Source organism: Cuculus canorus, chromosome 1 (genome assembly GCF_017976375.1).
Source record: "Cuculus canorus isolate bCucCan1 chromosome 1, bCucCan1.pri, whole genome shotgun sequence".
Taxonomy (NCBI): Eukaryota; Metazoa; Chordata; class Aves; order Cuculiformes; family Cuculidae; genus Cuculus; species Cuculus canorus.
In genome coordinates this window covers 97549169-97610116 of record NC_071401.1, presented here as the reverse complement: position 1 = coordinate 97610116, position 60948 = coordinate 97549169, and the positions used below count along the sequence as shown (strand labels likewise).

The window sequence follows — 60948 nt, the reverse complement described above, 5'->3', positions numbered from 1 at the left end:
TTTGGATCGCATCTGCTCCCGCCGCGTGCGAGCGGATTAAATTACCGCCCATTCAAACTGAAGGAGCCCTTTCCCTCCCCTCCTCCCGGCTCGGGGAGGGAGGGAGTCGGGGAGGCGCCCGGTCCAATGAGAGGGGCGGCGGGGCTGGGACACCGCGCCGCCCCATCCCCTGCCCGGGCCCCGGCAGCCCCGGCCCCACAGCGACTGCCCTGCCCGCACGGGGACCGCCCCGGCGCCGGGGGCTGAAGCTGGGGCAGCCCGAGCAGCGGCAGCAGCAGGGGCACAAGCAGCAGCGGTGCAGGAGGAGCAGGGGCAGCAGCAGCAGCAGCAAGTTCAGGAGGAGCAGAAGCGGCTTCAGGGGCAGAGGCAGCTCCAGGGGCAGGAGCATCAGGGGCAGCTCCAGGGGCAGGAGCAGCAGCATCAGGGGCAGCTCCAGGGGCAGGAGCAGCAGCATCAGGGGCAGCTCCAGGGGCGGCAGCAGCAGCATCAGGGGCAGCTCCAGGGGCAGGAGCAGGAGCAGCAGGGGCAGCTCCAGGGGCGGCAGCAGCAGCAGCAGCAGCAGGGGCAGCTCCAGGGGCAGGAGCAGCAGCATCAGGGGCAGCTCCAGGGGCAGGAGCAGGAGCAGCAGGGGCAGCTCCAGGGGCGGCAGCAGCAGCGGCGGCAGCAGGGGCAGCTCCAGGGGCAGCAGCAGCAGCAGCAGGGGCAGCTCCAGGGTGAGGAGCAGGAGCAGCAGGGGCAGGAGCAAGAGGAGCAGAAGCAGTAGCAGGGGCAAGAGCAGCAGGAGCTCGAGGGGCAGCAGAGTCAGCCTCGGTGCCGGCGATGCCGGCGGCAGCGGGTGACGGGCTGCCGGCGGACCCGTCGGTGCCGGGCGGCGGGGAGGCGCGGCGGGCGGCGGGCGCGGAGAGCAGCCTGTTGGCCGCCTGGCTGAGCGCGGCGGCGCCGCGGGAGCGGCTGCGGGACTTCCAGCACACCAAGAGGGTCGGCAACTACCTGATCGGCAGGAAGCTGGGGGAGGGCTCCTTCGCCAAGGTCCGAGAGGGGCTGCACGTGCTCACCGGAGAGAAGGTACCGGCGCCGCCGGGGACGGGGTTGGGGTTGCGCGATGGGGGTGCGGGTCCCTCCCCGAAACCGCGCTGCCCCTTCGCGTACTGAGCTTTCTGTGCCTGTGCCTTGGCTTTCCTCTTGAAATGCTTCGGTTCCGTGGATCAGTGGTTTTTGGTTTTATTTTATTTTTTTTCAATTCCTGTTTGTTTACTTGTTTTTTTTTTGGGGGGGAGTTAGAAATGTGTTTTTAATATTGATGATATCGAAAATGCCGGCAAATAGACTCTCTAAGACTCGTTTTGGAGTTTTAGACAGCGGCATCCTTTATCGTGGCTGGGCAACACAGGGGAGCGATCTCCATCCATCGTGTGTAGCCAGACAGGAGCTGGGACAGGATGGATTTCCCACTCACATGCACAGGGATCAGTTCTCCCAGAAATCTTATGTCTATTCCATTACTTTCCAAGGCGTAATCTTAATGTTATTACGAACTTCACAGCAGTTAAATCTGTTGCTGATTTGGGGCTGGCTCCAGCTCTGCCTGACCCCGCACTGGAGATGGGAAAGGCTGCGAACAGAGGGGATTGCAGCAGACACAGCTGCTCAGCACAGATCACACTGAGCACACGGCGTGATCGTCTCCAAAGAATGAACAGGGTCTGGAGAAACACTCGTTTGAAAGAAAAACATGCTGTCAGAGGGACATTCTGTCTGATTTTCAAAAAAATACAACTACTTAGCTGAAACTTGACTCTGCTTTAGCTCAAATAAAAAATATTCCACTTTTTGTAATAGTAAGTGCTTTTTGTACCACTGAGACTTGTATTGCTGAGGACCAGTTCCTGTGTGCAGTCTAGTCACGACATGTAATGTGTAGTTATGTACATTGTACTGATCAGAGTGATGGGAGATGCTCCGTGTGTCTATACAAGGGATTACAGTTCAGAGATTAGAAGTTCTTGGTATCAGTGCGCAGCAAAGATGTGAGATGCACCCCAGATGTTTGTTTTCTGAGGATGCTGGGAAGAAAAGTCCACAGAGGATCTCTGCTTCTGGTTTGTTATCCAGAATCCTTCAGAGGAGGCTTTTACCCATCAATGAGGCTATGTTGCAACATTACAAAGAGCAGTAGGGGCTTGGCTGGGTGGCAAACAGAGCAAGGACGAGCCCACTAGAACCCTGCAACAAAGACTTGTGCTGCTTTTGTTTGAGGTGTCTGACTTATACCTCTTTTTTAACAGATCCTTAGCAGAGGGTGTCCCAAAGCGGGATACCTTATTACTGAAAACTCCTTGGACCAGTGGGGCCAAGTACAGTGTGATTTCCTCCGGCTCTAGCAGCACTGTAAATGCATTGCTGTTACAATTGCATTCCTCCACTCTTGGATATTTTTCTTTTTTCATTCCGGTAAATTTGTCACGGAATGAAATATCATATAGGGCTCTGAATTTCATCATGAGAAAATTGATAAGGTTAGTGATTATTATCATATAGGAATGCCAAAAAAATTAGTTTAGCTCTTTTCTGTTACCAAGCGTGTGCTTCTTCTTGGTAACAGATGCATCCAATGATCTTCTAGTTGATAAAAGGCACATGCACACACACGTCCTTCCCACCTCCACGTTTTTGGATTGCTACATTTATCTCAGTCTGTTAAGAGGGGGGAAAAAAAAAAAAAAGACCCATCACACGTCCCTCTGTCTCAGCTTTCAGGCCTCCTCCTTTTTTTTTTTTTTCCTCCTCAGTGTCTTGAATAACACACACTGTGACAAAGTGACAAGCAGAAACTCTGGAGGAATCGCACTTCCTTCCTGCTGAGCTGCTGCGTTCGTCCTTGTGCACAGGCATGATGATCTCTGAGCTCCATCTAACCTGATCCTTTGATCCCATGGTACATGAAGCTCTTCCTCTCAGCTTCAGAGGGTGAAAGATAGGTTGCATAGTTTCAAACTGACTAATCAAAGGTCCATCCTGGCAGAAAATCCACCTATTTAATTCCAGGTATTTATGGATAAGCAATTTGAGTTAATGGATAGGAGCTAAGAGTAATTAATGATTTGCTTCAGGTGAGGTCCTATCTTAGCAAGGTTCCTCCCTCTAACTGGAGGAGTGAATGCTTTCCATCCCATGCGTGATCCCATGTGAGAATTTCGCTTCAAATAGAGAGCTGATGGACACTCAGCTCTTCTGGGCATATTCCTCTGCTGAGCTTTTGTGTGGCCTCCAGCCAAAGACAGTTGAAACATGCCCAAACTGGCTCTACCTCATAGCTGCCGGCAGCTCTGCCTACATGGAGCCCACCACGGGTGACTGAGCTCTGCCTGTGATATGAGGAAAAGAAAAACATCTGCTTACCCGGACTCCGTTCTTTCCGGAGTGCAAGGCTGTTTTGGAGAGGAGGTTGGCAAGGGTGGGAGTGGGATCAAGAGCAAAAGAAGGAGATGGCATTAGGGTGGCCAGCAGGAGGAGTTTCTGTGGCAAAAGGACACTATAGATAAGAAACGGTTTGTGTCCGTGGCGGAGTCGTCCCATGAGAGCATCCTAATATGTGAAGGGCCAGATCTGTTGACTAAACTATATTTGCACATTCTAGGAGAGTTAGGTATGACAGTGCCATCATCTGAGCTCAGGTGACGCAAATGCTCAGCACAGACCTTCTCCAGAGGTCAGGTGGCCAAAGTCAAGCTGGTGTTAACGGAGCTGTCTGAGACATTCCACGAGTGCTGTATGTGACAGTTAACTTTTGTCATCTCTCCTTACCCACCTCCATCCCTAAACTTGTCTCTGTGGAAGATCCCCCATTAATGACACCATGCTCCTCCAGAGGCTAGAAGAGAACATTGCTCTGTAAGGGGCCTGATGCTGTCCCTCCTTCCATGGGGCGAGCCAGAAATTGACCATGTATGGTTTTCAAGTTCATTCACTTTTAGACGAAAAGCTAATCTGCAGGAGCATATGCTTAATACGCTCACAAATGGAGTTCAGCAAAGCAAAATGTGGAAACAAAGCTGTCTCCCATGGACAGCTCGCTGGATTGGTGTACTTGCTGCATTTTTCTAAGCTGATGTTTTACGAGCCTATTATTCCAGGATTAGTGCCTGCATGTATTTTGAAAGCAAAAAAAAAAAAAATTGACATCTGATTTCTGTCTTGTAAAGCTGGCATTGCCTAAATTTCAATAAAACTGCTATAATAGTGTAAAGTAGGGGTCTTACTACTAACGTCTGGTAGCTGTTTTGGTAGAGCCTGGACCCTTATGGTCACCGAAATATCTAACTTCAGCAAGGGGGGCCCAAACAGGTTTTGATTTGCAGCAGACTTTAGCAACTCTGTAGGAGTTAATGCACATTATTGTTTCGGAAAATTGTGTGTTTAGAAATGAAATCTGTGGATTAATGAGTCCCCAGCTAGGCTTGGATCCATCACGCTGACACAATGCATTGTACAGAATCAAGGCAATGTGGAGCAAGTGCCAAAAATCTGCCATTACCTCACCCTGGAATTGCTAGAAGCTAGAGGTCTTCAAGAGAGCATGGGATGTTCTATGCTGTGGGCCAAACGCTAGTTATTTGACTGGCTGCTTCGAGGGCAGTTTGATGGACGATGTGTTTGGAGTGAGGTGTGTGGGAGGGGAATCAGCAGCTACTACAAGCACCTAAGCAGGAGAGGGTGAGCTAAGGTGAGATTTTTAAGCCTTCCCAATGAACGTCTTTAGCATTTGACTTCAAATCAAGCCCTTTTACAATACTTCTTGCGGTTTATGTTGCTATAATGTCAGGCATGTTATTATTTTCTGGGCTTGAAAAATGTTTGGTAGAGCCTGATGCAATTAAGTGTATTTTAGCTGAGCGCTGGATAATGTTGAACAGATTATTCTTTCCATTGCTTTTGAATAAAATATCGCAGCCTATAATCTGACATTTTTGGGTAAAAGGCTGATTTTGTCAGATCAGCTCAGGCAGTCTTTATTGCTAAATCCTAAGGAAACATAGTTCTTCTATGAAGAGCAAGGCAATTTAGCTTTAAATTGTGGTTCTGAAACCCCGCTGAGTTAGCTGTATTCAGCCAACTTTGGGAGCCTGCGCACGATATACTCTTGGATTGTTTCAGACCCTCTGCTTGGAGCTAAGAAGGGTCAGTCGCTGGGCCATGGGAATTGGGCAAAGGCAGATAGTGCAAGATAATGATTTTTTTCATTTTTAGACAGCTGAGATTGTTGCTGTCACTGCAGTGGTATAAGGATCTATTAGTAGACCAAATCGATTGCATTATCTGCTGTGGACCTCTGTGAAATGTCCGGATAACTGCATATGGCCTTGAGGAGTAGCAATGTATTGACATTATATTGAGCCAGAGTTCTCACAAACTTGAACCGAGATGACATTTAAGTACTTTTAAGTGTAATCTTTAGCACTACAAAAAAAGTCATCGAGGCAAATTGAATCACTTGATTTCTCATCCACGAAAAATTTTGTTTATCATTTTCTTTAGTGCTATTGTTAAGCTCTGGAAAGGTACATTTTTAGTTACAGCTAGTCAAGTGGCTTTCTGCAACAGTGGGAAGCAGTGGCTAAAAATACATTTTACCAGCTTCTTCAATGAAGGCAAAGCAATTAATATGAAAAGTGGCCTTTTTGCAGGAGAATTGGTGTTCAGAATGCATTTCAGTATTAAAGAGGTAAATAAATAAATAAAAAAAGGTATATTTGGGCACACTGGAGATGCTGGCGTGGGTGGGCAGGCAGATCAGCCTCCCTACAGAGAGCTGGAAATGCCTTATTCACCCCAGCAGGCCCTCCTTGGATGGGAGAGGTATTTCCAAAGGGTGCCTGCCTGCATGGCTGTTGCCTCTGAGTGGCACGCTGTGCTGCATGCATTATGCAAAATTATACACTGGCATTGCAGGCGTGTTTCTGTGCAAACTTTGTGCCCTGCCTTCACCTTCTGAAGCACTTTTTGATAAGTAGAACGAGCACCTACCTAGTCCTTTTGGTAGGTGTGGAGCAATTGCGAGGGAGCCACTGCCAAAGAGTCTGTGTCAGGTTATGTGACTGCTCAGCATCAGCTGAGCCTCTAAAAGTGCTTCCTGTGACAAAGCACAGGCTGTCAGTTTAAGCAGTGTCGAGGTAGGTGAGAGTATAGAGAAGTCTGTGTGTGGCAGTATTGGTCCCTGGCCCTGTACCCCACCTTTCCCACTGCAAGTGCCCCTCTCACAAGATCCCTCCATCCCCTTCTTGGGTAGGATGTAGGAGGCAGCTCTCATCTCAGCCCATCAGGAGCCGTCACCTGAAGCAAAGGCTGGAGCTACTTGTTTTGCACAATTCCTGTCTTCTAGCAACCATCTGATTTCTGAGTTTTGGGGTTTTGGAGTCCGTCTGTGTGTGGGTTCATTTTCATTTTCAAGCTATCTTGTCAACCAGATGGTCTAGGAGGTTACTTCATTGCAGACAAAAGCTGAGTTTCTTAGGTGGTCGCTGTTCTTTCAGTTCAAGCTTTTCCTTTTTTTTCCTCCCTAAAATGTTGTGAGGTTGCAGGTAAAACTGTGAATATTGGAATGCCTTCATTGCTTTCAGTGGCTCTGAGGGTAAAGGCACAGGATTTAAATTTGAAATTTGATCTTTTTTATGTTCTTCCTCCAGTGGTACTTTGATATAAGTTTCCTAGATGTGTTTGTCTTCTCACTCAAAGTATTTAATTAATATTTCTCTTCTTACCTCTTTGTCTACATATTTTTACGTTTTATCTCAAATCTTGTTTTGAGAAGTGCTTAAAGAAAATCTGCGTAGTGGCTTTCTCCGAGGTTGCTGTTCATTTTCATTAACAGCTGCCAACTGTTGCACCTGTATGATATGACACGAGGGAATAAAATGAGGGTTTCTGCAGCCTGAATTTTGACATTTCCTTGTTTCTAAGTGTTTGCTTTCACAGCTTTGACGCTATTCTTTTCACAGAGGTTTGTATGTGTGCAGATGTGTGTTTGTTAGCTTCAATACACATCACACACTTTTGTTAACATATGATACTTCAGGAAATTATTTGAGGGATGGTGTCATGCTTGCAATGGCATCAGTGAGGACTTGGCTGGAAACAGAACCAGAAGATAGGGTGCTGTGTCAGCTTAGTGTTCCCTAGTGCATGTTATGGAACATGCAATAGTTTGAGCATAAGGCAGAATATAGCCGAACTGCTGATGTGCACCTACCTGCTCAGTTTGTTTTGCCCACTAATAGTTTGTTCATCTGGAGAATAGCTAGTTTCATCAAGTGCTTGTTATAAAGCCACGCTCTTCCCTCTAACCCTTGTCTAGGTTGTATACTTGGAGTAAGCGGGAATAGGCTTTAACAGGCAAGAGAGCCTGTTCATTAGTGCAGTCTGTCTTCCAGGAAGATTACTTTAATATTTTTCAGATGTAGCTTGCAAGTTGGTCTGCAGTGAGCTGAATTGATGCACATGTGGCAGTTGCTTATCCTCTTGAGATAATCTGCTTTCAAGTTTGCAGTCAGCAGCTTAAAGAGTGTCACTAACAGTGCGTGTCAGCAATGTGCTACTTTTTGTGTAGACTGTTATAATTTTAGTGGCATATGCAGGATTGAGGGAAACGGAGTGTTTAGGTTGAATTGACACCAGGTGTAGTTCTTACGTGATGCTCACATCTGGATCCTTGTATATGTTCTTGCAAGTTTGTATTTTTAACATATTTAATGACATGTAAAGCCATATGCCTGTTTTTGCAGGCACGTGTTACGTATAAATGTCTTGGTAATTAAAACATGTCTTGCTTTCTACATCTCGCAGTTTGGTGTATCTCCTTTTACACTGACAAGCTGGAAGATGCCACCATAGCTCCATACATTTCAGCGGATGTAACACATTAGGCAGTTTTGCCCCTCTGCCCTCATGAGCTTTTTCTTTGCCTGCAGTTGGGAAAATGAAGGTTATTAATGAACAGCACTTACTCTTCACAAGGATATAACCCCAGAAGGAAAGCAGTCATGAGATGCTATGACAAACCTTCTGGCAACTGAATTGTAATAGTCTGCCTAAAACCCACGCTGTTGTGTTGTATGAACAACAGTATAAAAATGAGCTGAGAGTTTGTGCTGACTACACTACTCTTCAAGGTTATGGAGAAGCATCTAAAAATGATCAAAAGCCAATGGCTGTGTAGATACCAGCCAGAAGAAGAATTAGGTGGATTGCAGTGTTGGTGCTCATCCAGCAGCATGGGATACAACTGAACCAAGTGAAACTGGCTAGATTTAGACCATCCTGAGTACTCTCCTGCTTGCAGTATAGCCTTACTTTGTATTACTTTAGCTCCGGATTGTTTTAGCTATTATTTTCAGATAAGCTAAAGAGCAAAAATCCCAAACCTCACTATTCTGTGTCTCTGTTAAACTTCTGCTCTGCTTCCCTGATGGGTTGTCTGATGACTGATCTCCTTGAGGGTATGAGCTTAGTGGTGCCAGTGTTTTTGGTGGGCTGATGGAGGTTGGCCTGATAAAGCGAACAGGTAGTTTTTTTCCAGTAAGCTTTACTGGCGTAAGAGAGATGCCACCATCACAAGCATGACTTTAAGGCCTGTGCTAGAATGGAGGTACCCCCTTCTAAGCTGACACAGTTAAATCACTGCAAAACCTTTGCGTTGATCTGTGTTTAGGATTAGTGCTTGCAGGCAGCAAGATCAAACCTTATCCTCATGGCAAGAGTCTGGGAGGAGTTACTGTAGTCCCTCAGGGAGACCACCTGCAAAAAATTAAGAGAAAGCTGGTGCTGCCCTGACCAAAATCTCCTTTTCTGTCAGTGCTTTGCTCTGCTCTTGCACTGCTGAGCTCTAGGTCCAAAACCTTTAACGCTAGAGCCAGTAGGGCTCTTCTCATTTGCAGTGCAAGATTAGTGCTACTGGCACTATTGAGAAAAATCACTGCAACAAAGAGAACTAAAAAAAGCTAAGTTATATATAATAAAGTTCCTTTGCTTTCTGCCTGTTTGGAAGATTGTCATGGAAACGTTTTTTTCAGAGAATAAATTTTGTTTTCTGTGAATAATGTCGGCAGAGCTAAGGGAGAGAATAGATCATTTATATATATGTTATTGAAGACACCTTTTTCTTGGCTCCCAACAGTTGTAAATGTTTTATCGGCTGTGTTTTAAATCACTACAAAGGAGGGTAGTACCTGGGCCTCAAAAGCAGTGGCTCTTGGTTTGTTTGGTCTTTTTTGTTGGTGTGTTTTGGTTTTTTTTCCTTAAAGCTAGCTTGGCATTAAAGTGCTTTAAATCAGGGACACTTAGTTTTCTGTAAAGCCAGTTATACATTTGATCACTAAAATGTGAAATGGGGACTATCTAATATGAAACATATTACAAGTTCGTGATCAGGAGAATAGGAAGCGGCATGAGCCGCCAGGTTTCTCCCATAGGGATCGGTGTTGGAGGCGTGTCCTTTGGTATTGCTCCTCTGCTTTTGTTTCCCCATATGTAACCTGAGATCTTCATCCATCTCACTGTGACAGAAGAAGTTTTCAGCATTAGGAAGGCAAGTTATGGTTTATGAGAAACAGCTGGGTAGGATTCGGTTCACTTGCAGCAACTGTGCCTTGCCATGCCTCAGGTCTGGTGGCTGCTTCTTGTCCTGACAGCTTGTTAGGGACACGTTTGGGTGGAAAGGACCTCTGTTTTCCAGCTGACCTCCTCTGTGAGGGGTTGTGAGTAGCCATCAGCTTCCGTCAATGTGAAGTAAGGACCTTATTGGTCTGAATGGGTTTTCCATCTGCCATAGTGACTACACGTCAGTGGTCCCTAGGTGATTGTGTGACAAGCCCTGAAAAATACTTGTCCCATGTGTTGATCGTACCTTGAGCTCAAAAGAGTTTTCATATTGAGTGATAGGTAATGTTCCAGTGTGTCAGGCTTACCTTATGGACAGGGGTCAAAAAGCCCTTCTCTGAAAAACAGCTAATATTTCGAAAGTGATACTTGATGGCTATTGTACATGTCAATGACAAGGCAAACCCAGCCGGCCCAGGCATTCAGAGACACGCTTTCTCCTTGCAGGAGATTTCTCCAGTGCAGAGGCTGGCTTTGACAGGCATTTAAAGGATTTCTTTTGGAACCTCCTTACTGCATCTTTACATCTCTCTGCATCTGGCTTTCTGCCGCCACTACTTCCATTGGTCTCTGCATAATCTCTCTTTGCTTGTGTAGATATCTTTAGAAGCCAGGGAGGTAATAATGTGCTCCTCTCCCTCGGGGGAAATGCATTTATGGCTGCTCCATTAATTAGATGACCAAGAGAGCACTGAAAGGTCTCTGGAATTGATTTCTTTCTGCCAAAGGTGAGACAGATCCCTTCCATGATGGGCTCAAGACACGCTATACATTCCTTCCCGTGAATGGGACTGTGCTGTAGCTGCTCAGGTTCCTCCTTCCGAGGCTCTAGGGATGTACTCCAACCCTCTGGCACCTGCATGTGGTACAAATCCTCCTGTTTTGGACACAGCACCAAGGAAAAAAGTGATTCATGGGGGTTTCTGTTCAGAGTGGCTGGGTAGGGGCTGTGTCATGGCGCCTCCCTTGCCTCAAAACCATTTCCTGCTGGTGACTGTGTTCTAAAGGTCTGGCCATTTCAGGTGGCAGAGACGCTAACAGATAAGAATATATCTTTCTTTCAGCTGTTTGACAAGAGAATGAAGCAGATGAGTAGAAAAGGAGCAGCTTTCTGGAAACAGCAGAGCAGAAGTGTGTCCAGGAAAGGATAACAATAGTTGCCTATGAAATAGAAGTTACTCTTCAATAGGATGTGAAGTAAAAAGCATGTTGAAGAGAAACATGGCTGAGAATGGCTCTCCTTCAGTGAAGCTTATCCACTCTATGGAATTGGACCACATCGGACAGGGCATTAGTTGTGTGTTAAATAAGCAATTACCTCCCCTTTATTTCCTTCTTTCCTGACTGAATTAAGTAGGGAAGGGGAAGGAAGAGCTGCAGAAGCATGGGAAGTGCTGTACCATGGGGAAGGGCACTAAAGTAGAGTGTGAGGAAGCCCTGAGGAGTCTCTGCACACAGCCTTGCAATATTGACTGTTGTAAAACCCTCATGTGGTCTGCCCTTGCTCTTACTATAGTGGGAGCAACCCCCTAGTATGTCCTTAAAAACACCAGTGTCTTGACACGTGAAAACTCTGTCTCCCCATGGAAACACTAATTTAACTGTGCTGATACAGTTGACAGCAGAGCCGTGGGCGAGTTGGGCTGTCTGCAGCAGCATCAATATTTGCATGACTCTTCATGACACCTCATGTCTTCTGCGTTGGGGAGCTCCAGCAAGAATGTCAGAAAGAGCCTGCAGAATTTACATCCCTTGATGTGACTGCTGACAGCTCCCAGAGCAGCTTGCCTAGGTCAGTCCCCATCCTCTTGTGTCATGCCTTGTCCCTCATCACTCTCTGTAGGGACCAGAGACTCTTTGCATATGTACGGGCACTGGAGCCTAAAGGGATCACAGCAATCATCCAAGCCCCAGTATTCTCATCAGGAGCATCTGTATCAATGTTTTGTTGAGCCATTGCATACTTTTAAAGGATGGGGAGTGAGGGAAATTAAAGATCTGCATTCATGTCTGTAAGATAAGATATTTCTGTCGTTACTTCACCACACCTAAAAAAATCTTGGGTCGTGTTTATAGCCTGAGTTTGCCCAATTTCCCTTTTGGGAAGTTAATTTTTATTTTATTAGATTAAAGAACTTTCTGCTATCAGAAATCTTTACCTCGTGTAGGCACTTGCAGAAAATCGTCAAGTCAGTGCCTAACATTCTCCTAATTGAATATTTTCAGCTTCAGTCAGTTACCATGACAAAGAGTTCTCGGACTTCAGATTGTTCCTGAAGCTCTTTTCAGAACTGTTTCCAGATTTTTAACATAATTTTTTAATTACTGGCACCAGAACTGGATACGGTAATTTAATAATAGTCCCCAGTGCCTTGGACAGGTGTAATTAATACCTTTCTTGCTTTAACAAATACATCCTGCTTATGCTTTTAGGGATTATGTTTAACTTGGCCGTGGCATCAAGAGGGCTTATGTTCATGTGCTTATCTAAAGCACTCTTGAATTCTTTTCTGCGTTGCTGGATACTGTTGTCTTTGGGTTGTAGGTAATGGTAAGATGCTCTTTTTATCCCCTGGCAATTTGATTCTTTCCATTCAAACTATCTTGACACTGAAGTATACGAATAAGCATATTTGGAGCTATTTTCTTATTTGCAAGAGTTTATATTTCTTCAGGGGCTGATTTCAAGCTTTCTTGACTGTGTCTAGTCTACTAACAGAGAGAGTGGCCTTCTGCCTGCTGAGACTTTTATCTGTACTTGTCTCTACAGCAGCTGGTTTTATTTATTGCTGAGCCCCAAACTGGCTTGCGGTGTCAGAGCCTCACATGAAAAGTGAATACTTTAACAGAAATGACTCCTCTATGCCTTTTTTGGTCGATTTTACTAATGTCAGAACACATACAAAACAAAAACTACATATACAGCTGTCCTATTCAGCTGTAAAGAGCAGAAGAATCGGAGACTGAACATTGCTACTCAGTTGTGAAGCAAAGAGATGATACTCCTTGTTTAACATAACACCTCAATCCATCTCTAACTGTGTAGCTATTGATCTGCCTTTTCACAGTGCGTATATGTGCACATGCATGGACGTGTTTAAGTCAAACTGTGTTCCTCCTATTCCATTCGTAGCAGGCATACAAGGCAAATGTAAAAGGTATCGGATGGCCATCATTGAATGGTTGTCCTTTTCTATCCTTAGTAAATAGGAAGAGTCTACCTTTACACATTGCTGTGGTTTTAGATGATTGTTGGCTTCCTGGGAGAGAATGGCTAAGCTGTAAGCAGAATGGTAAGCAAGTGGTTACCTTCTTGTGATACTTTCAGAACGCTCTGTGGTCTTCCTTGAAAGCAGTTCTTCGAAGGTGGGTAGGTTGCTAACATTTGTTAGGGAACTAGGAAGCCAAGCAGGATAGCAGAAGGGACTGTCACCCAAAATGCCATGCTGGGAGCCTTTTTTTCAGACTCTCTTTGAATCGGGTGGTATGAGCTGCAAGGTGGTTTGCCAAGTGCCTAACATCAAGCATGTTACCTTTCTTACAGTTTCATTGCGTTCAGTCCAATGGTGAAAGTGAAGTTTGTGTTTCTGTGATGGGGTCTTGACCAATCCATGTCTGACATTTCTAACAGAATAGTGTTGGTTTCTCTCTGTCCTGACTGGGTCATGTGTGGTCCTTCTTGAAGGTGCACAGTGTATTGATTTCTGGTTTGCATTTGCTTAGATGATGCTTTTCCTTAATGCTTTATTTCTTAAGTTATTGGAACTTGCTATATATAAAAAAAAAACCCTACTCCTTTGCCTCGCTTAGCTTTGCCTTGCTAAGCGGTAACAGCTAAAGGAAGAATAAACATCACCCAGTGAATGAAACTGGCAATTTTTAAATCCTTTGATTCAGTTGTGAAAAACAACTTGTTATATGCCTGGCTGATTGGTTGCCCAAATTGAGATACCCTTGAAGGGATCGCTTTCAGGATTGCATTGACAATTGTGCAGGCTTCAAAGTTAGATCTGTTTAATGTGATTTGAATTGGCCACCCAAAATCACCAGCTGGTTTGGAAAACTAAGCTCAGATTTTTGTGGTGAGAACAGTGGTAAATACAAAGCAAGCTACAAGTGATGCCAGACAGCTATCACTGAAAGGAAGGAAGAGAAGAAAATTAATTCATTGCATGAGCATTCTTGGGCACTTCAAAAAAAAAAAAAAAAAGCTGGAATTTGGCTTGTGCTGATGATGGCTATAAAATATGGTCTGGCTTTTCATCTCATTCTCCTGGATAAGCTTAAACTGGATGGTAAAGGTTGTGAGTTTAGGTGCAGAAGTCCAGGTCTGAGGCCTTCCCGTTGACTGTCCCTCCAGCTGCAGCCTATAGCCTGTGGCTCTGAACTTCATCTGAATGATCAGGGTGCATGGTCTGCGGCCCAGGATGGTGCTGAGAGGTGGGGCTGCTGCCTGGCTTGGCATCATCTCCAGCAGGTCTGCCAGAAGTAGACTCTGGCAAAAAAACAGAGGAAGAAAGAAATAATAATAAGAAAAAACAAAGTAGGGGGGTTGTCCCTCCAATAGTTGAAGTTGCTTCTCTTGTACTATGTTGGTCTCCTGGCCAAATCCCACAGTGTTTGCTGCGTTCTTATTCAAGCCAGTTTCCTCTCAATTCAGCTGGAGCTCCCTTTGGCAGAGGATTGCAAGAATTGCCTTCCTCTTATTTAAAGTTAGGAGAGAATTTGCAGAAGGAAACAATTCAAGTGGTTGGGTAAGTGAGGGAAACTCTTCAGAAGTCCTTAAAATGTCATACCCTGATTTTGCAAGGTCCTATGCAATCTTCTGTTCTTTGTGAAGTTAAACATGTTATAACCTTATTTGCCAAACTGGGGCCCGACTATGAAGCTGTTCTTCCAGTTGTTATTGCAAGCATCTGACGTGAATATTGTTCAAGACCTCTTGACTTTGACTCAGCAAACAGGCCATTGAGAAAACCCATTGTCCGGCGAACAGGAAGGCTTGCTGCCATTGAGGTGCATCTTTCTGCCAAGAAACAGTCAGTGCAAAGACATTGAATCTGGCAAGCAAGAAACCTGAGGCTGAATTCAGACCTGGGTTCCCTGAGTGCTAATGTACTGTGTGACTTAAGTCACTGCCGGTCATGTGGTTGTTACTTGATTTTTATTCAGGTGGAATCATGATGTGTTAACTGGTTGAAGCGTGAGATTCACCAGGGAAAAATAGGTAGAGGGATAGATGTTTTTAGTGTAAAACCATGGCTTGAGTAAAGCTCTTTGCAGCTTGAGGAGGTAGGGAGCAACCAACTGAAAACCAGAAGCATGTTTGCCTTTGATCAGTTTTGTGTGTAGTTGAAAATAGGTTGTACAGCAGTCTTGGATCTGCCCCCCAGTATTATGTTTCTGTGTCCAGCTTCATCCTGGTATCCACCATTTGATTTCCCATCAGCAGTAGACTGCAGGCATACCATGCCGTGGGTTTCTTACTGAAGCATGACAGAAGCTGAAAAATATGAGTTGTCAAAGGACAGTTCTAGCACCAAAGAGTGTTTATGGAGGTTGGTCTGAAGGAAAAGATCCACGAATCTGAGTAAGACTGGGCTACAGTCTGACAAAATGACTCTGCTGCAGAGTAGTCAGGCAATGGTCTAAATAGACCTTTGCATGTCCACTAGGTGAGCAAGCATCTTTCCCTCACTAACAAAAGCACGACTTCTTGACCTGTGATTTTTCCAAGTGTTACTGTCTGGGTTACAAGTAGCTGGCAGAAAGGAAATGGGAGAAGATGACTTTGACTTCTGCCCACTAAGCACGTGGAGGTTCCTCCTGCCTGGCGCAAAAGACCCATCGCCAGCTCTGCAGGCTCACTGTACTGTTGGGGCAGCAATCTGCAGAGCAGCCCAACACGCAATGTGCCTTTGGCATGAACATATTGGCGCTATACTGGGGCACGGTTAGGATGTGTGTGAGCCACCTCCTGTGCTTTGTTGCAGTTTCTTCTGTTGAGGCATCTTGACTTGTATCAGAAACGGTGTGACCAGCAGGTCCAGGGAGGTTATTCTGCCCCTGTACTCAGCACTGGTGAGACCGCACCTCAAATACTGTGTTCAGTTCTGGGCCTCTCACCACAAGAAGGATGTTGAGGCTCTGGAGCGTGTCCAGAGAAGAGCAATGAAGCTGGTGAAGGGTCTGGAGAACAAGTCTTCCGAGGAGCGGCTGAGGGAACTGGGGTTGTTTAGCCTGGAGAAGAGGAGGCTGAAGGGAGACCTTACTACTCTCTACAACTACCTGAAAGGAGGTTGTAGAGAGGAGGGAGCTGGCCTCCTCTCCCAAGTGACAGAGGACAGGACAAGGGGGAACGGCCTCAAGCCGGGGAGGTTCAGACTGGATATCAGGAAAAAAAAAATTCACAGAAAGGGTCATCGGGCACTGGCAGAGGCTGCCGAGGGAGGTGGTTGAGTCACCATCCCTGGAAGTATTTAAAAGATGGGTAGACGAGGTGCTCAGGGACATGGCTTAGTGGCAGATAGGAATGGTTGGACTCGATGATCCAAGAGGCCTTTTCCAACCTACTGATTCTATGATTCTATGACTGTTTACAAAGAGGATGCAAAATGTGTTTTTTCTGGACTCAGCAGTGATCTAGCAACCAGTGCCCTGGCTCCCGGATTTCTCCAGGCAATGCTTAATCCTTTAAACTGTCTCTTCTTGCTTTTTCTCAGGGCCTTGCTGTGACTGTTTTTGCGCAGTCTGGTGCCAGTCAGCTCCACCCCACCCCCGCCTCTTTCTTGCAGATTCACAAACCCTCCTAAAACACTAGCTGGCAAAAATCCTCAGCCCATGTGTGTCAAACACATGCCTTTGTTTGGGTGGTGACACGTGCCTATATTTGCTGATGGTGTTTTAGCTGCTTGGTTCTGTAAGCAATGTCACCGTCTCCTCCAAGGAACTGTGGAGAAGAGTGGCGCTTGTGCTTCCCCCTCACCTTCACTTCTGCACTGCTTTAGCCCAACCTGAACTATTTTAGTGCAACGATGGAGAGAAACAGCAATTGCTCATATGATGTGTCACACCATAAGCTTCAGGAGTGTAATTCATTCCAACAGTGTAATTCTAGGGCTCAGGAACCAAAAATATGGCCTATTACTCATCTTTGTATCTCTTAACGCAGAATAACCTAAAATACTTATTTGTTTACACTGCAAAGGTTTAGGCAAAAGCAAAGTGTTGAATGTCAAGAGCTGCTGTTGCTACATATTCAGAGTAATTACTTGCTTGATCATTTATTTTTTTATTTATATGCCAATATTGGCCAAGAATTCAAGTTAGGAGATAGATATTACAGAGACAAAGAGCTTCTACTTGAAACTTGGGAAAGCAAAACTGAATAACTGTCACGTCTTGAGTAGGGTGTGAAAGTTTGAATGTGTTTATTTTATGGTTATCCAACATCTACAGTATTTTCTCTACTGAATGCTTTTTCCTTCTGCATGAATGAAATTTTCAGGTGTATGAATGCACATCTACACCATAAACGAGGCTGTGTATATTAAAAGCATTGGGGCATATTTGGTCTTCACTTACCTTGGTCTAACTCTGGATGAACTCAAAATTGGGGATATTTAGCTTAGTCAGCCCTGGGGTAACCGAGTGCAGAGTTTGATCCCTAGATTTTCTCCATATGCTTCAGAATAAATTGTAAATCAGAGGAAAAATCCAAGAAACCCAAAAAAGTGTAAAAACTGCCACAGGAGCTCATCCTGAGAGTACTCGCCCCTTTGTGCAACCCTTGTATCATGAGGTGCATTTAATTTAGGAAAGCGAAGTGGCCCTACAAAGAAGCACAAGCAAAAAGAACTGCAGTACAGGCGAAAGGGCATTAATTAGGAGAACAGGAGAATAAGTGAAAGGCTTGTAGTGATAGAACTGGGGGCAATGGCTATAAGCTGGAGACGGGCAGATCTAGACTAGACATAAGGAGGAATTTCCTCACATTGAGGGTGGTGAGGCACTGGCACAGGTTGCCCAGGGAAGCTGTGGCCGCCCCATCCCTGCAGGTGTTCAAGGCCAGGTTGGATGGAGCCTTGGAAAGCCTGATAGCCGTGGAAGGGGAGGTTGGAACTGGGCTTTAATATCCCTTCCAGCCCAAACTATTCTATGATTCTATGAAAGGAGTAGTAAGGAAGAAGACCCAGGAGGAACAGAGAGGAAAAAAAGCTAGAAGCTATTATGGAAAGCGTCCATATCAAAGCTGCTTGTGTGTTTGGGTCAAGTACAATTTTTTTTTCTTTGAATATATGGAGGGGTTTTTGAAGACCCTGATCCCTGAATGGTCCCTGAGGCAGAGAGTGGGAAGATCTGAGATATTTTGAAGGTGCTCTGTGCTGCAGCACAGACCTAGGAGAGTATGCAAGGTCCTGCTCATGTCTGTCCTGGGAGCAAACAATATCACACTAGAGCGGGTTTCATGCATGGTTTGGGAGATAGAGGTGCAAGTCTGCCATAGCCTTGCCTGTGTTTTTACTCTTCTCTTTCCCCTATGCAAAACTGTTACCACACCCCGTCCCCCTGTGTTGTTTCCACCTTTGTAGTTCTATGAACCCAAAGCAAGGGGCCTTGAAGGGGGAAGGTACCTCAGAGTCAAGAGTGAGTCTGAAAGCAGCTTTGCTTGTCTGCTGGGGTAAGCGTGGTGCCTGACCAAGTATCTGTCGAAATCAAGGAGAAAATTTGCCCTGAAGGCACAGAGAAGGCACAGAAAACTAAATCTTTGTGATAGTAAAAAAGTCATCAGGTAGGTGGCACATAGTTGGCTCTGTCTCTGCAGCTGTGCTCAGCCTGGGCAGCAGATGTGCACATGTGTAGTAATGTGCTGCGTTTTGGTCAATGAGTTGGGAATGATTTACTCATGCGGTAACAGATTACTGCTCCATACTGTTAATATTCCATGTTTTGTATCCTGCAGCTGTGGAAAAGATCATTTTGTGTTGTTTTTTTTTGGTTTTTTTTTCTAAATTTTTCTTTGCAGAGATTGTGTTGTGCTGCCAGCAAACAATCTGGCATCTCATGTTTCTGTAACCCATGAATTTGTTTGTCCTCACCAGAATAACTTCTGTGGTTTACTGTCTAATCCATGCAAACCTCTGTGTTCTCAGTTCTATCTCATCAGCTATAAGAACCTACTAATTTAAAACGGTTTGGTTGGTGAATCACCTGAGGCTTTCAAAAATAGTGAAGTTAAGCTCTGATTTACTTGTTTTATCTTACAAGTAAATGTTCTTTCTTTAACGTGACTAGTCAGGAATGTAGCTTCCAGGCATTTATGGTCCTGATGCTGCTCTCGGCTTCACCCGGGCAGCTGTCTCATGTGTGATGCTCAGCCTTATCTCTTTATGAAGGGTATTTCATCAGAATGATCTTCTACCAGCAGAAACATATCCATCTAATAACATGCTCAGCGATACTAACTTCTGGCTCTTAGGACAGACTATGAAACCCCAGCCTCTGTAGTTTTATTTTTCACGGCCTCTGCTGATAAAACTTGACTTTGATTCAAGGTGTTTGTGTCAAAGGGTATGGATCTATTTTTGTTGTCATATTTCCAGACCGTATTTTTTTGTGGCTTTTGTTCTCTAAAGGAAAACCAAAACGTTTGCTAATTTACCTTTCCTTAACTTGCAGAAAAAAAATAAAAGTAAGGCTAGTAAGGCTGGGAGCTGTCATGTTCTTGACGGGTGGCTTTACACTTTCTCAGGCTAGGAAGGCAGCCAGGTAATGTTTTGAATAAATTTGTTTCCCTGTTGCTGAAGCCCACCAGCCCACATTTGTCACAATGTAGTTGACCATAATTGAAATTGAAATTTGCTGTAATTAATTCGTTCCCTGTGAGGAGGGATGTTGTATGAGCTGGAGATGGAGGGAAGCCTGTTGGGTTTGTACTGTTGCCTGGGTGTTAAAGCTAGGGTAAATAAAACTCTGGGTGTTTCCCCACATTTGATATTCCTTCTCGTTGTAGGAGTTAGGTAACGCAGGAGATCTTCCAAGGCCAAATCAAGGCAGAAAGCAAAGATGCAGATGCAGCATCTTTGTCTCTCCATCTGTAGCAGGGGAGCAGATGTGGCATTTTCTGTGTGTTTTTTTGAACCTGTACCCATGCAAACAAGACTCTTTTGGATCATGTAGAAGTCAGTGTCACACAGGAATACCAAGCACTGTGTTTCCCTCCCTTTCATCATGACAAAGAAGCAGCTGTCACTTTGGTAGTAATGGGCAAACTGTGAGATCCTGGTGTGTTCAGTGAAGGACTTCCTTTGTTGCAGAGCTCAGAGGAAATGAGGAGCCCAGGAGGAGGATTTCATGGTGCCTTTTGTTGTTCAGCCTGGCACAAGCTGTTTAATCTTTGTCTGGTGCAGATGACCTGGAAGTCTGCAGCACCCAATCTAAATAAGAAATCTTAATAAATAAATAAATAAGTGCCTATAAAATTTGAGGTGTAAAAAGGCAAGTACTTTTATTGCAACTATTTAGTGAATTCATGAAAACGGTAAAAGGAACCAGATTCTTTTAAGAGTGAAAACCAGTGATATGCTCGCCTGTCCCATCCTTTTGTTCTCGTGTGGTGTTCTGCACCAGCAATAAGGAAAAGACTTGGATAGGTGCTAGCACATGCTGTGTTGTAGACTGTGCTTCCTTAGTTTTATTAAGTACTCTCATGATGGGCTTCAGTTGACTTGAGCAGCTATAAGCAGGTGTGCCACTGAGAACTTGCACTAGAAAAAAAAGTTTTGCCTTGGATTTTGCTGAGTTTCTTGGTTCTAAAAGTCATAGGGGGATCATCTTTCCTGTACATTTTAAAAGAGGAGAAAGAAATGTGCCAAGAGAGTGGTACCAAAATTATTCTGTTTTAGTTAGTATGTTTTTATTCTGTTTAATCATGCAAAACTAACACTTGGCTATAGTTTAAGAAACTTGTCACGGAAACATATCATCTCAAGTTGTGTATCTACAGCCAGGAAAAGCCACAAATGACACTTAAATCTTGTAAACACCAGCCTGAAGACTTTCTGGGAAAACAGATGAAACAAATGCTCAACATTACATGTGTGAAGTGTTTAGGTATGGTTAATAAGATCATCTCCTCTTCTTTGTTACCAGTTTCCTTGCAATAACTTTCATCTGTCACTGTACATATAGTACATAGACAATTCTTCTATTCTCTGTAGAAAGAGAATATAGAAAGTTGTTTTTTTCAAACCCACTGACAGTTTCTATTTCTCTGGCCTGGGCAGTTGTGCCTGAAACCATAGTGCATCAGTTGAGAATGGCATCCTTTTGTTTTTTGTTTTTTTTTAGTCTGTTTATACAAGGTAAAGCAGTAACTCGGTGATGTGACTACTAACAACTCCTTCTCCTTTATTTTCTCATTAGGTGGCAGTGAAAGTAATCGACAAGAAAAGAGCCAAAAAGGACACCTATGTCACCAAGAATCTGCGACGGGAAGGTCAGATCCAGCAAATGATCCGCCACCCCAATATTGCTCAGCTACTGGATATACTGGAAACTGAAAACAGCTACTACCTTGTCATGGAACTGTGCCCTGGTGGCAACTTAATGCACAAGATCTATGAGAAAAAAAGACTTGAGGAGCATGAAGCACGCAAATATATCCGGCAGCTTATCCTGGCAGTTGAACATCTTCACCGGGCAGGAGTAGTTCACAGGTAATCTTTCAAAACACTCTCTGGTAAAATTTATCTCGGAGCCTCTAGGTGGTATTTTGGTGTTTGGTATAGTAAAAAGACTTCCTTATAAAAACATATTCCTGACAGCTTTTTTGGCTATTCTTAATTATATTGTTTAGATGCTCTTATTTGATACATTAGAAAGTATCTGCAGAAATCACTTGAATAAGTGTGTAGCTTCAGGTGAGCACATGGGAGCCACGCTGACTCCATGTCCTTAAAGATAAGCCTGTGCTGGGAAAAATTAGGGCTCTTTCCCTGCAAGCAACACTGTTTTGCCTCTGAAAAGCTCTGTGCCAACATCAACTAATGAATCATTTCACTCTTTCTTTGAGGAGGTGGTTGTGCCTGTTGTTTTAATGGTGGAAATACAGTGGTATAGGGAGATGAAATGATTTGCTCAAAGCCTCACAGTGACACAGCTGAGTGGAAGCCTGAATGGGACCATGGAAGTCCCTTGCTTCTGCTGCTCTGCTCGTTCAGTTTGTTATATTGCCTTGATGGGACCCCTCGGTTTTGAAGACTGTGAATTGCAATGCAAAATATGCAACTGGTCAGTTGATCTCACAGTATCTTCTCAAGAGAGATCCACAGCTATTGCAATATGTTGCTTTCTTTCTTTAGGACCTTGTTTCAACCAGTGTGTAAGCAGGATGTGGATCTCCTTGCAGGACTATGCTGTGGAACTAGAAGTTTACCTGGGTTCCAGGGAAAACAGATTCTTCAGAGAGAAGTCTATGAATGGTTGCTGAATAAGGAGTAGCTTCCTTTGCCTGATGTCCGTGAGCAGCAAGTGGTAAAGGCTGGGAGGGTGTAGGTGAAGGAATCACATACGTTTGCCTGTCCTTGTACCTTTCTCCACTTATGTGATCTTGGCTGCTGTGGAGATAGGAGGGTGGAGTGCTGGGTGGACCTTTGGTCTGAGCCAGTTTGTCTCCTTTTCTTTGCTTCAGTATATTTATAGAGTATTGTCTAAGAAGGATGCTCCAGTTTCTAAATTTGAGGCAACTGGTGTTAAGTCTGGACTCCCACGTGCTTCCCATATGATGCTGAGCAAGTTGCGTAGGCTCCATCCTCTCAGGTTATGTAGGCATGAAGTAGGAGCTAGACACCTGAATACTTTTGAGGATCCAGATCTTACTTTCTTTGACTGCACTGACTCTGTAAAAGATGGAGATCTGTTGTACACGCTCGTCCACTGCTGTGCAGGCAGCTGGCGGTCTGCCTAAGGCAGCCCACAGCCAGCTTCTCCAGCTGTGCCCAGCTGTGTGCTGAGCTGCCTACCGCTGTGTAATGCTGTTGGGTGTGTCTGGCTTGGTAGAACTCCATGTGATCTGAAAACTGCTTTTTTTTGTTTTCAGTCTGTCTATGTGTTCTCTGTGATCCATTAGGGATAGGTGCTATGTGCATATACGGCCTTGGGTGTACTGAGGTCTTATCTTGAGTTGAATTTCTGGTATCGCTGTAATATAAATATTTGAGCAGCCACCAGGTTTGTTCTGCCAGCTTCTCTATCAGCAGCTAAACTGCCGACCTCTTTAAATTATTAACGCCACAGTTTGGGGTATGGAAAAGGAAGAAATTTACTTAGTGCTTGAAAGGATCGGTTGCTCTCCAGTATGTTCAGAGAGAGGAAGGAAAAATGTCAACAGGCAGAGGAAAGCCTGTCAGGAACAAGATGAACTTTTTACAGCACTATTGAGTTCAGCAGCAGTTTCTCTCCCTGAAAAATTGACTTGCTGTACAGTGGCTGAACCACTTATGGGGGGTTGGCAGTTTGGCTTTGATTCCCTTTTTCTTCAGAGGGGATTCAAACCCAGATTTTGTACCAAAATAGCTCACTCAGTAGGTGCAAGCTAGAATTGTGAAGCTGCTGTGGTGGGAAGAAGGTAAAGCTTTGGGGTCCAGCGGGAACCTGAGCACGAGTTCCCATAGGGAAGCTGCATGCTCACAGCAGTTTTGGCACTCACCTCTTCTTCCTCTCTGCTGTCTCTGTGAATGTGAGCACAGCTCACAGAGACTGAAGTGTGAGGGACTTGGGTGAGTAGAGAGAGGAAGCAACCCTGGAAATATTGACATGCTCTGCTGCATCTGGCAGCTGAGCTCGCTCTGTCAAACGCTGTGGTGTAAGATTAATCCTTAGCCCAAAGGCAGCATACTCCATCCACTCCATTTCTCAAATCATGGTATGGAGCTCATCCTTCTGAGTCTTCGTCTGGATAACGTGCAGGTCCATTTCTGCTTAAACTGATAAAATTTGACAATCACAGGGAGCATGTATGCAAGTATTTTCTCCAACTTGGCCATTCATTGTCTTGACTTCTGCAAGCAAGGTATGGAGGGCAGCATAGATATGCAGGAAAAACACCGGCAGCATTATCCAGATTTATTCTGCTGGCTCTCTGTGAGCAAGAGAGGGAGGAAAAATAATAGTTACCTCAGGAGTTGTCCTTCAGCATCTGGGCTTTTGACCATGGCAACTCTAAAAACAGACTACTCAATCACTAACTGAAAAGGGGGGCAAAAATAGCACAGAAGTCTGATTCATTCTCACCCTGGATGAAATAGGAATGTTCTGTTGTTGTTATTGTTGTTATTTTTAAAGCAGGTAAAAATAACAGCACTTTCATCTACGTGGTGATCTGTGGGTGTTCGCATTCACTGCCTATGAAACAAAACACGGCATCCTAGGGCAGAAACAGTCTACTCTGTTTGTCTCTCTCCAAATGCGTTCATCATCCACATTGAACGGGGCAGGGCATTGAAAAGTATTCACTGACTATTTTATTACAAAAGTCACCAGTGTTTTTGTTTCCATCATTCGGAGAACAATATGGATGACTTACACATCTCTATAACTCAGGATGAAATAAAGTCCGATGAAATAAGATCTATGAAATTTGATTACATTATTTGATTAATATTACTCCTTAAGCTTCATGACTTACAGTCAAGGCTTGGCATGACAGAAAACCATTCTGATCTTTGGACAAGAGCTGGGACCCAGAATTCAATTGAGATGCTTCTGTTAAGAGGCACTGATGTGCAAACAGCCTAAAATGAAAAAAACTGAAAGAAACCTCATTTTATTTAGAGAAGTTAGGAAAAACAAAACTTGTATTTGACTGTTTAGATGTATCTTAAGTTTTAAATATTTCATCCCATGTGCTGGATGAAGACTGCAAGCTCCACAGTACAGGAGCTGAATCTTTGCTGAGGGGTATCTGTGGTTCAGAACTCCTTGGCCACTCACTGAAAAAAGAAATGGTGCTATTCTAAATATAATTTCATGTAATCATTTGTGTTTCATTCCTTCTATCAGAAGAGCTGGTTGGTTGCTAAAAATATAACAAGCTCAGCTGTGAATCAGGTAGGAATATTTATCTTTCCTTCTGGCAGAGGAAAATTAACTCAAATGGCAGTATCTGGTGAAGCTTTCTCTTTTCAGAGGGTGTTTACATAGGCCTTCATGCTGTCAAAAAGCAGGATGAACAATAAGCCCCTTGAGAGTGTAAGGACAACAGAGAGAATATGAAGTGAAAGCCTTGGTGCTTGCCACTGTGTCCCACAGGAAATTCTCAACAAGCCTTTTAAAGTAATTTTAACAAAATTCAATCCCATTCAGTGCAATTACTGTCAGGATGTCAAAGTAAAGAATTTAATAATGTATTGGTAGCAAAGATAGCTTTCTGTATTCCCTCTTTTTCTGTCTTCACGGCAGCATATTCATACCTGCCACTGCCATTTTGTAATTAAAAGCAGAGCAGGAGTTTGAAAGACACAAAAGCCCCTGAGATTTTGAGCAGAGTTTATCTATTTTTCCCTCACCTCTTCCCCTAGCAGATTAAGGTGGTGCTGTATGATGCAGTTGCTCAGGGTGCTATGGCATTCCTGCCTGGGTACCTGCTACTTTGACATGTTAGCTTTGATAACTTCCATCCTATTAATTTTAAGTGCCAGTACTCTGGCTGCTGATGCAATATTTATGACAGATGCTGCACTACAGAACAAAGTCTCCTTTTGAAGTGCAAAGCTGGGTTGTGTTTCTATTTTATGTCAGATTTCTAAATTACCTTTGGGCATTCTCTCTTGGAGTACTCTGCTATAAACAAACTAAACATTGTTTTAGTGAGCACAATGAACTGAATTCCTCTTCTACTGGGGGAACGGCATTGAATTCAGTGACATTGTGACCGATAAAAGACTCGATCTTAGTAAATAATATTTTGATAACAAAGCCTTTGATGATGAACCCAAATCTCTGTGACCTTTCGAGCTCTTGTGTGGGGCTAGAAAGTGGGCTTGCGGGTTGGTAGTTAAGGAGTGATTTTTCATGATGCTGTTATCATTAAAGGTAAGGTGCAGGAGACAGCAGTCAACCAATGCTGCTTTGCACCTGCTTGCTGGTAAAATCTTCCTTCTCATCCCTCCTCCCCTAGACAAGAAATAACATGTGAAATGTAAAAACTTCAAGTTTGCTGCCTGATGCCTGCAATGGCACCAAATAAGCTTCTGTCAAAAGCATGCTGAGCTCACAGCTGAAGCCTGGGATATCAGGCTCATGTTGCTCGGTGAGATCACTGGCTGGAGTTGGGGTTTCCAAAGTGGTCTGTGAAGCTTTAAGCGAAGCCAGAGAAAAATCAGCACCATCAACAGAAGAAAAAAATTCACCATCCCGTGAAGCAGGCATATTTTCAAGTACAGGGAATGATGGCTGTATGCCACTAGCTTTGCATGCTGACAAAGCATAAATATATGCTGATTCTCCACATTGTGGTAATGCAGTTTGATTTTTCTTGAGTGTCTTCATTATTCATAGATTTGACTAACATGTACCATACTTAGACTCTCTCCACGTCATGGAACTAAGCCCTCAGAAAAAGGTAAAAGTTCTTGTTCTTCTGGTGTTTAATCACTGAGTGTGTGCTCTGATATTTTGAAGTTTTGAAGACAGCAAGGAACAAGATCAGATTTACCTCTAGGAGGGAAACACAAGATCTCCAGCAGCTATGTCTCTTCTTCCTCCCTCAGTCCCGTGCAGTGCGGCATGTGCTGCTGGGTGTGTAAGGGAGTTCTTGCCCAGCTTCCAACTGCAAAGCAGCCGTGTCCAGCTCCAACAAACTGTCAAAAAGTGCAGGCCATTTGCATAATTGTGAGAACCCTTGAGTCTGCAGGAACCAGCATGTGTACCTGATGTGTTCAATGCTTTGGGTCTTCCCATTGACTTCAAGAAGAGTTCAAGTGCTGGGTGTGTTGTAGATGGTAACTCACATTCTCTCTTGCATCTATTAGAAAAATACTCCGCTGACTGAAATAGATGAGGTGGTTTGTTTGCTCTTGTTAAACCATTTATAATAGAGTGCATGAAATTCAGGGTTCCCTAGCACTTTCAGGTGCAGTGGTGCTACTTTTTCCATTTCATTCCATTGCAGTGTAAACATTCAGACAAAGCAGCAACTCAGATAAGCACCTCTTTGTAAAAAATAATTAATGTTTGAATTGGACAGAACTGACAGAATAAAGCCTTGAGGAACCTCGGGGAAATGGTTCTATCTCTCTGTAGAGTGAGTAGATACGTAGTTCTATTGTACCGCTGCCCTTTTTGTTTCAATGAGTGTCGTCTGGTGCATTGTTAAAGTCTTACAAAGTATTCACTGAATAACCCTTCTCTCCTGATGGATGTGGATGTGGATCTTGTCCAGACATGCAGGCACAAGTTGGTTTAATCTGAGTATTTTTGGTTTGATTTCATACAGCTTTTGCTTCACTTTTGTAAGGCTGGTTCAGGTGGAACCTTCTTCTTAGGTTGTGTCAAGGAGTAAAGACCTGTTCTCCTAGCTCCTGGTGTCAAACTGAAAAGACTGCTTTCATATTGACATGGTTAACAGAAATATGGTGCATATGGACTGTTAGATCAGTTACCACTTACCAGCAAATATGCTAAGAATAGATTTATGGGTAAACATCCTTAATTATCCGAGTCTGATTGCACTCTATAGTGTGGCTCTATTTAAATTTTTGACTTTTTTTCCTCTGATAGCTTTAAAATGCCCTGTAGTATTTACCTTTAGCTTTATTTTTTTAACCTTGAATCCTTTTGAATACCTCTTCTTGTGTTTATTTTTAGCCATCCTGTCACTCATCTATTATTCTAATTGCCTGTGTCTTGTCTCCTCACCTAATAGCTTTCATCCCTGTGTTCTTCTGCCTTTATTTTTATGTCTTACCTCTTCTTGGCTAATATTTAATATACTCGGACTTTCCTAATGGTCTTTATCCTTGCTTTGAGATGTCATACTGAGCGTTGCAGTGTATGACCTGAAGCTCATGTACTTCTGTTGATTTCAGTTTAATTTTGTTATTTGAGGATTTTTGGGTTTTTTTTTTTCCTCTTTCCATAGTGTTTTTTTGGCAGTCTCTCCTGTTAAATTCCCGGCCCCGGTATTTTTCTAGAGGCCAATCACACTGTCTGTGAAAACCTCCACCTGCAAGCAATAAAGACGCGAGACATGAAGAAATAAGCCCTTTTTTTTTTTTTTTGGCAGAAGAGGGAAGAAGCAGAAGTGGGTTGATCTGGATCCATCTGGCAGGGCATGTCCTCCTTGTATCGAGTCATTTCTCAGCGATGGCAGTTGCCCTACAAGGGAAGCTCCTTTTGGAGCATGCAGGGTGGAGGTTCTGCAGCGCTGTTGCAGAACATGAAGTCTCCCATGGATGGAGAGTGCGCTGTGGGTGCCAGTTAGGTTCATGAGGTACGTGGTCTGGAGATGGTGCTCACCTCTTGGGCTGGTGTTTTGTTGACTGACTTATGTTGCTTCTCTGTGAAGAGGAGTGATGGAAAAGGCAGTCCTCTCTGCAGCAAGTGTTCAGCCAGACACCCTAGGAAAGCCTGGATATCACCTCGGAATACCTGAAATTTGTAAAATACTCTCCTTCAGTAGATTTATATGGTATTTCCCCTATTTCTTTTCACATGTGAAGAAAAGGAAATCGGCAATAAATGCTCACTGGGGTGTGGAAACATCTATTTGGGTAACATCCTTGTGGTCATATTGATGGAGTGATGTCCTATCTGCAAGTACTCTTCTGCCTCAGGTTTATTTGAACCACAGTGTAGGCATAAAATGAAATGGAGAGGAACATTTTAAAAAAGGCTTGGAGTTGATCACAGCTATTTTTCTTTCTTTCCTGGATCCTTTCTTCTGGAAGTACTTTGTTTGGTTTGGTTGGTTTACTTGTCTTGTTTTATTAAGCTTAAATCTTCATCTGTAATAGAAGCATCCTTCATTACTCCCTGTGCTTTACAAAGGCAAAATACCATGGATGTCTCTGACTTCCCGTAATTATAGCTGATGGCTTTATTACCCAGATTTTTCCAAAGCATGCTGGGAGAAGCATCACTGCCTGCCTGAGCTATTGATATCCTGGCATGGTAACTGTTAGAAATATTTTATATCTGGATGGGAGAAACATTCTTGTGATGAAGACACAGCCAAATGGTAGAAGTCACAGACAAGCCATGTAACAATCTAAGTGGTTTTTAATGTTATATTTAAGTCATGTAACAATCTAAATGATTTTTTAATATTATACTGAATGTTTAGTCTGTACATTTGGGGGGTTTTGGGATGGGTTTGTGTGTGTGTAATCTCGGGGGTATTTTTCTTAGTGGGATCCATTTTTTCTTAATGGGATTTAAGAAAGCACAACAACATTCTTAAATGATGAAAGGGCACATGTAACGTGAATGATATGCTGACATACATGTCAGAAGGAGGGTTAGTCATCTTGCAGAATGAGACCATGTTCATTTAATCCTCCCTTTCCCAGAACTGGTTTAGGCCCTAATCTGTGCTGTGGCTCTGTGGGGTTGGACAGGTTGGCACAGTAGAGAAAGCACTAACATGGCACTCAGAAAACTCAACGTGGCTTCTTCTCTCAGCTTTGTTATTGGCTTTGTGAATGGCATTGGGCAAGTCATTTCAAACCCTCGGCCTTGATTTTCACCTCTAGTGTACAGGAGTACCAATGGTGACCACCTTTGTAGGGAGTTCAGGTACCTCATCCCCAGTGAGGGCTGATTCTGGTCTCCCATGTGGACAGTAGCAGAGGGCAGACATTGGATTCCTCAGATCTCTGCAGAAACACATTTATTCTTCAGCTATAGCAACTGAAGAGCCCTTGGTTGTGAAGAGTAGTGAGAAAGTGACCTTCAATTCCAAGAACATATATTTGAAATGTTCCCAGTGTATAAGATTTCTGTAAACTTTTAAGTGAGAAAAAGAACCTGCTTAATTACAGGATGTACTGACAAATGTTCATAAAGTCATTTTGTACCTGAAGAATTGGTGTGAAACTGTGTATGAAAGCACTGGTAATTTTGGAGAGGAGACAATGCACAGAGCTTTCAGCTTTGAATGTGGAACTGTGTGTGCTGCTTTCATTATACATGTTATTATGCATGAATCTTGTAAATACACAGATGAGAGTGATGAGAAGCTGCTTCATTATTTTGGAGGCTCACTCAAAATATTTTATTTCTTTCAGAGACTTGAAGATAGAAAATCTGTTGCTAGATGAAGACAACAATATCAAGCTTATTGGTATGAAACCGGTTTGGCAATTCCAGTAATTAAAATTGGTAGTTTTATACAGAGTTTTTAAGACTTCATAATCTTTCATGTGACAACTGCTAATGTTGCTGCAGAGAGGAGCTGAGAGAGTATAGATAGCAATCAAGCTGTTCCTGACAGCATCTTGTGAAAAAAGTGTTCCAAATAATTCAGCTTTAACTGAGTATGGGCATAATCCTTCATCTTTTAACCAACAGCTTCCATCTGCAAATTGGGAACTTTAAAAAGAATTAAAGAATTGACATCACAGAAGTAATTTATTTTATTATCTTGGTAATTTCTTAGTTACTAAGGGTTGGATTCTGCCCTCATACGCATATGCTTCTGCTGAAGTCAGTGGGAGTTGCACACATTTTTAGCAGATGGCAGAAATTGATCCTGTATTTATATTTGTTAAATTTGCTTCCAGCACCCAATACTAAATTGGTTTAGAGGGCTGTTAAAATATGAAAAAGATCAACGACAGAGTCTCGATTGTGTTTGGGTATCAGTTGTACGGAGAGCTTGATTCATTGAAGTAGTGCAGACATTTTAGATTAATCATCAGTGGGTATAGTCTCTCACTGCCTTTGCGTAACTCCCATTAATGTTAATGTGGGCATTGAAAAGAAAGTATGCTCTTCATAAAAAAAGTCCCAAGCGTCTGTTTTATTTATCTCCATGCATACCCTTTTGCCTACAGCAGTGTCTGTGATTGCAGCCTTAAAAACTTGACTGGCTTTGTTTCTTCAGAAGGTTTCAAGATCTGAAAAGTGATGAAAACCATTTAACGTTCAGGTCAAATGGACATTCTTGTAACATATAAAGCACATGTATCTCCAAACAAACAAGAGAAGGATGGTTAGTGAAATCTGAAACATTCAAAATTTACTTAAGGAATTCAGCCCTTGGAAATACTGCCATGACTTAGTCATTGCTCTGTAGCAAATCAACTGACTCCGGGAAAATAATAGCAAAAGAGAACCCTGCATTAGCTCAGCTACAGGTCAAGAGGATACCGATATGTTACCAGGAATCATTCATCAGTAATGATGGATATCACCCGTTATCTTGATTTAGCCAGATAAGTGAGACCAGATGGTTTGCAACAGTGCTGTATGAACATCTGATAGATTTAAAGAATTTCTATAACTTTCCTGGAGTTCGATTACACAACAGTATGTGAACTTGACATCCAAACCCAGACCTAATCAGATGATACGTGTACAGTTAAAACTCGCATGCCAAAATATTACTTCAGAACTGTTCCTGCAGCTTCATTTGCTTTGGTTACATAGATGGGGGTTCCTCACAGGGGGTGGTGTGGGAAGAATAGACAAAAGAGACAGTTTGATCTTCTGTAGCCTCGCTAAGTGTTGAAATAAATTATCCTCAGGTCTGCAGCCTGATGTTTTAAGCAAAGCAGATTGTACATAGTAGGTATTTGAAAACAAAGCAATTAAATCCCACTGTCCAACTGGGTATGTTATAGAAAAATAGAGGTTGTTTTATTAGTAATAATTTTGCTGTAAGTAAAACTAGATTTAGTATCGCAGTCAGCTCATGCTGTATCTCACTAGTGGTGCTGGTGATCTCTTGCTGTTCACTCTGAAGAAGTGATGCTTCTGTTCTTAATGCTCTGTCTACTTTGCTTGCGGTAAAAGCTGAAGCGGGGCATGTTAAAACTAGCTTTATGTCCCTGGGCCATCTTTCCTCACCAATACCTATTTTCCAGGTGGTAGCAGAAGTAGTGCTTGAACTGCCACGCGGCTTTCCATTGCCAGGTTTTCCCAGGAAAAGGAAGGTTTTTCCAGCACTCATCTTTGGCTGGTGGAATAGACCAGATGATTTATAAGACCAGATAATTTACTCTTCTTCCTCCTCCCTGCCTGTTCCCTCACTCAGCTCATTCAGCACTTAGTACAGTGTTTTATGTAGTCTGTCTTTCTAGAAATGAGATGGATTGGTTGTGTTGTCACATATCCTGTCCAGGAAGGTTCTTCAGAAGTGAAGAACATGTTTTGAGGAACTATGTGCTGTTTTTCATGCTTGGGAGAAGAGACTTTAAGCTACAAAACCAGCTCACATTAATTGCTTTGGGGTGGGAGATTGGTCTCCATGTCTTGTGGAGCAGCAAATACACCGGAAGCTGATAAAAATGTTGCTCTTTTAGTAACTGTGAAATAAAGAAAACCCAACATAAAGGAAAAAGAAAAGATAAAATGAAGATTAAAAATGTACCAGGGAGTGACGTTGAAAGTTCCTGCTTGTTCATGCATTTCAGTGAGAACTGAATCCCTTGAATCCCTTTCTTCACCCAGCTGCTTAATGGCACCTCGCTTTTCTTATTCCTTTAGCTATGTGACAAGTTGGTTCATAACATGTTCTTAGATAACATTATTAGAAAAATTCCCTTTGCTCTGTTAAATGCACTTGTTCTTAGCTGTCTGTTAAATCTCAAATTTAAGAACATCAGGACTGGAAATGCCTGAAATAACTCAATTCTCTTCATCTAGCAGCCCGTGGTGGTAGTTGTCTGATAAAGGTTTGTTGAAGAGCCCCTCACAGGCCATGTGAAGTCCTTGACTTAAAGACCTACTGCTCCCAACGTATCCTATCAACATGCAGCTCTGCTGAGCTCTGTGGAGCTCTGCTGGTCAAACTGGTCTACGAGCATGGCGCTAAGGCTTCTGTTATTAAATAACTCTAATGCAATTGTGTCACAGTTTTAGAGATAGCCATATATCCATAGCTTACTGTTGATTTCCTGGAGGCGTTAGAGTAGTAGTGTAATGCGATACTTCGATACTATGAACAGTGGGGGTGGTGGAATTTCCATGTCATAATATTTACTTTGGAAAACCAAGTGTGGCCTTTGATCTAAATTCTGTAATTAGCTCAGCTTATTGAAAGGAAGCCCAAGACACAGGCAGGAATGGCAGTGAAATTCTTATCAGGATCAGCAGTGCATCCTTAATAAAAATCCCACTGTGATCATGACGTATTACCACAGTTTTAATAACAATATTCCCATTTGTTTTGCAGTAAAATCTCTGTCCCTAAAATGAGTGCATTTGCACGCGTTCTGCTTTTCAACAGACACAAGACAGAGTATACCAGCCTAAATTAAATAAGTGAGCTGAAAAAAGTGAATTAAATGTTTATAGTTTAATCAAATAAGCTATTGAAAACCTCAGCAAGACTATACCTCCATTAATAATAATAAAGGGATTCTGATTTATGCCATGTCAGAACATAGTCCTTATATACCTTGTAAAACGTTATATTACAGTCAAGTAATTTCGGGGTGGGTAGGGTAAAGACCATGAATAATACTGTGCGGAGATATTATTTGTAGAAGTATTTTACAGTTGACATAACTCATCTCTGGTCATAGCTAATAAATATGTTAATTAAGTAAATGGGTCCCTGGAAGTACTTGTTTAAGTCCCAGGGAGAATACATATCTAGCAGAGATGATTAAGTAATGTCCAGAGACAATTGGTTTCCATCAAAGGAAAGGAAATTGTTTTGATCCTCCCTTCAGTTTTGAGATTGCTCTCCAGCAAAACCCCTTTGAGCCTCTTCGGATGTTAAATACAGTGATTCTTGTCTCTGGTGCTTGTCTCACTCTCAGAGATGCAGCCAGTCAAGTGGAAGATGTTGTGCAGCCAGCCGGGCACTCCAGATCACATGGCAATCTTTGCAATTGTATTTTTTTTTGTAAGCATTATTACTTTTTCCTTCTGGTTTTGTAAAGGAACAAGGCTTATGTGACCACCCTGTCAGCGCACTTCTAATACTTGAGGAACTCTTGTCTGATTTCAGCCAAATTTAGCTAAAGGACAGGGTATTACTTAACGTCTTATGCAAATAAGTATGCAGATAAAGGAGACAGACCCAAGTTAATGACTGTGTGGAAGGAAAGTCAACTCTGGGCTCAAATGTTGCCTGCTATATTTGGCCTGCAAGATGTGAGGCTTTTAGCCCACCCAGGCAGGTGGGTAGCACACTCAGAAAGCTGCTGTTTTTACGAGGCACATGGATGCAAGACAGTAATCTATAGGAAGAGGATTCAGCAGTCGTCTTCTCCTGACTGCCTTGTTTATGTTTAAGGCAATTTTCATTTTAAACACACATGGATTCTGGGAAATTATGAGAAGACTGGATCAGAAAAAGAAAGGAACAAAACAGATGTCAGTGTTCTTAATAGCAGTATTTTTCTTGTTCCAGCTGTCATCAATAACAAGTTATAAATACATGTGAACATTTTTGATTGTGGCCTCTCTAGATCCTCTGCTCCGTGATATGTGGCCCTGCAGCAAAGGCTGTTCTTCCAGCCTGTCAGCTTTGCCTGTGTCATCCTCTTCTTTGCAAGCTTGTCTTGCCTTTTCACCTTTATTACGTCAAGTTGTCTGACTTCACTTTTAAGACCCTCTGCAACCTCTCTGCGCCTTCCCATATCGTCTCTCAGTCTGTGGTTTCATAATTGCTTTCTCCCACCCCGAGACAGGGTGAACTTGCACTCTGCCCCCAGCTGCTTCTGCCACTGGTGCAACTCTGCCGTTCTTTCCTTGCTTAGTGATTTAAGATCCATTCCTAAACCCAGCTCAGCCTGCAGCCACACCATCACTGGAGCAGATGAGGGAGATGGAACACCCTTCTCGGTGCCAGTGGAGTTTGGGATTGGGTTGACTGCGAGCACTTGGGAAACTGCAGCCTTGTTTGGTGCAGAGAGGCTGCCTCTGGTCTCTATTCCACTCGTGGTGCCAGCCTTTGGCAGTGCCGTGTTACTATTGCCAGCAAAAGAGCATCAGATGCACCCAGGGGCCAGAAATACAGTAATTCAAGACAGAAATTGGTGAGGGGAAGCCAAGTTGACACATTCCCTTCCTTGCTCCACCATCTCCCTGTATTATTGCAGAGCTGAAATGCTGACTCTGCAACCCTGTGCATTTGTGCATTGCTGTAGTCGTCCCAGAAAGCAACACCCCCTGCCCGCCTTACAGCTGATGGCTCATTTACACAATCTAGAGGAAAATGTTGAAATCCCACTTAAACTTGACCTCTAAGTAACATACTGCAGCAGTATGGAATCTATGATAGCCTGAGGTAGTTTTCTGCCCCATGCACGTCATGTAGTGCCTGAGACAAGCTCAGCGGTGCTTGTTGCCATCCAGTTCCCAGTGAAAAGTAGTTTCTTTGGTATGAAATTGATACTTGTCCATGTTCTAAAGCTTCTTTATTGTTTGTGGAAATCTCTGGTTATTTAGCCCTTCAGAGAAACAAATAATAGGATGTTTTTGCATGTGGGTGATTATTTTTCTTAGGCAGTTCACTGCTTAGCTTTGGGGAAAAAAAAACGTGGGTTTTTTTTTCCCCCCTAGTGTTCAAGTGATGTTTTACTCTGTCTGTCTCTTTCATAACTCTGTCTCTGTGTCTTTCACAGACTTTGGATTGAGCAACTGTGCAGGCATCTTGGGTTATTCTGATCCATTCAGCACCCAGTGTGGGAGCCCAGCATATGCAGCCCCTGAACTTCTGGCAAGGAAAAAATACGGGCCCAAAATAGATGTTTGGTCCATGTGAGTTATTTCTCTATTTTACAATCATTATTACCGTCATTGTTACCCATTCCTTAAACGAGAAACATTATTCATGTATTTGGCTACTCTGAGCAAGAAAATCTGTTTAATTAGCATGACTCTCTGAACTAAATTGCACTGATATTTTGTTCTGAATTACCTCGTTTATGTACCTGCATATAGATTGTTGGAACATATAGCATAGAGAAATTGCAGTAAAGCACAACTACTGATCAATGGTTTTCAGACACAGTAGAAGACATGGCTGTGACCAACAGTGTTTTAAGTTTCCGTCAAAGAATCCTCAGGCATTCACATGGACTCTGTGCACTGTCTGCACTCATCTGGCAGGAAGTGTGATACCAAGTCAGGTCATCGCTTTGAAAGCACGGTTGTTAAAGGGGAAACAAAAACGGCCAGAAAACTTGTGAGCCTTTGTGAGCTTACTAGTGTTCAGGCGAAAGAACAGGCAGAAGTTCCCATTGCCAGAGGTAGAGGAGGCTACAGAGATGTTTTCAAGTAAATGAATTTGTCTGCAGTACTACTTCAGACTGTGCCACTACCCTCCTGTTGACCATGGACATGGTGTCAGTTATCTCTGTCAGTCCTGGAAAGGAATTTGCAGAAATTAATTGGGTTTTAGCTTTTCCCTTAGTATTGATAGATTTTCCCTCACCAAGTTGGGATAGCAATATTTATATAAATTTCAATGAAATAACAGAAGTTAGAAATTGAAGTATGGAATGCTTGGAATGCTTGGAAAATGTGAAGAAACGTATAAGCACTACTACTAAGAAAGATTGACCAGAGTTTATGTATTGGACTAGGACCTGGGTCAAACTCACCTATCAGTTTGACCTTATGAGTCCTCTGTTACGCTTCAAGGCTCTTTAGGGCTTCCCCTGCTGAAGCCTAATTTGCAGTCTGTCTTCCGAAGGGACCCACAGCTAAAAGATTGTATGGCTACTGAATTTTTCACTCCAGCAGTGGGCTATCCATCCACATCAAGGGAGAGAGTACCAGCCCTGAGGAACGCAGGCAAACAGCACAGTCATTTATGTAAACCTTTTAAACTTCTCCAGTAATAATGTCCTGCTGGTTTCTTTAATCAAAAGAAAAAAAACTACGATTAACTCTTACCCTTTCTCATAGCTGAACAAATGGTTACTGTCACAGTTCAGGATAAGCACACCAGTTTAGTTTCTTTCTATTCACATACGTTCAGCAGACTCGGGGAAACGAGTTCCCAAAAGGGAGGAATACCACTCAAATTAAATTAAAAGCCCTTCTAAGAGGAAAAAGAACAAGAGTGCCTAACCCTCTTTTCATCACTAACTTTGCTGGATGTAAATAAGCAGTAAGTTTTTTTTGTTCTGAGTAATGTATTGTTCACACCTGATGTTTGGCTGCACCGAAGGCTGCGGAGGTTCCCTTTGGGTGCTAAAGGAGGACTTGAAAAGTCCCTGTTGGTGTGGGCAGTCATTCCACACCCAGGGCAGCACTGGGACAAGGCCTCCAAAAGCAGTGTGTTTATGCAGCCTGAGGAGACACTTAATTGTGACATGGCATTTAGCAGGGGAGTTGCTTAAGAGCTGTCTCAGTTCTGCAGCTCCCAGCTTATGTCCTACACATTGTGTGACCTTCCATGCGCAAACCTCTGGGAATTCTTGCCCAAATCATTGTGTGCAACAGAAAAGAGAGCTTTTTTTTCCTCTTTTTTAATAGCTGTCAGACATTAAAGATTGAATACAGTCATTAAAACCTAAGCCTAAGTTTTCATTTATTCCTGATAATTTTGGTTTTTCCTCTGTGTTTTCTTTTAGTGGGGTAAACATGTATGCAATGTTGACTGGAACATTACCTTTTACCGTGGAGCCATTCAGCCTGAGAGCTTTATACCAGAAAATGGTGGACAAAGAAATGAACCCTTTTCCAACCCAACTCTCTACAGGTAATCAAGGGGATGTGCAGGGACCTGTTCAGATCCAGTTGCATTGAATTCTAGATTGTGAGTCATGCTGTCGGCATGGCACACTGATAGTGAAAAATACTTTTTTTTTTTTTTTTTTCATTTCAACCTCCAAAAGATCTGCAGGAGTTGCTGTTGTATAACTTCTTTTGCTTTGACTTCTTTAAGTAATCTCGGGAAGCACCAAGTTGTGCTGAATATGAGAGGAATAAATCTGTGAAAATCTATGAAATTGATTTTGTAGAGTAGGTGGTAGGTTCTGTGCATTCAGAAAATATTAGCCTAGGATATGGATACATGAACATGTTACTTTGCAATAAAAATTACTGGGCATTATCATGACTAGGGTTGAATGATAAGCTATCTCTACTTACCTCACTGTTAAAGAATTTTGTTACCTAGTATCTAGGAAACAAAATTATTTAACACTCAACATTTGTTATGACATGTGCACAGGGGGTTATTTTGGGACAGTGACCTGTGATAACCTTTGTGTGTTCACAAAATGCAAAATTGTTAATTGTATTAGTATTAGAAATATTAATTCCTGCCTCAAAGCCATGTCACTAGGCAACAGAATAATTTTTCGGCTTATAGCAAGACTGTTATGAGCATTTGGAGCAAACTCTGTTTTGTAGTTGGGTTTTATTTTTGTATGCTACATTTTTTGTTCATGGAGAGCTTCTGTTCTCCTTATCTGGCAGACTAGTTACAAGGGACATTCCATAAAATTAGAAGATTGCAAATAGAGAAAATAGAACAGAGCATGTATTTTCACTCTGTACACTAAGGATGGTGGCTACTGTCATGAGGGATAAGAGAAAGTCCTTGGAGGTTGTGTCAAAGATGAATTCTCCAAGTGTAGATTTACCTGCGTACAGAAGTAGGTAGCTAAGGGTTTTCGCACGCAGATTGTCTATCTGGATGCATCTGGATGAAGTACGCTTTTCCTGCCAGCAGCTCATGCTGCTGGCATGATGTAAAGTGGTAGGTTTACAAGTGAGCTGGGATGCTGCAAGCCGTGCTGTCTGTTTGATGTATTTAGTCCATTCTGGAGACTTCCTGTTAGGATTCAGTTGCACAAAATGGGTATTGTAATGTTCTAGCATGTGCTCCGAAGCCTCACTGGGTAAATTGAAAGAAAGATTATACTGACTGCTTTGTGCTGCACTGATCTAGGTGCCAATTCCTGCATCGATTGCAAAGTTACTCTTGAATTCAGGGACTTGCATGTCAGTAAACATTTTCAAAGTCTGGCAAAAAAGTTACCTAACTTACTTCCTAGAGTAAGTCTTTACCAAGAAAGAGCAATTGTATGATGGCTGTGTAGTTTCTTTAAACCAATGGACAGTTTCACCTGCCATCATTTTCTTTCAGTCATCTTTAAGTGGGAGGTTTCACTGACCTCACTGGGACAACTCATGGGCTGAATCACCCACGGAAGTCCTGTACGACACCAGAACTTGGATAGCAAAAAAGATAACATTACTTTTGACACATTTCATTTTACTGTTTCATTCATTGTACCATTTTATAATGGAGGTCAAATTTTGTCGCAAATTCATGTCTGTAGCATTTGTAGCTCACTGACACCATGGTTTCCAGTGAAAATGGTGTTTTGTTTATCCTGTAAGAACTAGAGCAGCTTCAGCTTTCAGAGATGATGGTGAATTAATGGAATGGATTTAAACGTGTTAACCTTTACTCACTGTGAACAAAGGTGCACGTTAGTTCATGATCTGTCAACGGCCTTGTGTGTTCACTGACATGGCAAACTGTGATTTAAGATGACATTTGTTCTTGCCACGGTTAGGCTTTGGTTCAGTAGGTAGAAACCCTGCTCCTCTGCTCTGTGAATTGCTCGGTTCATTACCTTCTTAGGTTTATGTATCCTTTTCTTTAATAGAGTTTTCTTTTTCTGTAAATTCGTGTATAGAGTAGAGATTTTTTGAAGGAATCTGTTTTGCTTAATCGGTACACTGTCTTTCAGTATTTAATTTCAGTTACTGAACACACAGTCCTATTGTAAAAGTAGCCAATCCTATCACTAAGCAAGAGTATGTTTTATTTGTATTAGTTAAAATGTTGGGTGACCAAAAGTACTCAAAGCAACTGTGTAGCAACAGGGAAAATTTGGAGTTAGTGATTGATTTTCCCTTTAGGAAAACGTTTTTCATTAAGCTTCTTAAACAACACAGCTATGTGATTATTGATTTTAGGTGGTGAGAGTTCAGTTGCTCAGGAAGTTGTTCTTCACCTTGCACACATTCTTTTTTTATCCTCAGTTTACCACTTCTGTGTGTTCATGTTCTTCTTTCTGGAGCAGAGAAATGACATGGAAATGAGAAGAAAAGCCATCTTCTGTCCATGCCTGTAGTTTGGAGGAAGGATTTTGTAAGGTGGAGCTCTCTCATGGCTTGTGAAATGACCTCATTGCATTTTCTCAGCTGGTCTTTAAGCAACACCTGTACACCTCATTTTAACCAGGCACACCCTCACAGTGAGAGCAAGACACTAAATTTGTGTCGTTCATACCAAGAAGCATGAAGACAGCGGAGGTCTTGTAATCCCCATTGAAACACGCTCTTTTTCTGGTCATTGCTTGGCTCTGTACATCAAGGGAAGTCAAGAGAAACAATTTCTCATGATGCTGGTCTCACATTTATCAAAAGAGCAAAGTTTGCCCCAAAATTACACCATGGGAACAAAATTCCAGTGGGTACAGGTCACCGGCTAATTAGATTAGTGTTGTCCTCAACCTCGTCGTAAACAAGGCCTCACATAATGAGGCCTTGGCAGAGTGGTTCACAGCGCCCTTTGTTCACCAGCCTGCTTGGTGCAGCAGGAAAATGGTTTCAGGCACAGTGGGTCCAACGATTGATTGAGCAGCTTCGTGTTTGCTTCCCAGGGGATTAATTTTGCTGTCCTGCAGCCACAAGGCTAACTAGAAAAGCCTTCTCTCCTCCTCATACCATCTGACAGCTCAAGTCAGCAAAAGTGCTGTTACTCATCTTGTCTGCATCACGCAGGTTCACCTGGCTGGGGACCCTTCTCAGGGGAATCTTCTCCCCAGAATTAATTTCTCCTAGTCTGGATCTGTGTTCTCTGTGCCGCTTCACAAGCCTCACTTAAATAGTCTGCCTTTTGCAGAGAGGGTGGTTGAATATCACTGGAAGTTGAAAGTTCAGTATCTGAAAACAGAATGAAGCCCATTAATTTTACTGTACTCTCTTAATTTGGCTAAAAAAAATTAGACTTTTTAAGGCAATAGTCACTGATTTGGGGACTGAGGTGGTGGTGATGGAGGGGGAGAGTGATGGTTTGGGGGAAGGTCATTTATTTTGCTCTCAATCACTACATGTAATTTCTAACAGAGAGATGGAGGGGTGTTGGAGAGAGAGAAGATAAAATGGAAGAACAAGTGGTTTGTTGTTTGCCATAATGGGGGGTTCTGTGCCCAAGAGGCATGACGGGGGGGCACACAGAGAGCAGACGTTATCCACTTCCACCAGTTTTGTGAGCATAGATACAGGCTTTTTCTCCTGCTTCCACAATATTGCTGTTGTAGGAAAATACCAAAAAATGGTAGGCATGATTTAAGCAAAGTATCTCACGTAAATCAATTATTTAAGACGAGAAAGCTTAGAAAAAAACCCAGCTGATGCCTAACTGAACCAGTAAATACATAATTGTAACAGTGTCGCTTCCACATGCAAACTTCTGTGTTGAAATCGATAGCCTCTCAGAGCCCTCTCCAGCTGATACTTCATCTTTGCAGGATGTTGAACACCGAGGTTACCTGAGCTGTTAGGAGACCTGTTGGGTCTAACCCTGATTTATTTGAGGCAGAACTTCCCCTTCCTTCTCTGACGCCCTGCTGTGGTGCTTCAGCCCAGCTACCCTGTCACGTACTGTGGGTGAGGGGTGATGCGGGTGGAAGTGGGGAGATAAAAATGCTGAGGAGGACAGTCAGGCAAACACAGAGGAGGGCAGCAGTCTCCTAGAGGAGAACCTGTGAAGGGTAGAGGTGCTCTGCTTAGGTAAACGTTGGTGCCCTTTTCTGGTGAGAACGTTGTGGCCCTACCAGCAGGTGTGTTATCCTTAAATTGCATATGGGAACAGGGATTCACAATGGTTTTGTTCTACTGCTGGTGGAGAAGACACATTGTGGCTGCTCTGCTTCAGAGTAGGGGGTGGCATGGTGCCATGTGAGCGTGCTGTGGTGGTGTGACCGAATGTCTGTAAAGTGGAATGGGAAGAATGGCTAATAATTTCACGTTTTTCTAGCACTGAGGTATTAGCATGTCCAGTTGGCTTGTTGATCTGCTTAGTAACAGAAGCCCTTAAGGGGCTTGGTTTGTCTGTGCTGAGCTGAAGTAGCTGTGTAGGCGAGGCTGTACTGCAGCTTACCTAGAAGACACATCCCAGAGCACACCATCCTGTGCCACAGTGGTCCTGTGCTGCCGCTGCACTAGTAAGGAGGCAAGTAGACACAACACGCTCAGGAGAGCGTAGGAGGGGAACCACAGCTCTGCTGTGGAATAATGTGGAAAAAAGCCCCAAGGTCCTGTCCTGACCTTGAGAAAACTGTGCTGCAATAATCACTTCTGCATCTTGCTTGCTGTTGACTTCATTTGGGACTCACTTGGCATCATCTCACTTGACTTCTCTCCTCTACAAGATCATTCCAGTCTTGGTTTTCTCCTGAATTAGGTTTCTTTATCTTTCATGCAGGGACTTGTAGAGGATGTAGTTGACGCTTTGCTGTCTTGGAGCTGATAAACTGAATCTGGCCTTGATAATTTGAGGAATAAAGACCAGACCTTGTTAAAACAGAGTATTTTCAGTTCAGATATGCACTTCTTTTGAGTCTTTATGCAAATTACTTTATTTCATTGCTCCTAACTCTATAAGAAGCACATGATTTAAAAATATCAAAAAAGTACTTTTGTACAGAAAAGTACTTTTGAGGGTTTTTGCAAGAAATTCCCAAGGGATGGTTGAATGTCACTGAAAGATGAAAGTTCAGTATCTGAAAACAGAATGAAGCCCGTTAATTTTACTGTACTCTCTTAATTTGGCTGAAACCTCCTGCAACTGATTGTAGCTTGGATGGAAGCCAGGAGAGAATTTGGCCTTATAATGTCAAAGGGAGCCCAGTTCTCTGTGTCTTTCCTGCCAGCTCTGCATCCCTTCTCTCCACTCACCTCCAGTCCATCTCCTTCTGCTTTAAACACAGACTGAGTGATTTGCCCTGACCTAACTCCAGCCTCTTGTCCTCATACAAAAATTAAGTTTTGGCTAACCTGCTCTGAAATTTCAAACAAGCTCTGGAACAAAAGGTGCTTTTTCTCCTCTCCATTATGCCTCTATAAATCATTGTGACTATAAATCATTGTTTATTTTACTTACTAATCCCTTATCAGGTTTTCCTTTTTCTCAAGTACATTAAAGCATACCATAAGGAGAACTTTCCTTTTTAGTATATTCTTGGTCAGGATACACACCTGTAATAACTCAACTACCGTGTTAAGTCGTAAAGCATATGACATAACTGTTGTTTTTCTTGATTTCTTCACAGCCGCCATAAACTTCCTACGATCTCTACTAGAGCCAGACCCTGCAAAGAGACCCAACATCCAGCAGGCGCTTGCAAATCGATGGCTTAATGAGAATTACCCTGGGAGAGCACCGCCTAATGTCACATATCCAAACAGGTACTAGGCAAAATAGTGGAGAAAGCCTGCTACAGAGTATATACATTAAAACATAAATGACTGTGGCATTGTATTTTCATTCCTTGTGTGATGGCATCCTGCTGCATTTTTGGGGATTGCTTGTGGGACTCCATCCTAAAAGTTGTTGAGATTGGCCATTGAGTATATGGTGCTTAAAAATGGTCAAAACTAATACCTTGCATTAGAAGCTGGCATATGATGCATTATTTGCAGGGTGGTCTGAGGTGCAGATCATATTATTAATTGGCTCCAGACCTTGGAACGGATATAAGTGACAGGTAAATCATCAGTTCTGATTTTCTTCTTGTTTGTCAGTAAAAGCCAAGCTACTTTTCCACTATAGGCTATGCTTGTTTGTGATACGTACGTGAGGATATGTGGATTAGGTAAATATGCAAACTGTGATAAGAAAAGTCAGAATTAAATAATCTTGCTTTGTTGATTATTGATCTTGAATATCTGTGCAGTGCTGAATGCAAGACTAAATGCAAACATAACAAATCTCACGGCCAGTCAAATATCTATCTAGGGAAAAAGAAAAGAAAGATACTTGTGGTCCACTTTGATTAGAAGTAATCTTGCTTGACTTTAAACATCTAAAGTGTAGAGTTGACACAAGAGCCAGCCAGCCTGGGTTCTTGTTACAGTCAATGGAGAGAAATAAGGGCACTTTCTATGGAATTATTCATCTGACTTCTTTTTGATTTTGCAATAGGATGACTTTGTGCCCAGGAGATCCGAGTTCTTCTCTTGTGACTGTAAATGGAGCCTCAGGCAACTCACTTAGAAACATATGTCTGTATTTGATCAGATAAAACCTCCTTCCTGTATCAAAGCCCTCCAGCTGTGTCTCATACACAATCTTGTCTAATACCTTCGGAGGATTCACTGTATGAGTTACTAGCTTGCAGGCCAAGAGCCTAAGTAACACTGGGGCAAAGACAGCAGCTTAAAGCTAATCTTGGTGCTTAAAATTTGATAGTACCCCAAAATTTCAGTCCTAGCTTGCTAAGAGGAGAGTCCCTAAGTGAAGAATGACCTCTGTAGTTTACTCTGATATCAGATGTAGTGTGTGCTTGGGGGCATGACAACTTACTTTTGCCTGATTGCCTGAGCCAATGTCCTCCACCAAAAAAGTATTTGGTGTTCACCAGCCAGGCCATGTCTTTGTGTCAGTGCCCTGAACGACTTGGTCCCATAGGCATGCTCAAGCCATGTATACAGTCAACCTTCAGTATTCAGCCCAGGTCACAGCTTTGCTGGTGTCTCCCATCTGTTTTCTCCTCTGCTCCACTGCTAGTAAGATGAAGAGAGTGTGTTTCAGAGCCATGAGTCCAATTCCTGTCAGGTTGAGAGGCACCTTCAGCACCCTTCTTGCTGCTGAAGCAAGTGATGAGTCCTGCCACTACTTGATTATGCTTGGACTTGAGCACAGGAAATCACGTTGAGCCCTGAATCTCAGGACAGCCTTTAGAATTTTTTTGAGACTTTTCCCTTTGATATTGCTGTTGACTGGCTTATAGGTCACAGCCCACATGGTCCTGGCTCCTTCCGGAGTCACCTCCCTTTTTCCCTCTGCACTGACAGGTAACAGAGGTGCCCTAATTTAGCAGCAGGCATTTCCCTTCCAGGGGCAGTGTTTTAACTTTGAGTATTGCATCATGGAGAATCATGGTGGCTATGCCTTTCTTTGACCTGAGGAGAATAACGTATCTCCCACTCTCAAAATAGGGTTGGGTAGATGTTGAGCAGCTTGGATGCCTAGAGGCATCACCAGAGCCATCCACTGAAACAGGGAAGGCAAATGTGAGGCCAGCTGCCTGCAATCCCCAGACCTACATGGACAGAATATAAAGATGGCCCCTACAAACAATTGTTTTGCAAGGAAAAAGAATGAAAGCAGGCAGACCGATTATCTCAATGTTACTGCCCCAAATTTAAGGGCGATTGAGTTAATTTGCAAAGCATGCTATATGCAACAAAAGGAAATCTGAGTTTCCATGGTGCATTGGGCTGTGCTGTAGTACATATGGACATTGTATGGTAAAGAAAGGGAAAACAAGTGTAAACTGAATGAGTCATTAAGCTAATGAAATCACTGTCATAATGAGTCTAATCAGTCTACTAAAGGTGGCATCTGTTAAGTGAATGTAAGCGTAATTGAGAGCTCTATGGGTAATTTTTTTGCTGTGTGAGTCTTATCTGCAGAAAAGAGGGAAAAAGAGAGAAATATGGCTTTAATGTGCTTCCAAAGTTCTTGCAGGTATGTTTTCTTTCCTCTAGTTTTGAGTTCTTAGCTTGCAGTTGTCTGGCTTTAGTCAGATTGTGGTGGCAGTATACCTTCTAGAGCCTGCTTATTGGTGCAGTTAGGTGGGTACTTTATAGAAGAGGCTGGCCTCTATTAGATGGAATAGCTGTGCAATGCTCTTTATTTATGGAGTGCTCATTAATAATTCCCTCCTAAAGTCAAGTAAATCAAATGAAAGAACAGAAGAAAAAGCATTAATGAACTACAGAGAAGGTGTATATTTCCTCATGCGTATATATGTATATGGTGATGGCAATAACACTTTCCTGTTATTAGCACTTCTAAAGAGATCCTCAGTGTGGAAACGTATGTTTTGCTCTTGAAAAAAAAATCAGTTACTTCTTAATTCCTTTTTCCTAGCACCGCTTTTGTCATGATTTTAACTGAAAACAAGAGAAAAGTGGGTACTCCTCTATCCAAACCCAGGTTTTATATGACGCTCTAAAGTATAAAAGCCATACAGATTTGATAATTCACTTCATTCTCTGGATAGTATTTCTTTATTTTAATTAGTTTATGCCATAGGCTTAACTTAGCTAGAATTTGTCCTACTGGAGCCTAACAGGGAAAATACTCTTTGAATTTGTGGTATTTAAAGGCATGGCTAGACTCCTTTTGAGCATGCCTCAGAAAGTGCCACTAAAGTCAGCTTCAACAAAGTTTCTCCAGGTTTTGTTGGTGTCCAGGTTTGGTTAAGATGTGTCAAAACAGTTCTGAAAAAATGTACTATAGAATTTTCAAGGAATCACTTCTTCTCTTAATCCTACTTTTATAACACAAGCAAGAAGCTGTGTTATGTTCTTACAGTGCTCTTCCACTACTTTGGACATACCACCTGTTGTTCCCAAGACAAGAACTTGGTAGGAAAAGGGAGAGCATGGAGGCAAGGCGGAAGAACGGCAGAAACTGCATTTTCACGAGAATATTCTCCCAGGGTTTTTATAAGCTTGCTTTTATTAAAGAAATTCCCCAAAGGCAAGCAAAAATGTCCCATTTTGGTGAGCACTTGAAGTAGAAATTGCTTGAATTTCTTTTGCTGTCTAGATGCTTTAGTGTGCAATGGCCAAGATAAGTTTTGCTTTTGAACTCAAGAAAACCCCCAGCATTCCTTAGCTGCAGAACGAATGTTAATAAGCATACTGAGTAAAGGAAAAGAGTTGAGATTTTCCAGACACTTTTACATCTTGTGTAAGTTCTCTACGTCAACCCAGACTGTTGACAGCCATTCGTCACATTGCGGGTGCACAGGACAGGGGGACAGCCAGGCAGGAGTGGGAAAAGTAGAGAATGGTCCTTTTGAAGGGGGAAGGCAGGTTGCAAAAAAAGCCCACAACCTAATCTCCCCTAAGTTGCTTTAACTAGATTTTAGGAGCAACAAATATCCTTTAGAAACCAAACGAAACCCAGTGTTTCTTTGGAGATGGATGGGAGTTGACGGGCACATCTGGGAAGCTGGCCAGCACATTTAGAGGTCTAAATAGGAGCAGAGCTCTTTGGAAAATCTGTTTTTAACTTAGACTGAGAAGATGCTTTGCTGTTTCCACAAGCTGCTGTACTCCATTATTTCTCGCCTTGGCTGAGTCTGTTACAGACTTTAAAAGACAGCACATATATAAACGTGTTGTATTTGTGCTTTCAACTGACATAAGCATAGGAATAGATTTACCAGTTTGTGAGCTGCTGTAATAATCCTCCTAGTATGTCCTCTCTCTCTGGGATGAAATTCTCTACCTACTTACAGCATGAACATCATGCAACAGGTAAGGGGTGAAGCTGAATGCTGTAGTGTTTGATCACAAGAAAAAGGTCATTTCAGAAAGCAAAACATAGCTACCTCAGCTGTATTTTACCTCTTTTCCTTCAAAACCAGCCAGATGATCGTCACCAGTCAAAATGTTGGGTAACAAATGGCAGCATCCTGAATGTCATGGAGCCATTTCAGGTCAGGTAGAATTTTGAGGTCCCTCTGACTTGGTGGGAAGAGTGCCATTTGTTCAGCTATCATGGCTTCCCACAGTGCCTGTGATTCCTAAATAGTCTGTCCTTCTCGTACCTGCTCACAAGAGAAGAGAGTGAATCACACTTGGGTTACTGAGCCTTTTAGGCCTCTTCTTTATGCTCTGCCATGTCCTCTGTGGCTGACAAAGCTCTGTTGCTGGGAGGACGATACAAATGGTGTGCTCTGCCTTTCTCTCTGTGCAGAATTCACCTTGAGGACCTCAGCCAAAGTGTGCTGCTCCATATGACCGAGAAGCTCGGCTACAAGAACAGCGATGTCATCAACACTGTGCTCTCAAACAGGGCAAGTCACACACTTGCCATCTACTTTCTACTTAATAAGAAGCTGGAGCGCTACTTGGCAAGCCTTAGAGTAAGTAATGCTTAATGCCAGTTCTTTGGACAAGTGTGGAGGAGGGTGAAAAAAGTTCTAAAATGTTCCCTGCTGGCTGGCATTTGACTTCAAGTCTTTACCTGAGGTAGTTTTTTTTGTAGTTTTGTGGCAGTAACCATGAAGGGGAAGTATTCCTTGCAAACTAATAACAGTATTTCAGATAAGAATATGTCAGATTGCAGAGATAATTGCAGATAGACTTTATGTCTCACAAGTCCCTGTTTCCGTAGGAGATCTCCTTCAGCTAGACAGTTGCCCTGTAGAAAGCAAACTGTTGCCATGCAGAGCTTTGTGATTTGTGGCATACTGTGACCGCATGTTGAGATGATTCTGCTTGAAATATCAATAACACAGTGTAATTTGATACAGGGGGTCAAGAAGAAGCTTAAGAGCTGTTAAGATTTTATTTAGTTTTTAAGTGAAAACTTAGCTGAAAGTTTTACATCAAAAAAAACAGGGATATAAAGTCTTCTTATCTCTTGCCAGCCTTCCTGGTCCCTGAGTATGGCTTGGGGGTCAGAAACACTGCTGATGAGATTGCCGAGCAGCTTTCACTAAGGCAGGAGTCTGCTGTCACATGTTATTCTTCCTTGTACGTCTCAGGGAGCTGCATTTTCAGACCACGTTTTGCATGTTACTTGTTGGAGAGCTAGGATGGGTACAGTGCACAAAGGCAAGTTCCCTTCCATTGGCTTCTCCACGCAGCTGCTTGTGGTCTGGCTGAGGGTCTGTAGGCTCCTACGTGACTGCATGGGCAGGAGAGTGGGTTGTATGGAGCTGTCTTCTTGATGTGTTTGCTTGTTAGAAAAATTATCCCCAATGGCCTTCCTTCCATTCTGACAACAGCTTAGATTTTTTTCTTTTCTCAGCTCTTTTAGCAAGCTTGATTTAATGATGATGCTATCAATTATATTCAAAATGCAATGGGCCAAATTCACTCTCTATGTAAGTTGATGCATCTCCACTGAATGCCAACTGTGGATAGAGTCCATTAAACAATAATTGAATGTTAATTTTCTCTAATTATCTTACATAATTTTCTTTTCTGTGCCTGTCTCTCCGCAGAAGCCTGAAGGCCAGGACAATATTTGCCACAAGAACCAACTATACCAGATAGAAAAATACAAGGCAAATAAAGACTCCTATGAGGTAAAGCTTGTTAAAGCACATTAAGGTACTCTGAAAGCAGACTGAATTTGAGGATCCCTCGCGATTGTGATTAAGGCAGTGGGTTTCTGGACCTATGGAGAAAAAAATGACCTGTGGTCTTGCGTGTGCAGGACAAATATTTTCCTCTTTTTCTTTTTTGTTATGAAGAAATGAAATTTTTAGAAGCTCTGTTTAGCAAAATAATACAAACTTCTTCAAGGAGCTCTGTGATTTCGTTTTGGGGTACAAGTTGTAACCAGGTGTTGTAACAAGACTTATAGCTATTGCCTTGTGTCTCAAGACCTGAGAAACAGCCACAGTGGCTGTTCCTGGTGTCCTGGCCCAGTCCTGGCTTGACTACCGGAAACAGTGAAACCTATTAGCATAAAACTCTGCCCAGGTTAGTGTTTTTTGCTTCTTTGCAGAAGTGATGCAGAACTAGTCTACTGCATCGTGAAGGACTGCCCTTGGCCAGAGAAAAGATTTAACCAGATTACCTTTCTCTCTACTGGTCTCCAGTCTTTTTGTCTGCAAATAGAGAATGTAGTTTGTATTAAAAGAAAACATGTCAAATAATAGGAGTCTTCTTATGGCTGGATATTTCTTCACTGCCTGATTTTTTGCCAAGGACCAAAATTACAAGAGTAATATGAGCTGTGCAAGTCTTACCTACCAACGCGAAGAGCAGTATTCCTGAAGAGTTCACCTATTTCAAAAGCTACTCTTCAGCTACTCTTCATGATCTAATTGCAGAGGCGGGTTTGTATCATGGCTAGTTTTGCTTATTTTAAAGACTGCTTGCAAGACAAGCTGAACTGCAAGCCAGATGGAAATACCAAGGCAAACTACATCTAATTGTTTTCTTACCTAATGAAAAAAAACACCTTACTTAAAACACAGTGGGTAGACCCAATGAATATAATATTTTGAAATACTCTTTAACAGCTTACTCCAAGCTGTTGCAGGGCAACCTTCTCTTGGAAACCTAGAGGTGAATGCTGTAGGTGTCACGTGGTGCATCCTGATGCTTTCTGGGCCATTTTCTTCTAGCTGTTGGTGTCAGTTCTCTGTGCAGTGATAGGGAGCTGCGGATGGTTGTGCCTGCCATTGAGGCATTAGCTTACAGCTTCTGTGAACCTATCCTGTGCGGGGGAGTCTGCAGCAAGGCCTGACTGTGCACCCACACGTAGCCAAGAGAGAAACACGTGGTCTGGTTTGATGGTGGTCTTAAAATCCCCACACTCCTAGAAGGAAACTGGTGTTTGACTTCCATAAAAATAATTGAAAACTAGCAGTAATGCTGCTGTATAACCCCAGTTGGGTTTGTAGGCATGCTTAGGGATAAAAGCTCCCTCCCAAGCCTCTCAGAGTACACAGTGTAGCTATTTAGAGGATGAGGGGGTGTCATTTCTTACTTGAAATAGTTACCTTGATGCAATCACAGTGCAGACACTGCAATAATAATAGATTATATTCTTTTTCTGCATGGGCATAGCTGAATATAAGGCATGTTTTATATCACTTTAGCTGTATTTACATAAGGGGATTTGTGTTACCCTTACTGTACCAGGCCAGCTGAAGCAGAACATGTGGGTGAATACAGACCCTGGGATGCTACTGCTATTGGCGACTATGGCAGACATCTCTATGAAAATGCCTTTATGTGGGTGGGGACACAGCCCTGGTAGTGTCTAGTTCATGCTACTACGGTCATTGCGTGCCCAATGGGACTCAGGGGTAGGGATTTTGTAAGCTCAGAGAGGTTCATGGGCTGCAGATCATCCTCCATTTCCAGAGAGGGATGGGAGGCACTGGTCCCTGGGCAGACACTGCACTGAGAGCGTAGCTGCATGTTGCCATGGGAATAGCAGGGAGAGCAGAGCTGGTCAGGTTCAGCAGCTGACTGAATTTCTTCCACCTCTACTCCAGCGATGTGAAATAAGGACCTGGCCTTAGGCAGGGGGCTGCCTGCCAGCAGCTGCCCAGCCCCTCTCCCCTGTTTGGTTTCCTAACCTGGAGTTGTGTGGTCATTGCACCAGGGCTGAGGGTGCTGGGAGCTGCTGCTAGTGCTAATTAATCAGGCTGTTTTGCAGGCTAATTTCATTTTAGTGTTCAGGGCAGATGGGTGGCACGAGGAGGAGGAGGAAGGCAGCACCCTGTATCCATCTCTGTCTTTGCTGGAAAGGCCTCAGGTAATGAGCTGTTGTCCCTGCAGCGCATCCAGGGGAACAGCACTGGGGATACTTGCCTCCCACAGAGTAGCCAGTGGGCTCAGACTCGTGGAATATACATTTTTTAAGAACCTGTGTCATTGTCAGGCCAAGGTAAATACCTTTATCTTCCTTTCAGATCTGTTGCTGGGAATAAGAGTAGGTTTTTGGGTCAAGGTCAGGACAGGAAATAGCAGAAGATGATGTAATGCCAAACCTATTCAAGTATAACATACCGGTAAAAGCCCTACATTGTGCAACAGCATGCCATGTTGTGGCTGTACATGGTACAGTGGAAAGAAATTTTTTTATCTCCCCTGAAGGAAATCTTCCTTTCCTTTTCAAATATAATAGTATGTGGCACTTTGGGAAATCAAGATTTTGGTTGTTTCCCTCTCAAAACCATCATCGAAACAATGTAAGTAAGTTTAACAAATACTTTTAAGTCTATTTACAATGTTCATCAAGGGTAAACTAATTAATTACCAACACTGCATATGTGAGTTTTCTTTTTCGTGGGCGCTTTTAATTGTGCGGTATGACTGTATTACTGCTGCTTAGAAAACATAACAGCAGTGTGAAGGCAAAGCCAGGGGCATTTGGCAGGTGAAGAGCTGCGGCTTGACTCTTGCACCATTAGGCCAAAAATATTGCAGCATCAAAACATCCTGCATTCTGACAGATGCTGCAGCAACCAACATGAAAATTCTTTCCTCACCTACCCAAAATAGCAGAAAACTGCTAACAATCTTGATCAACTCTTTTAGGCTTAATATAGTCACGACTTGATCTCATCCTCACAAGTACCTTTAAAAAAAGATACTTGATAGAGCCGAATCTCTCCTGAACTTTGCAGCAGAGTTTCAGAGCCTTGACAGGGAAAATACTGTAGTGGGCTTAAAATTAACTGTACGGCTCCTACTGACTCTGTTGTCATCGAGTGTTGTTCACACAGCATTATTATTATTGCTATTGTTGTTATTACTTCATCATCATCAGTAGTGACTGTGCTTGCCAAGGTAACGCCTGGAACCAATCAGGCATTGAGTTGTTTGAAGGACAGCACAGGGAGGAATAAGTGCTGGGTGACAGAGGTGTCTTAAGCCTCTAAAGACAAGAGGAAAGACATAAGGTGGATGAAGAGGTATCACGCAAGCAAAGTGATGATCGCTCCATAACGCTTTGGTTTGTTTCTGTGGAAAGGTGAACCTCCCCATGGTGAGGGACGGATGGAGAGAGGGGTGGGGACAAAAAACACATGCGCAAAGGGAGACTGAAGTGAAAACAGTGAGAAGCTCACAGAGGGTCTCTGCCTCTTCCAGGTCACCTAACCACTTCTGTAACGAAACTAAAAACCCTAGTTCATGATTCACTGAAACTCTTCCTTCCGAATCCCATAACTTCTGAAAATTCAAAGGTTAATGAGCCCAGTGGTGCCCAGACACCATCTGTGTGGAATGCTGAACTCTGTCTGAGCTGGAAATGATTGCAATGAGTGCAGCCTGGATATTTTCCTCCTAAATGTCTTAATATGTTTCCAGGGCTGTGTAGTAGCCCAAGAGAACCCAAGTTGTCTTCTGCATCTTTGTTTCCCTCTCTCACATATGCATGTTACTTTGCATTTGAGGGTTCTGATAGGCTTCACGTCAATAAACTTTCAATAGAAAATCATCAAGCGAGCCAGCCCTTTGGCAGTGCGTAGTTATTAGACAAAATACAGGTCTTGGCACATAATTGGATGGAGGAACTTTGTTGCATTTTTGAAAAAAGGTTTGTAGTTAGAGTGACTTTTCAATAAGACACAGCGAAACATGTTGCTTGAATGAGGATTACAACCACTGAGTGCCACACAAATGCCCCTTTAAAGAAACAACTCCAAAGCAAACAAAACAAAAGCCCTACTTCTTTGAGATTTACATCTAAAATCAGACCACACAACTTAGTTTCAGAAAGGTAAGAGATTATTGAAGTCTTTGATGGATACCAAATTATTGACCACAAACTTGATGCCTGGATTTTAGAAGCTAAGTGAGACTTTTGGCTCCCCCTGAAATTAGCAGCAGATAAAGAGTGTTATGCAGCTCGCAAATCTAGTGATTCACCTTAAAGAAAGATACCTTAAAAAAAGAATTTCCACTTGGCAAATTGGATTCCTCATCAGGGTCCTACTTCCAGGTTCTGTTTTTCCTCTGTTGTCACCAGAGATCAAAGCTATCTTTTAGGATGTATGGGCTTAGAATCCTACCTTTGTCTGCCTTCCCTGTCACAAAAAGGAGTTAGGGTTCAGTGAAGGGTTGGGTCAGAAATGTTCTCCCCCCCCGTGTCTTGTAGAGTTGCAGAGATGCTGTAAAAGGAACATCTGTATTTCTCTGGATCTGGTTTGGGAAGAAGATAAATTACTCAAAGTGTCTAAATTTCTTTAAAGCTTTGCAGCTCATGTTTTCAAGTGTTAGAGGAAGTGCAGTAAAGAGAAATCAAAGAACTTTTTTTGGTGCTTAAACAGGGGGGCACGTTTCAGGTATGGAGGAGCACAAACCTGTATCTGCTTGCTCTAACAAGGTCTTCTAGGACAAATGGCCTCTGAGGAGAAAGCTTTCCCTTGCCTTTAATTTTCCAAAACTGATTTTCACACTGCCTGAATGTCAGAGCAGATGGGAACCATGAAATTGTGTCAAGCAGATCAGAGGAAAACTAGACATGGAAGATTCAGTTATTTTGAGTAGCCAGGATAAGTTCCTTATAAATGTATATTTTTTAATTTGGCTTTGGTAGCTGATGTGCTTCTGAGGGTCATTCAGACTTCGCTTAAGTAAACTAAATTGTTGTTGTTTGTTTTATAACTTAAAGGACAAAAACCTCAAAGAACAAGACAGGAAAGGGGAGATTCTTCACCGCCAGCTCCCAAAGAAAACTGAGAAAAATCCAGTTGCATATAGACAGCCTTCTTCCTGTCTTATCTCACAGATACAGAACACCAAGGCTCTGCTGAAGGACCGGAAAATCACCAAGGCTGGAAGTTCAGAGAAAGGTCAGTGGGAGAAACACCGGTGTTGTGTCCCTGTGCACATGTTCATGTGTGGGCACATGAGGTATTAATGAGAGTGTCTTGTGTTGTGTGTTTGTCAGTAAATAGTTGTGGGCTCGCATTTGCTGTCTGCTGTGGAGGTGGTATATGAAGGAAGACTGGATAATGTAGTTAAACATTGAACAAAACGTCCTGAGAAAACCATGACAATGTTCAACCATCATGAATCCTCACTTCTACTTCCTTTTTATTTGACAGAATTCCTACAGTGTTTTAAAAAGAGCTTGATCTCCCTATTTATATGTACTTATACAAAATCATCTGCACTTCACACTGGTGCTTTGAAAGCATCAACACCCACCCCAGATCACTGACAAAGCAAAGCTGATAGACAAGCTTCTTCCTACTGGCAAATGCATTTTGCTAAGAGGGGATTAAGGGGCAGCATGGGAAGAAATCCCTGATTCTGAGGAGAGTGGTGGTAGCGGTGGCATCCCTGGGAGAACCATTGGGCAGCAGCTTATGGTGGAGGAAGGGGAAGCAAGCGGCCAAGAGGAAATGCAGGTGGAACTGCCAACCCCAGCAAATTTCAGGCAGCAAAAGGAGGAGGAAGAGCGCTAATAGGGAAAGGAAAGACAAGACAGAGGAGAGCAGAGCATGAATCACACAGGGTAGGAGGCAGCCTGCAAGGGATGGGTGAGAGCTGCTTGCAAAAGAAGTGGAGGAAAAGGGGAGTCACTGGGGAAAACGGGGTATTGGTAGCACACACATAGATGGGAGAAACTGATGATGTAGCTGGCTGTTAAATCATAGAATAGTTAGAGTTGAAAGGGGCTTTAAAGATCATCCAGTTCTAACATGATCACTACAGAGCAGAGGGGGGAAATACGGTGATATGAAGCGTTTACTGTGATGTCAGGTTATTTACAGTAGTGGCGTATGGTGGTTTTATGCTCACTCTTGTAACCCGATAATTTATTATTTGATGTTTTCTACCTAAAAAAAAAAGTCGAAATGATGTTTGTCTGGCAGCACAGGTCTGCGGAGCTGGTCAGAAATGGGACGTACTTCTTGTGGAACATGTAAAAAACATTAAAAAACAGTCATTTTGTTCAGAATTTGTCATCTCTTTTGGAGGGAGGCACAGAGGGAAATAAACTTAGTTCATTTTTTTTCTCTTCAGGTTTCTCCTTGCTTTTTTGAACTGAAACGCGAAAATCATTCAGATCTCAGCTAAATCATTTCTCTCATTACAGAAACCATGTTTTGACACTTCTTAAATGAAGTGGTCAAGTAATTTTGACTAGTTTTGGAAAGAAACTAGACAGATTAAACCTGGTCTGCTTTTCCCAAACAACTCTCAATGTGAGTGATTTCATCCCGTACATTCATTCAGGTCTCAACCCCCGCCAAGACCATCCCTTTCAAAAGAATCAGATGTGAGATTTGTGGCTGTGACATGAGGGCTGGCAGACCTAAATTATTTATATCCCTTTTAGATGGTTTAGGCCAGGAGAACTCTCAGACAGTGATTATTAACTGTGAGTTCACTATTCTTTCAGTTTGGGGGAACCTAGCAAAGCAGACTCTTTGGATAGCTTTCCATAAAGGCAGCCAAACACATTTTCTTGTGACTAGCTTGGCATAAGTGAGTGCCAGTACCCTGACAGCAGCTCTTTCCCTGAGCTGTTTTGTTTTACTGGGCCAAATCTTGCAAAGATTGTTCCATTTGTATTTGATCCTTGCTGGAGTAAGATTCTTGCTGAAGTCAATGCAGCAAATCTGTTCCGACTGTAACAGCCTGAATCTGGCCAGTGCAACTACTTCATATTCACATATGTGAAACCAAGAACAGATTTTGTTCCAAAATGCAAGAGAAGACATTAGGGATAAACTGACTGTTGTCCCCTGTATCTCTAGGTATGTCAGTGAATACAGTACGCAGACCCAGTAAAAACCATGCAAAGTTGTGCTAAGAAAGGAGGAATGTGACATTTCTCCAAGATGGCCTTAGAGGATATAATTAATACAAACACCTGAAGACCCCTGTGGTTTTCCATTTCATGTCATTGTCTTACTCAGTTTAAGCACTCTTTATGCCTTTGAGGAAAGTGGCAGATAAATTACCCCTGAAACAACAATGTAAGTATCAAATGAGAGTCAGGGAATTGGACTCGTGAGAATATCCTTAAGACCATTTGTTTTAGCTAGTAGCTTGGTCACACAATTCTAGAATTTGTTAAAGGTGGTGTTGGACACTGTCTACCGTGAGGCAGAGAAGGCAGTGCTATTAAATGCAATCTGCTCTTCTCTTACGTTTTCTGATTGCTTTGCAGACTCTAGCGGTGGGGTAAGCCCTTTCCATGAACCCTTGGCAACCAAGACGGGCTGCGTCACTTCCAGCTCCCTGGAGTACCTCGAAGTCCAGCAGCCGCCCCCCAGGACCCCTCGGCTCCTCAAGAGACAAGAATCCCCACAGCAGGAGCCAGCCCGGATCAGTGGCCGGGCAAAGGACTCTCCTCTCATCCTGAATATCGTGCACTCCTTCGAGTCGGTTGACAGAGAGGACCAAATAGACCAGGTTTCCCCCTCTCATCAGTACAGGATTTTAGGCTCGCCAATGAATTTTCCTTACAAAAGCTCAAGTGAAAGGACACTGTCCCCACTTTTTCAGCCAGGGAGTACGTCTCCTGTCCACCCCACCCAAGTCTCTTTCACATATGAAGAAAAAGCATATCCGGCAAAGGAAGAAGCAGTGTCCCCTACTCAGCTGGTTTCCAACAATCCCTTGGGCAGCCCTAACTGTGTTAAAAGCCGAGGCAGATTCCCCATGATGGGGATTGGACAGATGCTGCGGAAGAGGAACCAGACGATGCAGTCAGCAAGTGACAAGCCGCTGGAAGCAAGGATGCCTCAGCTGCAGCAGATGAGCCCCACACAGATTTCCTTCAACACAGCAGATACTGTCAGTGGTCAGTGTTAGTCAGGCATCCAGGGATTTGCACTGCTGTCCTCTGGGACCTAACTTTTAACAATAAGGGAAAGCCAGAGGCCTGTTACTGTTGCTATGTAATATGCTTCAGTGGTCCAATGTAGACAATCAGAGGTCTGCTTGTAAGGAAGGTGTGGTCTTCTATATTAAAGTTGAAAGAAAAGGGCTCCGCTTGTGCAGTTAAGAAATATTGGCATTTGGAATCTGACTGTACAGTAAAACATGCCTTGACAGAGCTACCTGAATATGTATTTTTGCTGCTCTCATCTAGTATTGCAGTAAGGTTGAGTGGAAGAGCAGTGAGCATGAACAGTGACTCATCAAGGTAAGCTGTGTGGTGCCATGAATACCTATCCCATCCAGAATCTGTGGTAAGACTGCTCGTGTTCCATCTGCCTGTGCCGTGCAGTACACGGTACTGCTACAGACATTGTTAATGTAGCTAGGCAAGTAGAAAAACTCAAGATACTGCATCCAATAACAAGCACTGCCAAGGAGTTGAAGTTGGTAGAAGCTTGAATAAAGACACGAGTGATCTAAACATTCAAAAGTGGGAGTATTGGAAGTCAAAGGAGATTTTACTGTTAATTACATAAAGTAGCTAATAACGCAATCATTTTTTTTTTTCCTAAAGAAAATGATGATTTAATGTCACTCAGAAGAAACATGATTATTTTAAAACAAGTTTCATCACATGGAAATTCACCGCGTTAGAGACCTGTTCCTTTAATATGATGGGTCTGCAAGCAGATACGTCAAACAGCAATCCGAATTGCAACATGCTGTGTAACAATCCAGTAACCTCCAAGTTTTGCAGCTATACTAGTTCCATGGCACACCTACATGTAGGACTGTATTAGTCCCTGTCACAGCAAGACAGCATTGGACACCCCTGAAGGCTTTTCTGAGAGACTGCAGTGAATTAAAAAAGACTAATAAAGGACACATGAAACCGTACCAATGCTGTTTTATACTGCACAATTGGTAATGCAGTGCTTACCAGAAGTTTGGTATTATTATCAGTGGTGAAGATTAGCTTTCTTAAAAGGCACCATGTTCTGCATATTGGTCTCGTTTTTTTAAGTAAATGATACATCTAAGAGGTTGGCAACATTCTTTTGGTTCTGCTTTTGTCTTCAAACCATTTCCAAATCAGTAGGTTTAGCCAAAGACCGCTCTTTTCTTTTGTCTGTACCACACTTGCATATGAGTTTGTGTGTGCAGGACGTCTCAACAAAGCTTATTCCAGTCTGATTCCCAAGTGGGCAGTCCTGGCTTGCATAAACCCTGCTACTGTCCTCCTACTTAATGCAGATTCGAAACCCAGGCAGCAGAGGTGCTGTCTTGGAATTGTTGAATGATAGGGATTTTGCGTTGCGAATGTAGGTAGAGTCCTAGCCCCGTTTTCATCAAAAATTTTGCAAACAATTTTGTGTCCCTGTTGGTTTGGTGTCTGTGCAAATACTGATGGTTGCCTCTGTTTGAGAAGCTTTCCTTCCAGTTTCATGAGAAAAATGGGCAGGGACTGGGGGAGGATGGCTGGCAGAGGCAGGGATGAAGATCCCCAGCAGAGCCCCTAGCTGAGCACACGTTCCCAATTCTCGGCATAGAACAGGCCTTACACCAAAGTCTGCAAGGAAAAAAAAAAAGTGAACAGGAATCCAAATACTGACAGAGCAGAAAGCTGGACTGTTCGGTATTTTGAATGGTTACTGCAAAAGCAGCAGAGCGTGAATGGCCAGAGCACCCTTCTCATCCCTGCAGATGGGACCTTCACCTCGGCTCTGAAACTGCCTGTCATAGAATCACCAGGTTGGAAAAGACCTCTTGGATCATGGAGTCCAACCTGTTCAGTACAGAGGAGTCTGTATGCGTCTTGTACTCTTCAGTGTAGTTAGTGAGGACACTCACCTGTGTGGTAGTTAAACTACCTGTAAAATAATGTACATTAAAAAAAATCCCACTGTGATAAGAAAGATGGCCCTGAAATCATTTTACTAATTTTCACATTGAAAAATGTCATCTTCTGTTTGTACAGAGCACCTGGGGTCCATTTTAGCTCTTCTTTTTGTTTATAAACATAAAAGCATTTTCTTTTTCTTCATGCTAAGAACACATTAGTGCTGAAAAGCTAGTGAATGGAGACCACTGAAATCCCGTCTTTTGCATGCATTGAACTTCGGTACCTGAACAGATGGGAGATACTGACTTGAATTACAAACTCAGGTTTATTTGGAACCCAATAAAAGGTTGGGAGAGGCAGGAAAGAGACATGTATTTTTTGTGGAAAACCCAGTAAATATGTGTAAGAATCAGAATGAAAACAGAAATGTTAAATCTTTTACTATATTTATAGAGAATATATGAGTACTATACTGCTAAAACATAACCATGTATCTAGCTTAGACAGTAGCTATGTACAGTCAAACTGCAGTGACCATAGAAAGGATTTACAGTAGTGGAAATTACAGGGGAAAAAATGTATTTGTTATTATTATTAAATATATGTACTTTTTGAACAAGATTGCTATGGACTGCTGACTTTGTTTGCCAGGTCACTACGTAGCAAGGATTATCTGACTACAAAAACAACCAGCAAAATGGTGAGGTGACAAGAGGATTACCAGCACCTTTACCTTTACCCATCAAAGATTATCCCTTTGAATCTGGCTGCTGACTTGCCTGTAAACCCTGAGAGGGCTAATAGGCACAAGGTGGGATTTCCCTTGCTTAATGTTAGTCCTCTGCAAGTTGTGCATCTGGTTTCTGGTCATTACCCAAGGTCTGTTTGTCACCAGTGAAGGCTGATGGTTATCTCCAGTTCTTCCCACATTAAAACAGAGGCCCAAAATTGTGGGAATGAATTGCTGCTGAGCAATGCTTATCTGTATCAAGGTACGAGGGAGGAAGTATGTTTGGCCAGTTCAGATGAGAATACAGCTTTTAGACAGCCACAGGAAGTCACCCCCATACAAACAAAAGCACTTGCTGATAGCTTTCTGCACCTCTGGACTTAACATCTTCAGGTTGTAGGGACTAGTCCCACCTTTGCTAATCTTAGCATAGCCATGCAAACTGGCTATCAGCCTTGCAGCTTCAGTTGGAGCCTTTCTTTTGTTTTTGATCCCACAGTTCTTTCAAGTACTGTTCCTTCCCCATCCTACCTTTGAGCAAATCTGCTTTCAAGAACAACAGGTCCAAAGACCTCCAAAATCAGCTGAGGTCCTTTTCTGATCTTTGCAATAGGATTGGCTTCTAATGAACCTGTTTGATAGATTTGAAAATACGCGTTACTCTTCAGGTTGTGCACTGGGGAAAAAAAAAACACTGCTGAGGTTTGTGTGCAAGATGGAAACCCCTTGGCTTTATGGGATCTTTCTGAGATGCTGTTTATGTGCAGAACCCAATGGAGCAGCTGTGAAGCACTTAAAGGGGGTTTTGCAACCTAACTAATCACTGAACAGGAGTTAAGGATCCATAGTGATACGAGTGATTTTGTTCAGGCACTTCTGCCTGGAGAAATAGGTGTCTAATTTATTTAGCAAGACAAAGAACACAGATCAGCATCTGTTGCTAAAG

General features: G+C 42.9%; 1 protein-coding gene across 2 annotated transcripts; it reads left to right on the top strand.

Moving 5' to 3' along the window:
- Window positions 1-819: 819 nt before the first annotated feature.
- On the top strand, window positions 820-59912 carry HUNK (hormonally up-regulated Neu-associated kinase). 2 transcript variants are annotated; one of them, XM_054055250.1, is made up of 10 exons: window positions 820-1065; window positions 21076-21368; window positions 29937-29992; window positions 35451-35586; window positions 37410-37537; window positions 43137-43272; window positions 47804-47972; window positions 49059-49142; window positions 54317-54380; window positions 56714-59912. In XM_054055250.1, the coding sequence occupies exons 1-10, from the start codon at window positions 820-822 to the stop codon at window positions 57358-57360; spliced, it is 1959 nt and encodes a 652-aa protein (XP_053911225.1). In that variant the 3' UTR covers window positions 57361-59912. The 2 variants fall into 2 exon arrangements, with proteins under 2 accessions (XP_053911225.1, XP_053911216.1); XM_054055241.1 differs by having other exon boundaries at window positions 54200-54380; window positions 56714-59911.
- The last annotated feature ends 1036 nt before the right edge of the window (window positions 59913-60948 follow it).

What these genes read in the sequence shown, in the direction of transcription:
- HUNK (XM_054055241.1), top strand. Translation starts at nt 820, where the DNA reads ATGCCGGCGGCAGCGGGTGACGGGCTGCCGGCGGACCCGTCGGTGCCG. An exon ending in GCTACTTGGCAAGCCTTAGA is followed by an intron (nt 47,973 to 49,058) that starts GTAAGTAATGCT and finishes GTCTCTCCGCAG; the next exon opens with AAGCCTGAAGGCCAGGACAA. An exon ending in CAAATAAAGACTCCTATGAG is followed by an intron (nt 49,143 to 54,199) that starts GTAAAGCTTGTT and finishes TATAACTTAAAG; the next exon opens with GACAAAAACCTCAAAGAACA.